We start from the raw sequence: 51,425 nt of genomic DNA on the forward strand, positions 1-51,425 counted from the left end.
TCTCACACCATCCTCGCTTGTGGTTCTGTGTATTGGCAGGATGGGTATCTCTGTAGGGGATGTTCAGCAACAGGTGGCACACATGGTTTTGTTTTTCAGTCACAGTGCTTTGACAGAGGAGGTGTGTTTCTCTTTGTTTTGGTTAAAAACTTACAGCCTCCAGTCATGCTGTCCCTGAGTTTCTCGGTGTGAGCAATGTGCCGCTTCATGTAACTGGATGTCCCACTTAATGTTCTGAGGCCTGCTGCATATGTTGTGTCAGAGCGTCTGTGTCTTTAATGGAACAAGTTCACTAGATCTGTCGTCTACAGCTACGTGTCTGTCCACCCCACCTAGCCAGCCAGCCACCTGTCTCCATCCACCTGTCCACCCATCAACCAAGCTGTTAATCTTTCAAAAATAGAATACGTTTACTTAATGAGTTTTGAGAGGGCTTTACACGGTGTTCAAATAAAAAAAAATGTTAGCATCTGGAAATTGTGAAATTATGGAGATTTTGATTCATAATACAAAGCGTATAATTTTTACTGTAACGTGAGTTAGAAAATCTTTAAGTCTTCTCAGGTAAACAGTTGAGTGCTTGGGCTCTGACTCTCTTGTCTTTAAAAGAGGTGACTGCAGGATAGGACAAAAGAGCAGGCTCATGCCGATGCCCATGGCAGGACCCACCGGTTTGTCTAAATAACTGCCTGTGGCACAGTCATACAAAGTCTCGAGAATGTAAGGAGTGAGCTCTTGGACACACAGCCTCTCTGCCTTCACTGGGCCTGTGTTGAGTGCTAAGTGCCTGTAGCTCACTGTGCCCATGTGCCTGGATGCAGTGATGCGTGTTGTCACAGGGACCTTTACCCTGTCACCTCTCAGAAGGTGAAGATTCACTGTACACCAGACTTCTGTTTTTTTTTAATATAGAAAGATGAACTAAAATGAACTTTTCTTCTGATGTATCGAATTAAAATATCTTGTGTTTGAGATTTTTGGTGTAAATATTTATTGGTATGCTTTCCGGAGAAAATGTCTTGAAAGACTTTAGGTGAAGTTGCTCTATTGAGATGCAGTTTGTGATGCAGCTGTGATTCTGGGGCTGGTAAAGGGAGAAGGCACAGCTTCCACAGTCTCTACCTTGCACTTTGTTCTGGTCTTTTGAACAGGGATGTGTGTGGCTTCAGGGAGGGGCAGATTCTTCCTTAAAGCTAAGGATTAAAGAAAAAACAGAAAGATGTGTCTGTTTCCTTGATGTGTCAGAGCTGACAGTTGTCTCCCTGACCTTGTAATCCTCCTTGTGAGATGTGGCAACCCACCACTTCTCAAGGAAACTAACAGTTGTGCTGAGATTGTGCACATGGGTCTTTTCATATTTAGCTAATTGTATTAGGCTTTTCTCAGAGAGTGATGGGCACACTGCGTGCCCTGGGCTGCTTCTGCGCTGCTGCCCTTAGTTAATGAGTTAAGTACACCCTTAAGCAACTTGTTGCCTTGGCCTTCATCCAAGAAACATGAACATACCAGACATGGTTTGCTTTTTTTCACTTACCCACTCTCTTTTTTTAAAACATGACCATCATCCAGGCAGTGGTGGCGCACACCTTTAATCCCAGCATTTGGAAGGTAGATGTAGGTGGATGTCTGTGAGTTCAAGGCCAACCTGACCTACACAGTGAGTTCTAGCACAGCCAGGGCTACACAGAGAAACCCTGTCTTGAAAAAATAATAATAATGTCCAAAAGGTCTGGAGCCCATGAAAGCTCCTGGAAGCCTGTTCCCTTTCTGGCTATAGATGCTTTGGGGTGAGGTATTGAGCTTCACCCAATTTCTCTCAGCCCGGCATCTCTCCATTCACCACTTACCTGGTCCTAGCAGGACTCTGCAGCCCTGTTGTCAGGCGTGCACTCAAAGGATTTTCTAGGTGGCCCCAGGAGACTCCCAGCTGGCCTTGGTGACTTTACTCCTGGCTATCTGGCTGTCTCGGTCATTCATCAACTGAGATTCGATTGCCTGAATCATCAGGAGACAATGTGGACAGGACGATTCTGATCAGTGTGTTCAAACATTGAAAAACAGTTCTCAGGTTTTGAGGAAGAACCCCAAGAATTCATTTTAATGTGAGGGTGTAAAGTGAATGCTCACACCTCATGTGTCTGGCCTTTTCCAGCAAGATAGGAGCCCCAACCCACCGCCCACCTACTGGAATTCATTCCTACCCAGGCTATTTCAGACTCAGCTCAAGGGTCAATTCCAGGGTTTCCGTTTATAACTAGGGAGTGGAGACCACTGTACATGCTCGTCAGGGGAAGCATGCTTCATTCATTTCAGGTGAATGGCTCCTGTATGGTGGTCCAGCAAGTGTCCTCCTTATTTCACTGATGAAGCTGCTGGCTCTTGTGTCTGGGATTTCTTGGAGTGCCCGGGAATATGATGAGCCCCTTGCTCTCCCTGGCATGGCTCTTAAGATACAGTAACCATCGGGGAGACTCACTCAGAGCCAGGAAAAGGCATCATTCAGGTGGAACATTCTACTCTGTTACTGAGCGGGCTGAGAGGGGAGATGTAACATTGGTATCTAAAATAGGGAAACAATGTAAAACCTACTGGCTAGCAGCTGTGTCAGTGAGTACAGTGGAAGGAGCATCTACTGGTGCTCACGGGTCCTTTCTCCAGCCCTGGCCTGAGGTCCCAGAGCTGGGAAGAGGAGGCATGTACAGGCCTGCATGGAGGAGGCTGAGCCTAAAGCTGGTAAAGTGGTGAATGTTCCCTGGCTTTTATCATAAATTTGTATTGACCAATGGCTTTGTCCACAAAATATTAACTGCTGTGGCCAGGACCTTGTGGTCTGGGAGGATAAGCCCATACCTGACAGCCTCTGCTGTAATAACTAAGAACTCACTGATTTAGTTTTGTTTGGCTTTTCACCATGGATATTTCCTGACATTGCTTCAATAAGGGTGTGGGGAATCCTCGATAGACCACACAGCACAGCATATGTTCAGTTTGTGGGCAGTCTGTCTTCATGACCTCCCCATCCTTCCTGGCTCTCACTGCCTTGGGTTTTTTATTCCCCTAGGGACAGAAAGGACAGGCCTATAGGTACTCTATCCTCGGACTTCTAAAGAGAAGCCCAGAAATGTGGTTGCTGGGGAAACATTTGCCAGGGAATGTCTGCCATTGCAAGGTCATGGTTTGGTGCCCATGTGTGCAAGAAAGGTTTCTTCCTAACTGAAGGTGTCCAGTGGCCAGCATCCCCTTGGGCATCACAGGGTCCCTCTCAATTTATCTGAAGGGAGGAGTTTTGTCTGCTGCTCTGGTTTATAGTTTTCCCAGTTGGTAAAGGAGACATAAAGTATGTGAATTACTGCCAGGCGGCACATTTACCGAAAGCCTGCACCGGACCTCGGTTCTTAGTGCAGCACCGAGAGCACATCTCCATTTTGTGTAGACTACATCTTCAGTAGCCCAAGGCTCATCAAAAGTTCCTCCCAGTAGCTCACATCTACCAAGGGCTGGTCCTGCCTTGTCTCTGGTAAGAATGGCATGGCCTCAGCAGGTGGTTCATTAACGGAAGATGGAGTAGAGCCACAGGGCCTACGGATGACAGAGTCATCTTTTGGTGTCACCAGCCTATACTTTTTACTTCTCTGCTGCAAAGAATCCTGAGAACATGAGAAAAAATGCTTGGGAGAAGTTACCTTAATGTTCCTACTGTGGTTTATCTTTAAAACACAAGTTGTTCCCATTGCAAATAGCACACTAGTGTTTGGTGAGTTTTGGTGGGAAATCTGGTATTTTGCTTCTGTTCTTACGTTATACTCCAATGGGAACACATCACAGTTGGAACTGAGCGCCCCCTACTTAGACCCACAACAAGCTGAAAACAACACTGGACACATGACAAGTGACACATGGATCATGGGATGACTTTTTCATGATTATTTTTTCTGGAATATTACTGAAAGTATCCTAGAAAAGAGCACAGAAAATACTAAGTGCAATGTGTTTATAGCTTGGGGGTGTTTATTTAAATGTGACATCTGTCACTTAAACAATTAAGTGAATGAATGAAGAGGTTACAGGTTCCCAGCATTTCTAGAGATGTGGCCCCACAGCCTCCTCCTGTGAAAAGATCAGGCCGTACCCAAAAAGCCTTCACACAGAGCTGGGTTGCACATGGCTCACTGAATCTGTGTTCTCACTATGGCTAGGTGTGGAACCTGTATGGTGTTCTAGGCTCTCCAGCAGTCCCATTTGCCACTTCAGCTGACATGTAGAATTCCCTCCAGGCCAGGCGTCACACACACACACCTCCACCAGGCAAGGTCCTGACCACACCCTCTGGGCTGACCCAGAGCAGTGAGACCATTTTATTTCACCTTAGATACCCTGCTTCTTTATTATTATTTAAATTAGAAACAAGCTTCTTTTACATGTCAATCTCAGTTCCCTCTCCCTCCCCTCCTCCCCTGCTCCCCACCGGCCCTCTATCCCAACCCTTTTCTACTCCCCAGGGAGGGTGACACCTTCCTTGGGGGAATCTTCAAAGTCTGTCATATCATTTGGATCAGGGCCTAGACCCTCCCCAGTGAGATACACTGCTTCTTATGATGCGTATTAGTAAAAATGATTCTGGAAGTTGGGCAGTCTCACCACATACGGGAAAGGGGACCTTGGAGAGTGAAGCACTCGGTTCCCACACCGCAGACACTCCGCTGGCTACTATGTCTGATATCACCTTCCTCCAACTGCTCCTGGGTGCAGAGGAGAGGTGCATCTACACATGGCATTGTGCCAAGTCACCAACCCTCCAAGCCACCAAGCCCAGTGTGTCTTCACAGTGAGAGGTAGCATGGGAGCATTGGTGCAAGACATACCTGCTATGACCTTGCTTAGGTTAGCATTAAACCAGCAGGCCAGCCGCTGAGGTCTGTGTTCTCCTTGTGACCATGCGTGGAGATGCCAGCCATGAACAGGAATATTGGTAGTGACATAAGCCAGTCATAGTAGGAAATCAGCAGCAGACCAGTCATAGTGAGCCCTAAGCTTTTTGTGGGTATGGCAACTCCAGGGAGATTCCTAGCTAAGCAAATCTAAGTGACTGGCTGGACTTGAGAGGCTGAGACCTGGGGATTGGATTATGAATTCAAGGCCAGCCTGTACTACATAAAGTCCATCTGAAATACAAACACACGCACGCACGCACACACACACACACACACACACACACACACACACACACACACAATAAATATATAAATAAATAAATAAATAAATAAATAAATAAATAAATAAATGCCAGTGTTTCATAAAAAGACTTTTTTGGGGGAACTATCTGATTGGGAACAAAAGTATGGCTCCCGCTGCCAGCTTCCCACAGGTTGGTTCTCTGTAGTCTGTATTGCATCTTTGGATGGGGAGAGTGTGGCAAATGTGGCTTACAAACAGCCTGGTTTGTCCTTGGGACTCGGGACACTGGTGAATGTTAAACGTTCACAGTGGGGTCTGTGAGCTTGCAGCTCCATTCCTCTCACACCATCAGGTAGGTGATAAGTATGTTTCACTATCGGAAATAGGACTTTGCCTTGAACCTACTCCCTACCCCCAAGTCTTCCTAAGATTCACAGATGTTCTACAGCCGATATGCAGAACTCCAAAACTCACTGGCCACTCCCTGGTTTCTGCTTGGTGACCTGATTCGTGCTGGGGACCTCTTTGTTGGTTTCCCTTTGGGTGTCTATAGTCTCCACAGATCCAGCTTGGTTTTGCCTTGCCCAGATCATAGTTGTGGGCCATCAATCTAGAGGGGTGGGCTTATGTATTTAGAAATTAATGTCTTAGCATGAGTTCAATTGCAAATGAGATAGTCACTAAAACTGGGTAGAATTTTAGCTTTCAAAACAAACAGTTTTATTTGTCCTTTTGGAATTCTATTGATTTTAAAAATCAAAAACTAGATATTTAAACTATTTTCAAGGAAACTAAAATTGTTCTATTTGTCAGGGTTCTCTATAGGAACAGGACCAACGTGATGGAAAAAATATGAAATCACATTATGTTAAAATAGTAACAGCTGAATCACACCTGGAGGCTGAGGAAGCAGTTATTGCTCAGTGCTTATGGCTTGGGGCCTTGACAGTAGGAGTAAGTCCCATGGTAGCTGTCTCTTAGTGGGAAGTCTGACAACCCCATGGTTGCTCAGTCTACAAAGCTAGGTGCCTCAGCAGTCCCAATTTGGCACCAAAAACCTGGAAGGTCCCTGGAGAGCCACTGTTTTTTAGTTCAGGATGGAAACCTGGAAAGCATTCCTCTGTGATTCAAGATGATCTCTTAACTGTGAGTACCTGCAAAGTCCAAAAAAGACAAAACACAGGTACATACTTACAGTATACAGTGGCACAGATGAAATATTTCCAGTTCTAGGAGGGAGGAATTGGGACAAAACAAGGAAGGTGTAGACCAAAACAAAAACAAAACCCAGTAGGGTAAACAGTACACCCTACAGCTTTATGCCCAGCACCTGGAATTCATGATAGTAACATCTGGATTCCGAAGGGCTAGGGGTCAATGTGCCTGCAGCAACTGTGGCCTCTCTCTTGGGCTGGCTTCATCTGGTCATTACAGCCTTCTCCAGCTATCATCTCCTCCACACACTCGTCCCCATTACTTCTTAGATTTCACTGTCACAGTGTCACACACAGGACCTGGAATCTGACCGGACTATGCATTCCTTGGACTCAGCAGCTTTCTGAAACCTCAGGAAAGCCTCCATGATCCTATAACCTTTACATTTTGTGTGTCTGAAGGATCTTCACTACTGGAGCAATGCCAAGCTGAGAGAGATTCTTCCCCTTGGACCTCAGCAGTAACAACTGTTACATGTCTTCTATGCTAATCATGGAAAAGCACTTCTCTAGGTGGCCCTGCTAAAGCAGGATGCCCTTGGAAGGAGGGTCTCTTCATCCAGTCACGTGGCGATATTTTGTTTGTGCTCTAACAAATAAAGCTTGCCTGAAGACCATAGAGGCCAGGCAGTGGTGGCACACACCTTTGATCCCCGCACCTGAGATCTCATGCCTTTGATCCCAGTATTTGGGAGGCACACGCCTTTAATCCCAGCACTAGGGAGGAAGAGATAGGAAGTGATATGGCTGGGTGGAGAGAGGAATGTAAGGCGGGAAGAGACAGGAGCTCACCCACTTCAGTCTGAAATTTGGTAGAGGCAAGAATTCTAGTGGCTGGCTCCTTTACTTCTCTGGTCTTTCAGCATTTACCCCGGTGATATCTGACTCCAGGTTTTTATTATCAAAACCAATTAGAATTCGTGCTACACTCACTCTTCTTTTTTTCACTTTTTAAAATTATTTTTATGTGTATGGGTATTTTCCCTGTATGTATGTCTGCGCACTGGTAGAGACCAGAAGAGACCCGTAGCGACCAGCAGAGGGCGTCAGATCCCTTGGAACTGGAGCTACAGTTGTGAACATCATGTGCTGGGAAGTGAACCCAGATCCTCTGCCAATGAGTTTGTTTTCTAATACCCTGGAGCTCAATGGGCAGAGGTTTGCCTTCAAGGTACCTTTCCTATTGTCCTGTGCACTGGTGTGATTTCTCTGCAATTGTATCAATCAATCCCTTTGCCATTGTAACTGCTTTGTCAGGCCAGCACTACTTACAACGTCTATCCCATTGATGACTTTCCTTGGTACTGCACACGTTTTCATATCTTTCACCGTTCTACTGAGAATCCACCTAAGAGCAGCGACACAGCTTAGATGTCATGCCACGCTAAAATTCCCTATGAAAAACTAAAACTTTAAATTTAGACATTTAAAAAATTCAGGATATGAGCAGAATACGGATTTGTTTGTTTGTTTGTTTGTCTTTTTGGAGACAGGGTTTCTCTAGTAAAAGCACTTGTTGTACAAGCATCATTGCCTGAATCTGATTCCTGAAAAGCAATGGTGGAAGGAGAGCCAGGTCCCATGTTGTTCCTTAATCTCAAAGGCGTGGTTTACACATCAGAGATTATTCCATGTTTATTTTATTATTTAATCAACTACATTCTTTCAGTTGAAGTAGTCACAGAATTCAAGTAGAACTTGGATGAAATATAGTTGAGGTGTATAGTTCAGAAAATAGTCCCTCAGTGTAGGGTGCCTGGTGAAACCTCTCTAATACAGGGTAGATGCATGTTACATCCAAATCTAAGAATTAACTATTAATTAAATCTGAGAATTAACTATTAGTCACAGCTGCTGAATATCCTATGTAAATGTTGTACTAGCCAATGAACAATAGCAGCACCTTGGACTTCTATAGCTGTTGGAGGCTAAACAGGGACTAGGATGGAGTGGGTAGGCAGAGTTGGGGAATGAATATGATCAAAACATATATGAAACTCAAAACTCTTATTAAAGAATGTAAAAAAGTTTATATTTATTTTGCTCCAAAGATGATGTTTTTTTGATAAATGTTGTCTTATTCTGTTGCTGTGAAGAGATCATGACCAAGGCAACTTATAAAAAGAAGCATTTAATTGTGGGCTTGCTTATAGTTTCAGAGGGTGAGTCCAAGATTGCCTGGCAGGCAGCATGGCAGCAGGGAGGCAGGCAGGCATGGAGCAGTAACTGAGAGTTCTTATCTGAGCCACAAGTTACAGGCACAGAGTAAATGAGACTGGGCCTGGTGTGGGCTTTTTGACCCTCCCATCTCCAGTGGGCACATCTCTAACAAGGACACATCCTCCCAAGCCTTCCCAAACAGTTCCACTAGCTGGGGACAGACATTCAAATCTATGAGACTGTGAGAGCCATCCTCATTCAAACCACCAGAGATCTGTATTTTCTCACTAGTTGTGTATCACAATGACAGAAAAGCATAGTTTTTTCAGTATTTTGCATACATTGTACTGAAGTTTCCCAACCAGGTGAAATTTTATAAAATGTTTTTAAATACAGGGTAGATACGTGCTGCATCCAAATCTGAGAATCTATGTGGTTATGTACAAAGGTAATTTAATTTAAAACCAATTTTGTAGATATTTATGATACTGAATAAAAATAGATTCATTACAATCCAAATCTTTGTGTGTGTGTTCCCTGTGTGTTCAACAGCTAAAATTTAGTACTAATAAGCATGGAAATTATGTGAAAATCATGTGAATGAGATATATGCTCCTTTTGCTTTAAATAGGTAAATTTTATATTAATGTGGATATTTTTTAACGCTGATACTTTTTAAAATGCTGACATAATATTTATTGAAAGAGGTGAAAGATAGAAGTGCACAGCTGGTCAAAGTATCGAGAGTAAGTCCGTGGAAAGCTCAGCCACAAATGGGACATCTATTTCACAATCAGTCTGAGGGACTGTCCCAGAAAAGGCCTCTGTAAGGGCCAGAGGCTAGGGAGGACTGGTACCAAATAGGCTTCTGAACAGGGCCAAAGAGAAGCGAGGTATTCATGAACTCAGCAGCTGTGGTTTCCCACACAAGATCAAGGACCTCAACATCCCAGCATCAAGTGGGAAGGGGTTCATGAGTTTCTACCTAAGGAACTGTGGACAGGTGATGGTTTGGGGGAGGGGCAGTCAGTTTTCTTCAAGGCTATGGCTCCTGGTAGGCTGACCAAGCCCCATTGGACAGCCCCAGCACCAATTAGAATTGATGAGCTATTAAGAAAAGAAAGAGGGTACAAAGTAGGGGTTGTGTGGAGAGGTGGGGGTGAACCTGGAGGAGCTGGGGTGGGTGTGTGGGAGCATAGTGGATCTGGAGGAGCACAGTGGATTTGGGGGAGCTGGGGTGGGTCTGGGGGAGCATGGTGGATCTGGAGGAGTACGGTGGACCAGGCAGACAGGATCAAATCACATGTATAAAATGCTCAAAGACCTGACGTTTTTAAGGAGTGAGCGAGCAGAACACAAGCACTTCTGTTTCCTGACTGCGATGTATCAGTGCTCTCCTGGGCCTCAGTGGACTAAAACTGTGAACCAAAAGAAGCCTTCCTTCCCTTACGTTGCTTACAGTCATAGTGGTAAGAAAAATAAGTAATAAACCTCTTCAAGAAATTAATATAAAGCCTGGCGATGGTGGTACATGCCTTTAATCCCAGCACTTGGGAGACAGAGGCAGGCGAATCTCTGTGAGTTCAAGGCCAGCCTGGTCTGCAGAGTGAGTTCCAGGATAGCCAGAGTGGTTACCCAGACACAGAAAGAAAACTTGTCTCCAAAAAAATTAATATAAAAAGAGAACAAGTCTCCAAAGAGAGCAGACAGGGATACAGGAAGCACATCCAAGAAATATACAGAAGGTGCATTTAGTCGATGTCACTTACAGAAAATGGGACACACACACACCCCACCTGCTGTGCAAACACTGTTCCATCTATGCGGTTCTGTGACGACGATGGAAACCAGGTTCTCCGACAGCATTGAATTCTCTGGTTATGAATGGCAGGCAGGATGTTTATGGTTTTAAAAAATGCTGACTTTAGTGTGCATGAGGAGGCTGAATGTCTGTACTGTGTCAAAGAAACTAAAGTGGCAATTACAGATGTTGTTCTTGGCTGTTCTGTCGGCTGAGGACAGAGGAAAGTGAAATGTTTGATACATATCTATAAATACACTGTTATACATTTTAATGTCCTTGGACAGTGCGTGGGGCTCCTGACTCAACTGAAGATGAAAGTGAGCAGCACTCCACTGCAGCCACTGCTGCCGAGGGTAACACTGCAAATCCTTTTCAGCAAGCACAGTTACCTTTTGGGGGAAGAACTATGTAATTTTCTTTCATATACCTTTATTTTCAAAAAATTCTAAAGTGCACATGCATTATTTTTAAAATAAAACAGCAACATTTTAAAAAACAACACCATTCAGTTAGATGTAAATCTGATGAGGCTGAATCAGTAGATAAACATGGTTTATTACTTTACTCATGAAAGTAATTTCTACACATCAAGTTCAGGCCTCTCTGGACTGTTTCCAACTCCTTGGCAGAGGCTCTGTGGTGGTTTGGAGCCCACATCCATGTAAGGATGTATGATGGCCTCATGGCAGGGGTTCCCAGGAACACAAGAGACCAGTGCTACTAGCCATGGACAGTACACCCAGTTCCCAGTCCTACCCACTGTAGTGAGATAGAGCATGCCAACCTTGTTCCTCGGTTTATCTGGTATTCAATGAGGACTCATTTGGGCACAGCCACAGAGGTTGTGAAAATACATTTTAAGAAAAATAAATATTCTGCATAATGTATTTACAAGGATCAACTGTTTTGTTCTTCATCCCAATTATTAGAAGATGGAAAACTATCATTTGACAACTAAGAAACATATTTCTGTTGTTTGTGTCAGTTCAACACAGAATGTGGGGCTGAATATCCAAAACCTTTTCTGATCCAGATTTTAAAATATACAAAATTGCAAATTTGATATGCTGAGAAGAGTTTCAGGAAAGAAGCGTGAGTGGCTTTGAGATGTCCACTCTCACTGATGCCGCACAACTGCCAGAGCGTCTTCCGTGTCCTCTCGGGTTCTTCCGGAAGAAGGGCCGCACAGGTACAGTCAGTCACAGACCCTGTCATCACTTTGTGTCAAAGAATACTTACACCAACTACACAACACACAGAGAGCACAAGGGACAACTGCGGACAAGGGCACATGGCTGAGGGCACCATTAAAACTTGAAGAGGTCAATGAAATGCTGGGGGGACACAGGTGTAAAGCAGCTGTCAGGGTCAGCAGCGGTGCAGGGGTGTCCCGAGTCCTGAGGAGAGGAAGGAGGCAGTCAAGACACACGTCACACATTTACAGAAACAGCACCTATATTTTGTTAGGTGGATCTCAGCCCCTTTCAATGCTATACAAATGATTTAGCTGGGAATCGGTACCTGGGTGGCCCCAGGGGAAATCTAACAACAGGTGGCCATGCTTCATCTTTGTGGCCACCCTGTAAGACATGGAAGCTGCGGATCTCTGCCTGCTCCTGCCCACCCCTCTGCATCCTGCCTCCCAGTTCCTTCTTCCCTTTGCAGGCTTCTAGGGTGGGTAAGTAGTCTCCGCCCACACACAGAAAGCACAGGACACCACAAGCATCATTCCAAGGGTAGGTGTGTAGAGTTGGTAGTACCCACAACCAAGGAGCTGCAATTATTTTAGTAGAAGTAACAAGAGAAATTTAAGATTTGCAGAAAACTGACACCATCTGGAGAGGCTCAGTGTGACTGGGGCTGCTTCTCTGTGGCCTTTAGCAGACCACTCTGAGGAGCATGGATGGTGTGCCAGCTTTCTGGGTTAAGTCTACTGTTGTTAGCAAGAGCTAAACCTTATCAACGCTGCCACCTGACAGGGCAAGAACAATACACGAGATGGACCAGCACACTGCCACAGGAAGTACCTTCAACAACCAAGCAAGGTGGTAGTCCTTGACACCGGGAAGAGTCAGCAAGGGAGCAGCACAGGGAGAAAAGGAGAGTTGGGTTAGACAGAGTGAGGTGTCATCAGGCAATCAGATGTGAAGCATATATTGTGAAAATAATATATGAGATCCTGAGTAACGCAATTTAAGCACTATAAAATATTATGAAAGGACAGCATCACTGAGTACCTGACATCTATACAATTAAAGATAGCTTACGGACAAAGCCAGGCATTGTAGCCAATGCCTTTAATTCCAGCAACTGGGGGGTAGAGACAGGTCAATCTCTTACAAATTAGAGGTATACATAAAGAGTTTCAGGCCAACCAGAGCCACATAGTGAAGAATGTTTTAAAAAATAAATAAAAAGAAAATAGAGAGAGAAAGAAAAAGGGAAGGAAGGAAGGAAGGAAGGAAGGAAGGAAGGAAGGAAGGAAGGAAGGAAGGAAAGAAGGAAAAAAGGAAGAAAGGAAGGAAGGAAGGAAGGAAAGAAGGAAACCTAAAGCAAGAGAAACAGTTCCATTTCCTTCTAAGTTTCTAGACTGACCATCTGGAAGGCCACACCATTCAAGTGTTTGTTAAAAATACACAGAGCAGTCTCATATTTCCTTGAAAAAAGGATTCTGAGGGAAGCCCCTCATCTTTTTCATTGTCCTGGGGTCTGCTCTGTGAGTAACTGTGTAGCCAACTGCAAATTCCATACACTGAGGCCCCACACCCACTACACCTTACTTCTTACAGCCCACTAACATCTGCTGTTGCTTTTGTGTGGTCCACAGTCCTGAGCTAGTGGCTGCTCCTGGGCTCTAACTGCAGGATGTGTCTCTGCCTGCTAGGGAGTGGGGGTGGTGTTTCAGTTCTGCTCATACAAGGGCAGTTCACAAAGTCAGCCAATAGGGAGGGTCTGGGATCTCCACCTCATCACTGGTTTTGGTCACAGACTTGCTTCTACTGCCTTTAGAGACCTCAGGGTCACTGCTAAGTGTCTAGCCCTCTTTTGGCTACTGAAACACTAAGACAAGAAAGGAGCAGAGAAAGACCAAGTCTCCATCCTAGCTCCCTAATCCTCTCTGAGCCCACAGTTTCTGATAGGTTTCACATAGTCAGGAAGCCTCAACTGGTAACCTGGGTGGGAACAAATGACTGCGTCTTGAGCAGTAGTTGGAAAAATTAACAAGAATCATTACAGTACAGTGGAACTAGAACAGATGGAAAACCAGCTTGGGAGGGGGCACAGAGTCCCCACTAGGACAGGGGGTCACTATGGAACATGCCAGGCACAAGACAAGATGCAGCTCGGCCACAGAATGGCTCTTGATCGTGTCCAGGCCCAGGTGAGGACTAGCCACCCCTCTTTCACATTCCTAATAGGCCTGAGGTTCCCACAGGTTCTCACCCATAGTGTTTCCCAGGAATCTGAGGCAGACATAACAGCAGGCACCATTTTCAAAGCCACAACACACTTCCATCGCTTGGGCTGCACATTGCCGTACCTGTAGCACAATGTCACCTGGGCCTCCCTGACTGCACACCCAGGCTCTCCCAAGGAGGATGCTGCTTCTAGACAGTGGCATACCTCGGCAGAGAACTGCCTGAAAGCTTCAGGGCGTAAGAAAGGCGGTCTTCCGCCGGGCAGTGGTGGCACACTCCTTTAATCCCATCACTCAGTAGGCAGAGGCAGGCAGATCTCTGTGAGTTTGAAACCAGCCTGGTCTACAAAAGTGAGTTCCAGGACAGCCTCCAAAGCCACAGAGAAACCCTGTCTCGAAAAACCAAAAAAAAGAAGAAAAAAGAAAAAGGAAAAAAAAAAAGACGGTCGGTCTTCCTTATATTTTCACACTTATATTCAGAAATGGATTCTCAAAGCAGCAGGGTCCCTGGAAGGTCAGCAGGTGGGCAAACTATGCTGAGTGACTCCCTGAAGCCTCAGACATCCTGCTGGGTTGGTGCCACCCTCCATCCCTTGTCTCTAAGAATGGCAAAGACCAGCAGGGGTCTGCCCTTCAGTGACCTGTTCTGACTTTTTATTATGTGATCACTATGGCAGGAGAGGACAATTCTTTGGAAAACTAAGTCAACTTTTCATTACAAACAACCAGAACATATGTCAGGGAAGTTGAGCAGTGCATTCTTACACCACCACCAACAGAGCTGTTACAGAGATGGGAAACACGTTTCTTTGTGCTGCTTTCTTTAGCAGATAGAAAAAGTACTAGATATTCTTAGATACTAGTCCAAGAAATACTATCACATACAAAACTAAAAGCTTTCAATCCCATGATCAGTACCTTCCCTCATATAAGCATCCATACCTTTAATAGCTCTATAGTATAAAATAATCTTGAAAGAAAATGAGAAGCCAGTTTCTAGGAGATGCATTAATTCACACTGAACATCACCACTCTCACCTGCTCTGACTGAAGCACAGACAGGTCCTCACCTTCTCAGAGCACCAGCAATACAGAGATGCTACAAACAGGATCCTGCTGGGTCTGAGTATCAAAGTGGGGTTCCTTTTGTACCCCATGTCTGGGGAAGAGGGAATACTAGAGGGCTGTCTTTTGTGTATGTATAAAGTCACCAAGGGGCTGGAGGATGGCTCAGAAGTTAAGAGCACTGTCTGCTCTTCCAGAGGTCCTGAGTTCAATTCCCAGCAACTACATGGTGGCTCACAACCATCTGTAATGGCATCTAGTGCCCTCTTCTGGCCTGCAGGGATTTACAGAAAACTGTACCTAACAAATAAATCTTAAAAAAAAAAAAAAGTCACCAAGGAACTGAGGAAAAATTGAACATAAGGTAACCCTGTACTCAAAAGTTCTAGCAAACAGACAGTCTGCTGCAGACACATGTCCATCACACACTTGGTACTTTTCAATTTTGAGGACGAGGGGAACAAAGAGCTGAGAGGACAGGCCTCCTCAGCTGTCCTTGATCAACATCTGTCAAAACAACCCATGGTAACTTCAGCATCTTGCCCCTGTGCTGGGTGCTGGACCATCATATTGAAAGGATATGCAATTGGACGTGGAATCTGAAATGAAAAGTCTAAAAGTGGCCCTTTGCCAACAATTTAGAGTTTGACTTGTCTCCCATTTGCTGATAGATTTAGATGGGTGTAAGCAAACTATCTAAGCACATTACAGTAGGAAGTGACACATGGGCTCTCCTTTGGCTATGGGAAACATGTTACTGTAACCAGAGACAACATAGGTGGCGAGATTTCAAAACAGCCAGTGCACCAGGATGAAGGACCCCTGATTTATGGTTTGGATATGAAAATTGCTGACAGGAACATTTAAGTTTTTCACTAAAGGATTAGTCTTGTATGTAAAAAATTGTAGTTTTGTTAAATTTGTACATTTCCTTTGAAGCCTGTGCCTCCTGTGGCCACACTGCCTAACCTAACAACTTGGCTTTGTGGAAAAGGCTGACGGCCAGACCTGATCCCCTACAGAGTAGGCCTGCCTTCCAGGTATCTGAGAGGGCACAGGCAAACAAGAGCAGGTTCTTCAGACTGGGTGTGAAGCATCCAAAGCCCCAGTCAGGACCGGATGCTCAGGGGCCTTGTCTGTTCCATCATACCTCCTAGATCTACATCAGCAGCAAGGACAGCAGGCCCCACTCTGAAGTACAGAGCTTCAGTTTTCAACAGTGATGACTTTACAACACAAGGTACATTTCTATGGATGCCCCCATTTTCTCCCCAGGACCAACTCTATGGATGCCCCCACCTCCCTCCCCAGGACAGTTCCTTTGGATGCCCCTGCCTCCCCTTCCAGGATTGTTTATTCCGATGGCCCCACCTCCTACCTCAGGATTAATTCTATGGATGCCCCCACCTCCCTCCTCAGGACAGTGGAATATATCTCAGTAACATTCCCATCACAAACATTATTTCCCTTTCTTTCTTTACCTTTCTATTTAAGATACAGACAAACACTTTGTTCACTGCATCCCAACCCTCACAATCCAAGAGCACATTTTAAGCCACTACCTTCCAAAAGAGGATGCTGCAGTGCCGACAGAAATGTAAAGTGTCTCCATACTGCTCTTTAGTTGGATAATATTTCTGAAGTGTAAAATACATCAACTTCCATTCGATATGACCTTTTTCTGAAAGGATCAAGTGTCTACAAAACTAGAAAAGAAAATTATGTTCAGAATTATTAGATAATTTTTAAAGCAGGCACTAGGTGTGTATATATATATATATTTTAAGGCAGATTGGAGGGGACCAATTAGAGGCCTGGCTACAGAAATTTGTCTCCTTTTAGCACATGGAAACATTAGCTTCTCTTCCCTCCTCACTGTTCTATGCTCCATCAATGTTAGAGGAGGAACCCTCGTCCTCAAGTTTCTCTTCTACCTAAAGTCCTGTGGTCATTTCTTTACTCAAGTCCCACATCTAACAAGTGTTCACGTCAACCATGTCTAACCATTGGCTCCCTCTGATGTCACTATGGACTGTTACCAACAGCTCACACTGATGTCACTATGGACTGTTACCAACAGCTCACACTGATGTCACTATGGACTGTTACCAATGGCTCACACTGATGTCACTATGGACTGTTACCAACGGCTCCCTCTGATGTCACTATGGACTGTTACCAATGGCTCACACTGATGTCACTATGGACTGTTACCAATGGCTTCCTCTAATGTCACTATGAACTGTTACAATGGCTCACACTGATGTCACTATGGACTGTTACCATTGGCTCCCTCTAATGTCTCTATGACTGTTATCAATGGCTCAGACTGTTACCAATGACTCCCTCTGATATCACTATGGACTGCTGATCCAAGACCTGCAGTCTTCAGCTCCCACTGAGATGCTTTCTGGCCATACTGTTGGTTTTACCATAACTCTATAATCTACTGCTAACCCTGAGAAATGAGGGTCCTATTGTGAGTCACTCATGAAGAACTAATATCATCTGTAATAACATCTTACAGATTCAGTGTTGTAATTCAATCAAGAAAATATGCACCAAAACCTGTACACACAGGTGCTAACCACAGATTCTAACCGAAGAATGTGGAATGTAAATACCGGTGCAAACAGACTCTTTTAAGCACTTCGTCATGGAACTTTAGGGCTCACAATGGCCAGCAGACATCCTAAAGGTGTGTTTGAAACCTGGCTCTCAAATACCTGCCAGGCATTCTGCAGGCTGTTGGCAGCTTGTTGGTAGTCTCCTTGGAGGTAGGTACCAGAGCAACTGTGTGGTACTCAAGGTCCATCCCAGACATACTTTCATCCATCATTTTGTTCATGGTTCTCAATCTTCCCCCGCAAGGGATCATTCAACCCCTCCTACATTTCTGTTGCCAACCCAAATCCAATCTCAAAGAGGAGAGAGCAAAATCATGGTTGACAGCTGAGAAAGATACTAAGACAGAGTAACAAGAGACAGGATGGCTAACCACCCAGGGTGCTGTTGATGTTCCCTCCTGCTCAGATGAACAGCCCAACTTTCTTGCTTCTCCCAGAGAACTCATGCAGCGGTTCTTAGGCCCAGCCTGCAAACCCCCATGCAATGTACCATCTGACACCCTCAGCCATCTTCTTGACTGGATGTCTAGGATCCAGAGCTTCCTCAGCTCTCACAAGACTTGCTCGAGGTCCCCGTAGGCATTTCCTCAGGGCTCTGCTTAGGCCCATGCTGCTCAGACCTTCCCTGGGAAGAACCAACTGCTTCACCTAGGGTCCTGACTGGACCTCTACATATGCCTGACCACTACCTTTGCTTCTCTGGAACAGTCTTTTAATGGGCCTCCTCATGCCCACACAATGTTTCTTTCAAGCAAGATCCAGAGGATCGTTTAAAAGATGTCACGCATTCCAGACAATTCCCTGAATTTTCTAAGCTGGCTAAATGGAATCTTGAGTGTGGCTAAGACTCTTGGGTCCTGCTTTCTACACTGTCCATGCTTGCCATGAAATGGGCACAACTTTACCCCCAACTTTACAATGCTCCTGTATCTTAATCTTGTCCATATGTATAAGATATGCAGCATATCACCTGCCCCTTCCTATACCTGTATGGAATGGGTGGGTGCCACTCTACGTACTAGGCCAGGGGCCTAGACCCTGCAGAGGAGCAGAGCAGTAATGTCATTCTGGAGAAGAGTCAACTAGCAAGACACAGAAGACCTGGACATGGTGCCACCAAGTGGGAAGCATGGACTACAGGGACCCAGTGATTCTTCCAGGACAACAGGCTGGTAAGAGTCAGAGCTAGAATGTACTTATCAGGTTAAAAGAACACCATGAACTTTGACCCATGTGATACAGCTCAGTTAGCAAAGTTATTTACTACTAGGCCACTTTTAGAATCATGATTTCTTTTCAATATGAAAAATGAACCTTGTGATTGACAGAAGGGAATTCAGAAGCAACTTCAGTATACTCTAGTACTATCAGGTCTCTGGATATGGAGTCCATATCCTCCCCAAGTTCACTGGAGCACCAGGGACCCTGGATGGAGACCAATCAACTTGACTCAATGGTACTGCACCACACACTTACCTGCTTCTCAGCAAAGTGGTACTGACATAGTTTCTTCCACAGCCGCCTGTCTTCACTGAGCATGTACAGGGTTGGTGTCACCTGGCCCAGCGTGACAATGTCCCAGCCATCTGAGAAACGGTACAGGATGTTGTTCAGCATGTGCAAGGGCAGGTCACTGAGTGTGAGGCCAGAGTTTACCTGCTGAAAGGAGACACAATGGTGTCAAATGGAGAAAACATACTCACACTGGCTTCCTCCAACATAAAATAATGGTCATGCTATACAGATAACTTCAGTGTGACCATAGGAAAGAAGTCTGTCCTCTAATGGTCACTTCAGTTTTACCTCTCAGAGGGGCTGACATGTGGCAATTTCCTGTGCTCAGAAAGTTGCACCCTTGGACATGCCCCAGCTCTAGCCTAACTAAAATTTACCCAGAAAATGGTGGCTCTGAAACGTGGAACTGATGATGACAATGACCGTGCTTTATGACAGCAATGGAAATAAGGTCGTAAGGTGGTCAACACCAGGAATGGTGTCTATAAGGTCTCCCCAGCTTTATTTGCATCTATCTTTAAATCTGCATTTTCTCTTCATTGACAATTTAACACCTATTTAAGATACATAATGTGGGGTTAACATAAAATAACATAAAATAAACAGAAGAAAGATGAGATTGAAAGGACAACATGGAAAGAGAATGCCTGCTAGCTATTCATCTGACAGGGGTTGATTTACAGACGCTAGGAAATCACAGAACCCGATGATAAAGAAGCCCCAATAAATCCTATTTAAAAATGGGTGAATTGGACATTTCTCAAGAGAATATGCAAATAGCCAACAAGTATATGCAAACATTCAATACCACTAATCGGAGAAATGCAAATGAAAATCACAATGGGGCACCTCCCACACCAGTTAGAATGGCAGTTACTAAAACAGAAAATAACAAATGATAGTGAGGGAGAAAAGGGGGAACTCTCATAGACTGCTGATACAAATGTAAATTTGCAAGGAGAAGAACAGCCCTGAGGTTCCTGGAAAAAAAAAAAAAAAAAAAAAAAAAAAAAACAGAAACAGAATTACCATATGACCCAGCAATGCTGCTAATGGGTATGCAGGCAAAGGCACTGAAATCACTGCTTATAGTAGCAGGATTCACAGTAGCCCAGACATGGAATCACCCTAGTGTCCACTGACACATGACTTAATAAATGATTCAGCAACAAAAATAATGAAATACTGTCATTTTTAGCAATATGGATGGAACCACAGATAATCCTGTTATGTGAATATGTGCATAATAAGACAAAATCATATTCTAAGTTCATGCAGAAATGAAAAGGTGGGTTTCAGTAAAGTAAATAATGGTTACCATGGTCTAGGGAAAGATAAAGAAAAGAGGGTACAGAATGCATGGCTAATGGGTCTAGGAATACAGTTGGCTAGGAGGAAGAACTTCTATTGCTCATTAGCACAATGGTATATAACTATGGTTAACAACAATTCATTGAAAATCTCAGAAAACTGGTAAATGCATGAGGTGATAGTCAGCAACTACCCTGACATAGTCATTACACACCACAGACATGTAAAGTATTACAGGCACCTCTTAAGTACATACAATTACTGTGTCAATTAAAGATAAGTTTAAAAAAAATTAAAAAAAAAAAAAAGCCAGGTGTTGGTGGCGCACACCTTTAATCCCAGCACTCAGGAGGCAGAGGCAGGTGAATCTCTGTGAGTTCGAGACCAGCCTGGTCTACAAGAGCTAGTTCCAGGACAGCCTCCAAAGCCACAGAGAAACCCTGTCTCAAAAAACAAAAAAAAAAAAAAAAAAAAAAAAAGATAAGTTTAAGCCAGATGTGGTGGCACTCACATTTAGTTCCAGCACTGCACAGCCAGAAGCAGGAAGATCTCTGTGAGTTCAAGGTCAGCCTGGTCTACAAAACCAGACAGAGCTACATAGTAAGATCCTGTCTCTAAAAAAGAAAAAAAAAAATCCAATCAAAACCAAGAAGACAAAAGACAAACATACCTTAGTCATCTGAAGATTCTGCAGCTGCTGTTGCCAGCTGAGAACAGTTTCTAAGCGGCAAATCCAAATGTTGATGTTTCCCACTAAGACAGATTTCCCCACCCCTCTAACAAGGATGCAAAGTGTAGAGCTCAAGTCTTGGAGAAGGTCTTTGATAAGGCGAGGATTCTGATGGTCATCAAGAACTGAAATGAATAAAAACAAGCCACAGATTGATACTGCAAATACCACTTCTAACAGTTATCTAGTTCTGTAACCCAAGTGTCCATTGACTGATAAATAAGAGCAAAATGTGATCCCTTCATACACTGGGTATCACTCAACCTAAAGAATGAAGGACATTGTGACCTCCTCCATGTGGAGGAGCCTTGAAGATGTGTGACATGGAAGGGAGCCAATTACAGGAGGATGAATAGAGTATAATCCACTTGGCAAAATCCCCAGAGTCAGCAGACAGAAGACGGGAGGAGGTAGGGGGAGGGGGTAGGAGGATGGGGCTGGCCAGGGGCAGCTGGTATGTGATGGGTGCAGAGAAGTGGCAATGGCTTCACGATGGACATACAAAGCTTTAATAGTGGACTGAGAACTGATGAAAATGAAATACCTATGAAAATGTCATAGGTATTTTTACAACATTAAAAAAACAAGGTTCTAATTTCATGGCAATTTAAAAGTGACATAATTTTTAGATATTAGAACTCTAATAAGAATTTTTAGTTTTAAAATGCTTTCTAAGTTTTTGGTTGGGTCTACAATTTTAAAGTAGTCAGTGTACATTTTCTTTTGTTCTATGATAAGGAGAATATTTAGCATGGCTCATATACATGGTCACAAGTTACTGCATGTGCATAAGCTAATGGCATAAAATAAATACCCGATAACTGATAAAAGGCAAACTTACTAAATTAAAAGGAAAATTATGATCCATATGGTGTCTAAGTCAAAAAAAGCTGCATTCTTACTGATTCTAGAACCCAACAGTCAAATGAACTATGGCTGGTTAACAAAGGAAAGAACAGAGTTAGCTCTTTCCTGGTGTCACAGTATTCACATTATTATTTTTGAATATATACATACTGTGGAAAGATAACAGAAGAAAAGCCCTACTCCTTGCACAAAATTTCCAATTAACATTTAGACTTAAAATTTCTGGCGATGCTGGTGCAATAGTGGCATGACTATCTTTTGGAGGACAACCAACTCCTTTCTGATTGGATTTGAATACTTGCTCCATGGCAAGGGACACATGCCTGGTACTGTAAACTTGTTCAAAAGCCTGTGGCTAGGGAAGTAATAAGACCTAGGTGGGGAACCTACTACTGCTGTTTTGCTGAATGGACATGTCAAACTGTTTTCTCAAATATTTATTTTATAATACCCATTGCCTAGTGCTGCTCTCAGTCTTGGTCAGAAATGCTTATGTTTGCAGTGGGCAGTAGTTAATACAGAGACTCTTCACCAGTCAAGGTGATGAGAATGCCTGACTAGAAAGTGCTCAGACCTAAATGAAAAGACTGTAAGAACCCAGAGGATGGGAGACAGTGCTACGAAAAGCTGCCTTCTGGATAACCCATGACCACTGCTATGAGCATACATCATGCACATACAGCAGCTATAGCTACCTGCTAAGTATGAGGGGGACTGGTTGGGAAGAAGGGGTCAGCAGGTTTTATGCTATGCTGTGATGAAACATCATGACCAAAGCAAACTGGGAGGAAAGTGTTTATTTCAGCTTGCAACTGTAAGGTCACATCCATCACTGAAGGAAGTCAGAGCAGGAATTCAGAGCAGGAATCTGGAGGCAGGAGCTGATGCAGAGGCCATGGAAGGGTGCTGCTTGCTGGCTTACTCCATGGCTTGCTCAGCCTGCTTTCTTATAGAAGCCAGGACCACCAACCCAAGGATGGCACCACTCACCATGAGCTGGGCCCTCCCCCATCAAATCACTAATTAAGAAATTACCCTGCAGGCTTGTGCACAACCTGATTGTATGCAGGCCTTTTCTCAATTGAGGTTCCCTCCTCTCAGACGACTTTAGCTTATGTAAAACTGACATAAAACTCTCCTTCACAGCAGGGGTGGGGAGGGAAATAGAAACAAATACAACCCACAATAGCATGGAACTGTCAAAATGTTATGAAATTAAAAGCAGTGATGACTTCCCAATCCTATAAATACACTGCACTAAAAACTACTGAATTGTGTAAATGGCCAAGTTGTACACTATATAGTTTTTTTTTTTTTGGTTTTTTTTTTTTTTTTGGTTTTTCGAGACAGGGTTTCTCTGTGTAGCTTTGGAGCCTATCCTGGCACTCGCTCTGGAGACCAGGCTGGCCTTGAACTCAGAGATCCACCTGCCTCTGCCTCCCGAGTGCTGGGATTAAAGGCGTGCGCCACCAACGCCCAGCTTGTACACTATATTTATCAATAAATATTTTATTTTAAAAAACCACAAGTGTTTAGTGATAATCTTACCTTTTTGCACGATTTTATCCAGGATGTTGAAGTAGTTCTTCTGCGCCACTCCACTCAGTGAGGTCAGCTGGGACTTGGCAATCAGCTGCAGCAGCTTCAAGATAAGAAGGGGGAGCCAAGCTGTGAGTCGTTTATGATGGAAACACCACACACACATACTGGAGCTCAGTGTGAAATGTACTGACATGTGGCATTCCAGACAAGGTGGCTGCAGGAGGACTGCTGTCCACGGGAACTGAGGGAACCTCACTACAGCTGCTGAGGCAAGAGCAAGCCTGTTGAATACAGTCGGGGTACTCTCACTCTCAACAGGCCCACTGCAGGCAGGTTGAGATAAATAAACGCTCAGCCTTCCAGCTTTACACCTCACCTCAGCAGAGAGCTAATAGATTTCCATCATGCTCCTTCATGCTCTGATCCATTCATTATCTAAAGTTGATTCGACAATCAAGAAATCAACAGGCCCCTCCTTCCATGTTGAAATTTAAAATGATCACCCTATGCGATCTCTTTAAAACACCACTTCAAACACATCGTAGAAAACACAGGGACCAGGAAAGATCACTGTGCAGCTATCCAAGCAATGCCAATTCTGCTGATAAAGAGATGGAGCTCATCCTGATGCCTGGGCCTCCCTTAGCCCTACTACCCCTATTACAAACTGACCCTGTTGGCACTGCAAAGGGGCTGTGTCCTTCATGCTCCTTGGTCCTCTCCATTTTTGTTTATATATTCCTCTGTATCTTTGCCATCCTTCTATTCCCAACTTCAGCTCTCTACATTCTGGGTACTGATTGTGTATAACCTGGGTTTGGGCTGTGCTTTTCAACCCAATATGGAAACATTTACTGACATAAGAAAGGTTTGGTCTGCCGGGCAGTGGTGGCACACACCTTTAATCCCAGCACTCGGGAGTCAGAGGCAGGCGGATCTCTGTGAGTTCAAGACCAGCCTGGTCTACAAGAGCTAAATCCAGGACAGCCTCCAAAAAAACCAAAAGAGAGAGAGAGAGAGAGAGAGAGAGAGAGAGAGAGAGAGAGAGAGAGAGGAGAGAGAGAGAGAGAGAGAGAGAGAGAAAGTTTGGTCTTAGTTCTGACATGTTTTTATAACTAAACAACAACAACAAAACTCTTTATTCTTTCCCTATAGTTCTTTCAAACTTCAGTGGGCTTACATTCTTTTGTCCTAAGGTGCTTTTGTAATTGCAATTCTACATGACTCTCCCACCCTCTGAGGTCTCGGACATATCCAGCTGTCAGTTGCCTGTTCTAAGTCATGATAAACCTGCCGCCTTCTTTTCTCTCCTCCTTTCCACAGCTCCATTTTAGGGAACAACATTTGTAATTACAGGTAAAGCAGTCAGCTCATTGTCTCTCTTCTCTCCTCCCTGGTACAGCTGCTACACTATTTCTTTATCCCCAGGGTCTAGGGCACTCAGCACATTCTGCTTGGTTCCCTGGTCCACAGTTCGCTATCATCTTAGACCAAGGCTGGATCATGAAGAAACAGAACCTCTGCAGACTTGTAATAGAGACTACAGCAGTGACGAGGGCTCTCATCACTGAAGAGCCCAGCCCATGGCTTTGCTGCTGAATTCTACCAGACTTTTAAAGAACCAGTTTCTTCTCAAATTATTCCAAGAAGGGGAAGGAATTCTAAATGCATACCACAAGGCTAGCAGTATCAACACCAAAAGCAAAGCAGGATACAGCAACAAAACACTACAGGACAAAATCCCTGATTTAAAAAACAAAAACAAATAAAATAAAAAAACCCAGATGGTAAAATCTGTTCACCTGCCCAATTCCAGGAAACAGAAATCAACTGCACATCAAGTTTATTCACCACCACGTAAGATTCATTTCAAGAATAGTTCAACACAGGCAAACCCAATGAGCCTTATATACACCAGCATCATAGGGAAAATGCATAATCATCTCAATGAAATTGCAAAGAGCATTTGCTCAAAATCGCAACTTTGTATGATAACAGATGAAGTTTAGAAGGGACAAAAGGAGAGTAAACTTGAAGGCACAGAAGTAAGCCCAGGGCTGCCATCATCACGAACAGGAAACACAGAAGCTCTCTACAATCTCAAACAAGCCACTTCACTGTTTTGATTCCAGACAGAGCCTTCATCTCTTACAATGCTTCTGCCAGAGTATTTTTTCAGAGCAACAGGAAACTATTCCCCTCATTAGCAGGGCCAGGGGAATTATATTTTGGACGGGTACAAATACCAACTCTATCAAGAAAACTTGTTATTTAGAAACAGGAAGTCACTTCTCACTTCTACTTTGTAAAAAAGATTCTTTACAAAAGTATTTTAGAGCTGGTAGAAGCACTTCTATTATAGAACTGGACTGTGTCTTCCCTGGATTCTTAACTCCTCAACACTTAGACAAGCCAGAGTGAATTTCAGTTTCATCACCAGAACAGAGGCACCTAGACAGATGCTCTGCAAGAGCTTGGGAAACAGCAGCCCATGCCACTGGGCACAAGAAGAACCTGTGACCGCTTCTCCTGCCATCCATCAGCCACCTAGAATCCTATCACAGATCACACTAGCTGAGGCAAGAGCAATTCATCTCTGTCCTTGCGTCAACACTTGTCAGTGCCTGGAAGGCAGTGAAAGTCTCTGAGGACCACTGGAAGCAGGGCTAGCAGGTGTGAGCACCCAACTTGTGCTTTATGGAAGCAGAGCTAACAGGTGTGAACACCCTACTTATGATTTATGGAAGCAGGGATAGCAGGTGTGAAGACCTACTGTGTTTTATGTACAATGCAGTGAAGGGAATGAGCCACAAAAGCAAACTATACAGCAAAATCTTTTCCTTCTGAATGTAGCCTGAAACAGAAACCTCTAAAAAGCTATTGATGATGCAGCAAGACTTTTTGTGGAGCTCTATGTTGTGTAAAATTTCTCTTGTCTCTTAGCCAGTTGTTCTTTGTGTATAACAAGGCTCATTCTGAGTGAACACATGAAACAGAAAATGCAGATGGAGTCATCAGGGGTCCTCCTGAACTCGACTGTCTGAAGTGTTTCCAAGAAAGTGGCCTGGAACATCTTAGTTCATATTGCCTCTGGGCAGGAAGGTCTCACCATGCTTGAGACTTGCATCTGTGACCTCAGTGTTACAAGTCCCCCATGTCTTCTCCTGAGCTTGTTCCTTTCCTTTCTCTACTATAAACAGATAAACCTTTGTGCTTCTGTCAAAGGTACCTTGAACAGCTCACATTCGTAACCTTTAAAACAGTCAAGAGTCAGGAAAGCTGTTTCTGAAATAACCACTTACTTTGACCACGTATGTGAACCTTCTAATATCCTGAATTGCACTTGAGAAGTCTAGCCGGTTGAAGGCTTCTCCCAGGGTACAGTAACCATGTCTCTAGAAAATATTAGACAAGCAGTGAGCTCAACAAGCCAAGTAAAATGAGCTAACAGGTGATGTCAGTTAGGGAGCATAAAAAGCACTGTATTAATTCTAAAAGTTTATGTCTGATATAAATGAGAATAGAGTAAAATATAGCAATGCTAAATTTAAGCCAATTGTGCATAACTGAGACACGAGGCACTGACAGTTAGTTCACACTGCTGGTATAATGTCAAAGAGATGTAAGTATTCATGAAACACCATTCTGCTTTCCGTTGCTGGGGACAAGGCAGGGTGAATGTGAGGCTTCAGGATGCTGGTGTTGCATACCCACAGCAGTGTGTGTCTGCAGGGAACTCTGACTGCCCTGGTGGAAGTGTGCTCAACCACCAAGGAGTAAGCCTTAGAGGGACTGCTCTGAAAAATAGCTGTGAGGATGCCTGAGTTTATATGACCCAATCCTGACAATGGCTGGTTTCCAGGCTGGGATCATGGGAGCTGAGCAACTGAAAATGCAACTGCTATAATGAGATGCACAGGTCTGGGAATCAAAAATAAAAGGTAATTTCTCCTCAGTGTCATAAATATTGCTGTTCTGTCTGAGAGGTCTTCTGTCTTCTGTTTCTGTCTGTACAAGCTTCACCCCAGGACAAGAAGAACTTAAACCCTACCTTCTGCATGTGAAATACCTAAATCTATGCACAGATTTTCAGTTTAGAGTAAAACTGGAGGACAGTAAGGAACCACACAGTTCCTTTGTGACAAGTGACTTTGAGTTTGAAACAGGTTAGTGGGGCTGTGGAAGAGCAGCAGAGGCAGCAGCATGTCTGCTGGCCTCATGGGGAAACTACACAGCACTAACAGTCTTAACGTGTACAACATGAAGTTACATGTTCACACAACACATCAATACCCACGATTTCTGAGCATCTGCTACTTGTAAAACATTGCTGTGGAAGCAAAGCACAGACTTCAAAGTACAATCTGAAGTGCATCTCAGTTTCAGGGACAAAATTCTGATGGAGGTGAAGGCACCTCATTGGGGTAACTACTATCTCACATGGAACAGGTTGGGGTGTCACTCAAGAGCATCTGTCTTCAAAGGCTGCCCTGTGTGAGTACCAGAGATAAAGAGGATAGCACAGGACCAGATGCAGATCCAACAGCTAGCCCTGGGTTCTTTGTAAGCCTGTCAGACTCCATCCCAAGAAGCCACAGGGCATCCTGGAGACATATTCCACTTGTTGATTTTCTCAGCTAGAATTCACATGACTCACAAAGTAGGTGAGATATTTCATCAAGCTTGGCTTTGTATAGATCAGGTCATCTCTGCCGGTCTTTCAATGGCATGTATGTCAAGGGCTGGACTTGTGCTATGCCCACTTAATAGCATTAGCCATCACCAAGTCAGCTCTCTTTCTCACAATCAAGTGTCTTCTAGGAAGTTGAGATAGTTTAAAGATGTAATTGGGCGACGTGCCTGCCACAAAGTCTGAAAGCTTGAGTTCAATCCCCAGGACCCACATGGTAGAAGAAGAGAGCTGACTCCTGCAAGTGGTCTTTTGACTTCCCTATCCCCGCCATAGTATGTGGGCACATGTGCACATGCACGCACGCGCGCGCGCACACACACACACACACACACACACACACTGAATAAATGTGATAATTTTTAAAATAAGGATATTACTAACATTTCTGGGACACTTAACTAGTCCTAACCTCATAATTATGTAATAGAAATTATAACCCTGTTTTTTTTCCAACAGCTGTAAAATAAAGCAAATACAGATGTTCAAGGTCTATAAAAGGAACTAGGTTTACTTAAAACTAAGTAGAGAAACAAGAAACACAGTGTAGCCAACTGGTTTATGTGGTGACTCATAGGAGAGCTTTTGCCAGCTCAGCAATCAAAAGCAGAGAAAAAGCCCAGGGTTCTGCAGGGCCAACCTATGCAGTTTGCTGTGAGCCACTTTGCATTATGGAAGGCGGGGCTCATGGGCATCTTATTCCCCCAAACCCAGGGTAAAGGAAAAACTTCAGCAGCTGCAGCTCACACTGTCAGAACAGGGATCAAACACACAGAAATGTATGTTTGGTTGTTAAGGAAAACCCTTGCTGATTTAGAGATGCACGGGGATCAAAACTCATGGGCCACACACACTACAAACACCAAAATGACACACATGTGTGACACACACAGTCCATGCACAAACATATCACAAATATGTATGGTGCATGTGCACCATACATTCTACACAAACATGCCATATGCCACACACATGTAAACATCACATATACATTATATGCCAAATACATTCCATATATACAAATATACAACATAGCACTCACAGGTACACACCATACACATGCACATAACACACATATCCATCATAATGCATAAACATATACCACACATATATCATATAACACAAACATACTACATGCATTTTACACTACAAATACATTGAAAACCATACACACACCTGTATCACACATACCCAGTGCACAGCCTTGCACATTATCAATGAATACATGTACATGATTATAATCACTGCTGCAAAAATCTGTCATATATACATATACATGTTAGAATGTGAGTTATAGACCTTGTATTACTAAAGAAATAAATAATATGTGGCATTCAACAGAAACAATACAGTATACACTCTTCCAATGGCATACTTACTTCTTTTGTGCTTTCTTTATGGACATAGATCCATTTTTCACGATAAAAACCTAGAACAAAGATGAAATGTCTTTAAAATCAGGCAAATAATTTCAACCTCAAGATTTTAGGGAGGTTGTAAGGGAGGAGAGACTAGCAAGATGATCTTACTGATCCAGTTAAGATATGTTTTTTGCTTGAGTAAGCGTAAACAGTACACTCTGTTCCCTAATATCACCTAAGTGCTCAGATACCTCAACATGAAATAAAAATCTGATAGTATCAAATCTTATTAACTTAGAAGAAAATTGATATTGTTATATCAGATGCAAATGCTTATACAAATTCTATAGTATTTTCTCTGTATCATTATATACCTAACAGACAGTTCTACTCTTTTATTACCTGTTATGGCCACACATGGTACATATAACTAAGATCATGAAGTTTCTCCTTGTGCTCTACCTTCTTCATACCTTAACAGGTATTCATAGCATGTGCCAAGGTGGGCAGGGCTGCCACAGAGCCCGAAGTCCCCTCAAGCCCTTCTACCTGTACATGGTTGCCCCACGTCCTAGCTCTGCCCACTTGTGGCTCCTGCCCACTCCCCAGTGGCCCCGCATCTATCTAGACCATCCCTCCTAGGAGACTTTCTGTTCAGAAAGAGCTCAGTTTGGGACTGCATCTGGCTACTCAGATGCAGAAGCACACTTCCAGTTTACCAGTGTTGTATAAACCTTACCAACAGACAGCTGAGTTACAGGCAGTCTGATTACCAGACGGACAGGCAGCACTGAGCGTGGTGCTTGCTTGCACATCTTCATCACCCTGTACCTCATTAGAAAGCACTGCCAAGCAATCCATCATGTTGACATATATATCCCACAAATAAAAGATTATAAAATCATCAATGAAAACACTCTTACTGTGAGCAGCTGTGTCAGTTCCAAAATGTTCCTTCTTCCTCTTCTTGGCTGCATATTCACACTCATTATTGAATATTTCTTCTTCACCATTATTCAAAATACTGAAATAAAGATACTTCATTAAAGTAAGTTTTTCTTTCTTTCTTTTTTGTTTTGTTTTGTTTTTTTAGAGTCAGGGTTTCTCTGTGTAGCTTTGGAGCCTGGCCTGGAACTCGCTCTGTAGACCAGGCTGGCCTCCAACTCACAGAGATTCACCTGCCTCTGCCTCCCCAGTGCTGGGATTAAAGGCATATGCCACCAACACCTGGCCAAATAATGACACTGTTAAGTCCTGGTGAGACCTAGCTAAATTTCAGGAGTCATGAGTTGGAGACTCAAGGGTTAATCACTACATTTTTCTTTTCATTTTGAAGGAAATAAGATTTATTCTTATTTCTTTTAGAAATGTTCCTCTAGAAGCGCCTGGCATGCTTTAGACTCTCCCAAACATCAAAATACTTTAAAACCTGAACATTATAAACAAAACCATAAAAGCACTGAAAACAACCTGGTAGCAATATGACTATGGAGCTAAAAGTTGCTATGTCCCTGGTCAAAGTCAAGTAAACATTAACGTTCCTGTTTATCATCTACATTTTTCAAATTAGCTGGCTGAAGCTAACTCTTACTGAACTGTGGATTTTCTTAATAACTTTCTATCAAATATGCTGAGCTACAGTTGTATTGTAACACATTTAAAGTATGTTAGTATTCTTTTTGTTTTTATGAAACAAGGAATTCAAACCAAGCAATAACAACTCAAACATCTTTTCTTTAAAAAAAAAAAAAAAAAGTTTCCTCTTTGTAATAAAAACTATGCCAGCCTGGTTTACAGATTTGAGTTTCAGGACAGCCAGGGTTACACAAAGAAACCCTGTCTCAAAAAAAAAAAAAAAGAAAGAAAGAAAGGAAGGAAGGAAGGAAGGAAGGAAGGAAGGAAGGAAGGAAGGAGAGAAAAGTCTCAAAAGCAACCCACATCATAAACACTAAAAATGCATATCTGGGGCCACACTTAAAAGCTAGTTTTCAGCTGAAAACAAGGAAAAAAGTACTATAGAGACAAGCTGGCTGGTTGGAGCCGCATAACACTCAAGACCATTTATTTCCCCATTACTGATCTTTTTTAATTCATTTACTATTTATTTATTTTTATTTTATGTGCACGGGTGTTTTGCCATGGGTGTCGGATCCCCTGGGACTGGAGTTAAAGACAGCTTTTGAGTGGCCTTGTTGGTGCTGGGAATTGAACCTGGGTCCTCTGGAAGGGCAGTCAGGGCACTTAACAACTGAGCTATCTCTCCAGTCCCACTGCCATCACTGTTCTTTGATGAGAAAATTGTGTAAAAGCCACTTTCATCCACAACCAGTGTGCAATGTTGGTAAAACAGCTGAGTTCACCACATTAAGTTTGTTCATCCCAGCACTCGGGAGGCAGAGGCAGGTGGATCTCTGCAAGTTCAAGGCCAGCCTGGTCTCCAGAGCGAGTGCCAGGATAGGCTCCAAAGCCACAGAGAAACCCTGTCTCGAAAAACCAAAAAAAAAAAAAAAAGTCTGTTCACTACTGTCACAATTAAACAGCACAGGCACTGACAGTAAATCATCTAGGCAGCCAGAAGGCATCGGAATCTCACAACTGCTTTCTGTCACAGGCATGTAATGACCCAACTCCAGAGCACATAGGTCCCTGAATCTTACCATCTCATATTCACTGTTACTAGTCTGTTATCATTGACTCAGACACTAGAGGGAGACACTCTTGAATCTGAAAATGAAATGCTATTGTTCTCCCAAAACCAGCATCACAGAAAGGAGAAACTACAGAAAGGATGGCCAACCAGCTTCAAAGCTGGGGCTCCCTGTATACTGGTTATAGGAGGTATATCAGGCACAGCATAGCTCCAACATATCTGACATGCCACCATCAGATGGTGACTCTGCTGACAGAGTCCTTAGGTACTGCCGAGTCCTTCCTAACCTGCCTAGGGTTTGATGGGAACCAGGGGACTTGGGAATAAGATCACCAGGAGACCCGTAGGTCATAATCAAAGGAAAATGCCTCAGGGACTGCAGGACTAGGAATCCACAACCCGTTTCTTGTCCAGACTTTTCTTAGCTTTCTCAGGCCCTATGTTTAGACACATGAGCCCCACAGAGGGCATCATATGCAACAAGTCTTTCTCTGTCCTACTCCCAAACAAGCCAGCTCCCAAACAAGGACAGAGACTTATTAACTATGAAAGCTCAGCCTTAGTATAGGCTTGCTTCTAAAAAGCTCTTGTAACTTAAATTAAACCATTTCTATTAATCTATGTGCTGTCACCTGGCTAATGGTTTTTACCTCATGTCCTGCTCCTCTGTGTCTGGTTATTCACTCCCCCTTTCTTCTTTCCAGACCTATCTCTGTTCGGAAGTACTGCCTATACCTCCTGCCTAGCTATTAGCCATTTAGCTTTTTATTAAGCCAGTCACAGTGACATATCTTTACACAGTATAATCAAGTATCTCACAACAGCAAATCATTAACTAGTTGATATTTTTATGGGGTATTTTAAAGTAGGAAGAGGTCATACTTTTTTGATGATGGTTTTTATACTGCCAGGAATACAAAAATGAAAAAGTGAAGGGGAAAAATGCTTCCAGGATTAAAATTTAACACATAAAAATATTAATAAAAGTATAATAATATACAAACCTTTCAGTTTTTCATATATATAAGCTATCAGTCAACTACATTTCAGAGCAAACACTTCCTATTTTATAGCCTTTGGTCCTATGAGCAATATAAATATCCTTTATCCCACTTTAAAAAAAAAAAACAACAAAAGAATCTCCAACAACAAATCCCCCAAGGGACAGGCAAAGAACTTTAATTTGTCCAAGAAAGAAATGCAAATTGGCTAAGGATGTATCAAAATGTTTGCAACATCATTAAACCTTAGGGAAATACAAGTTGATACTGTCCTAACACTTTACACTCATTAAGATGGCTACTATGCTGTCCAAAGTGCAGAAAGCAAGTGTTGGTGAAGATGTATAAAATGAGGAGCTTTTTGCACTGGTGGTGAAAATATAAAATGCTGCAGCCAGCATGGAACAGTATAGTAAGTCCTTAAATACTGAGCATATTACCATCTAAACAGAAAGACCTGAAAGCAGGTCTTGAAGAGCCGTCCACACTCCTATATTCATGACATTCCTAGTCGCAGCAGTGACATGCCTAAGCATTCCCCATGTCTATCAACAACTGCACATTTAAACAAAACATAACTAATCCATACAACAAAATATTCAAGTCTTAAAAAACAAAGGAACTTTACCAGTACATGCTAAACACACCTGGATCTGAGGGCACTATCATAAAACAGATAATCTAGTCAAAAAAGGGCAAGCAGAGAAAGCATCACAAGTGGTATTGGAGTCTGAGGGAAGGGATAGAGTTATTTACTGGGGACAAGGCAAGCTTGGTGCTGGGGAGGTGGCTCAGTGGCTAAGAGTGCTGCTGTGCAAGCAGGAAGGCCTAAGTTCAAATCCTAAGCACCCATGTGAAAGTCGGGTATGGATGAATGTCCCTGTAATCATAACTGTCGGGTGGAGACAGGCAGATTAGGGAGCTGTATGGACAGCAGGCCTGGCCTGAGCCTAGTGAGCAAAACTGTAAATGACAGAGCTCTACAGTGACCTGACAAACACAGGAGGCCATACAGGCTGGCAGCAGCAATTCTACTGAACTCAGACTTACATGCTGTGGTTGATGGTGTACTGGCCATTCTCACTTTGGAGCTCTTGGCTACAAGAGTCACATCTTTTCCATCCATCCTCGGTTTTAATCCAGCTCCATCCAGGGGATCTCCAGTCCTGACCCAGAAATGGCATAGTTCTCCTGCTTGTAAAAAAATTAGTTTACATTAAAAGTATAAATACACATAATGAACACAAAATTCTTCTTGCCAGTCAGTGGTGATGCACACTTTTAACCCAGTACTCGGGAGGCAGAGGAGGGTAAATCTCTGTCCGGCTCAGATAAAGTATGTGTTTCTGTGTGGTGCTTGCTTGTACACACAATCTTAAAATATGAATACCATACTAGTGATAAAGACAGTAATACAGTAATTTAACTACAGAAGACGGCAACACAGCCAGGAAGGCCTTGAGAACAGACCATGGTTTTGTGTGTGTGTATACACACACACACACACACACACACACACACACACACACACACACACAGAGTAAATGGAGACGCAAGGAGAGAAATAGCAGCCATAGGCACAGAGGATGGAAAGATTAAGGCTACAATGTATGTGAGAGATCTGAAAGACATAAGCACAAGTTTGGTTGAGCTGAAGTCCTAAGACGGTGACCAGATCTTCACACAGTGTTTGACTCTACCCTCTGAGACTCAGTTTTTGAACAGTGGATTAATGTGAACAGTGTTGTTTAGAAAGATAATTTTCTAGGGTCTGTAGCATAAAATGAAAAGGGAAAACAGAAACAGAAAAAAAATAAATAACTCCTGAACCAACAGTTGCTGATCTATGTCTTGTGTAGACCCATGCCCTCAGCTAACAAATATCTTAAGCCTGATAAGATGCAAACACTGCACTAACCTAGGAAGCCACTGCCTGTTAGGTATATTTATCTTTTAGCTTCAAAAAATTGTAATAGCATTTATAAAGAGCCATTGTGGCATTTCTGATTTTGTTTAGGTTGCCATCAACTCTATGTGTACTATAATTAATTGACTGAATAATTTGATGAGAAAATAGTTGAGTATTAACCCTTTCAGCAGTTAAATGGATTTGTTAAGGCTTGATAGCCAGTAAACTACAAAAATAAAACCCTTATGTCCCAGATTTTTCCAACCTAGAGGAAAATACTTGTTTAAAAATTTATTTCAAGACTTGTCATGACATGATCTTGGGATGGCAGTATTAGTTCACTATTTTAAAGCACAATCTATGTAGCCATAAACTAAGGCACAGATTCTAGAAGCAAATTTATTGATTTACAGTAACAAAAGGCCACTAGGGTATAGGGCTATAGATCAATAGTGTAGTGCATGCCTAGTGTTCATAAGCTCCTGGGTTCAATTCCAAGTACCATTAAAAAAAAAAAAAGCCACTAGGTAGGGAGCATATACCTGTCCATCTGTCCACCTGTAATCTTAGCATTCAAGTAATTGAAGCAAGAATTCAAGGCCAACCTGAGATCCCAAGCAAGTCCCTTCTCATAAAACAGAAGACAAGTTGCAGTTTAAAAGGTCACGTTATCAGTTGTTTTTTTTTTTTTAATGTAATGTGAAGCATCTAATTTTGTGTATCAGAAAATAATGTTACTAAAAGATTTTAAATGATGACAGCCCACTTTTTATGGGAATTTACCTACTTGGTTAAAAGACAAGAACTGATAGAATTTCATTAATATATTTAAAATTCAAATTACCTTTATTTTGAGAATTTGCAAATGCTAAGGCAGTCTAGTTTCTTTTCTGTTGCTGTGGTAAAATACTCTTGACTAAAACCTTTACATAGGAAAGGATTTACTTCATTTCATAGGTTACAGTCTACCCTCCATGTGAGGGGGAGGAACTCAAGCAGAAACCACAGAAGAATACTATTTACTGGCTTGCAACTTGTGTCTTGCTAAGCTAGCTTTTTTCATACAGCCCAGTCCCACCTGCCTAGGGCTGTACAACCAACAGCACACTGGGCCATCCTACAACAATTAGCAACCAACAAAATACCCACTAGCTCCCCATAGGCCAGCCTCATGGAGTTAATTCTCAGCAGAGGCTCCCTCTTCTCAGGTGTGTCAAGCTGACACCAAGATTAACTATCATATAAAGTAAAAACCATAAATTATTTCTGAAAAATTAATATATGTGTATAAGTAATGTCTCAGTCTACTCAGCTGCAACACAGCTTGTATAATCTGCACTGACTTTTTAATATATTTACTTTTATTTTATGTGTATATGAGTGTTTTGTTTGCAGTACCCATTAAAGGCCAGACAAAGCATCATATCTTCTTGGAACTGGAGTCATATTCAGTTGGGAGCCACCATGTGGGTGCTGGGACCCTAACCTAGTCCTCTGCAAGAGCAGCAAGAGCTCCTGACCACTGAACCATCCAGCCAGCCCCTATCTGCACTAAAATTTACGCACAGCAATTGCTAATTAATGCCAGGAAGCACTTGAGGTTGAATACATTTAAGTCTTTTCTGGGTTTCTATTTCACATGGCCAGACACCAAGGATCGGGGTATGGTAGGATAACAAGATGAATTCTTCAAATTCATTTCCTAGTAGAAACTCCTAAGAGCAAAGATCCTGAACTAAGCAAATATATATTTTTTTCCTTTTTTTTCCTTCTTCTTCAACAAGCAATGTTCTCCTACTGAATGAAAACAGTAACAACAAACACTAGAACTCAGAATGGGCTCAACACTAATTCATGTGAATTACACCTAGTTTAGTCCTCACACTAACCTGTAAGGTAGGAAATACCCTCATTTTACAAATTTAGTTCTCTACTTCGAGGTTCAGTGGTTGAGCACTTGCTTACCATACCCAAGACCATGTGTTCACCCATCATATCACAACAAAAACTCCATTTTATACCTGAGAGTACAGAAGCAAAGAATTCAATAGGATGGGATTCAAAATTATGGACTCTCATCCCACAATCCATGCTCTTAGCCACTATATTTATAGTAATCCTGACAGCCTATTAAAACAGATTCCAGGAAATTACAAGTTTATGTGTTTTTTGTTGTTGTTTGCCTTTTTTTCTTTTTTTTTTTTTTACTTTATATGTGTGGTGCTCCATTTGTAAATTACATGAAAAAATAATTAGGATGTACATCAGTTATGTGTATCTTCAAAACAATAAAGGCTTTGAAAGCATTACAACAAAACAAGTTATAATAAAAACAGCAAGACAAATTCAATTTTGGAGAAAAAAGCTTTACTCTAATTTTTCATTTGAAAATTTGAGAAAGATAATTTCCAGTGTTCTAGAGTAAGAATGAATGGATGGTCTGGTGCTGGAGGAATGGATGAGCGGCTACGGCGGCACACACTAACTACTCTTACAGAGGACTCCAGGTTTGGTTCCCATCACTCCAATCAGGCAGCTCACAACTGTAACTCCAGTCCCACAATACCCAAAGACTCTGTTCTTCTGGACACTTGTGCACATGTCACACACAGAATTAGCAATAATAAACCTATTAAAAAACAGAATGAATAGTCTTCAATCGAATAAACATTCGATTTTGCCACTGATCAAGTTTTCTTACAAAATCTTTATAAGTTAAATCCAAACAACTTGGATCAGATGTGAAGTTTGTAAATGTGGGTAAATTTGATTGTGAAAGATCAGGGTAAAACACATTGCATATTTCAGGTTGAATGTCAGAAATGGAGTTTACTCCAAGGAGTCCAGAGATCACCAGAGATATGATACAACAGCATGCCTCGGAGCAAAGGAAAAATTGAATGAGAACGGGGGACCTTTTCTGATAATGGTGGGAATTTAAGTCTTGGAGCTGCATCCAAGAAAAGAAAAAGAAAAAGAAAATGGCCCTTCACAGGGGCAGTTCTCCAGATGCCTGAGTTCAGGGCAGTTTGAATAGGCCCAAGGATGGAGATGGAATAGAGGCAGAAAGGAGCTGACTGTGAGGATGAAGATGCAGATTTCCTGTGTCAGAAAGGAGCTGACTGTGAGGATGAAGATGCAGATTTCCTGTGTCTGGAAACGAAAGCACACGCAGGCCTGAAGAATGGTACCCTGACAGGTGTGCTCGGGAGGAGGCAAGGACCGGCAGGAGACAGGCCCGCGGGGTGGTGGGCGGACGCCTGGACCCCCGGGAGGTGAGCGAGCCTACAGCCCGCCTGGGGCCAGAGGACAGCAGGGAGGCCAGCGAAGCGCGGGTCGGGGGGGGGAACCCTGCCTGACAGCCCCTCCCTATCCCGAGTCCCTTCTCACCTGCTGGTCCCTTTTAGACGTGACAGCCACCAACAGCACCGAGCTGCAGCGTCCAATTATTGCCGGAAGTCGTCCGCCTCCCGCCGAGGTGCACCGCTGGACGCCCCGCCTCGGAATCCCGTTGATTGGCCGGTGTGGAGCCACGTGACTGTGTTGCTACCCGATCTTGGAGGCCTCTGTGCGCGCGTGCGCGGTGAGTGCAGGCCCCACCCACCCATCCTAGGCGCCTGTGGGCCCATTGTGGTACTTTTTGACTCGCCCATCTGGCGTTGCCCATGTCCGCTGGGGAAACCGGTTGGTTAGCCACAGTCTCTGGACGCCCGCTCTGGACCTACAGGCCGCTCTGGCGCCGGACTGTTGCTAGCGAGGACACCCGCCGGTCTACACTCACACACCCACAGCCTAGCGAGGCAGCTGCGAATGCAAAGGCTTGGTTTGGGCTGCCCAGATCTCCCACACACCAGTGTCTTTTTGCGTCTAGCGCTGGGGCTCAAAGAAGGTCTTGGGGACCTGCCGCCTAGAATATCTTTCAATTCCTAGGAAGCTAGAAAAGCAGTGCCAACGGACCGAGTGTTTTCCAAATAGGTAGAGTGGGGTCTGTAGGAAGAAGAGGGCAAATTGGACCACTGCAGATTAGAGGGGCAGCAAGCTAGATCTTCTCAACCAGGGCTTGCTGCAGAGGAGTGTTGCTAGGAAAGGTCTCAGCCACCTGTGTGCTCATCTGATGGCAAAGCGAGCTCGGAATGGTTCTGACCAGAGTAAACAAGTGCACAATATTTAAAGGTGCCTGGTGTGTGGTAAGCAAACATCATGTTCTGTTTTAGTCTTTTACACTTTTGAATGGTGTAGGTATTCATATTTGGAAATTTGTGAGTCATTTCTGACGTGCTTATTCCAATAGCGTTTTTTCATCTCACACTTTTTAACATAATAGAGCAGTTATGGGTTGAAGTCGCCATTATTCTGTCCACACACCTATTTCAGGCACCTGGCTTTCACTTCTAAGCCATGTTTAATGGCTCTGTGTTTTTGTTTTTTGAAATGGTGGCTGTGTATTTGCAAGCAAAGGATAGCCATAATTCAGACTATACGGAGTTTTTGTTGGTGTTACCAAGCCAAGATACTGCCAAAACAGAGACAATAAAATATAACTGCTCAACTTCCAATGGGGTTTATCCTGATAAGCCAGGCAAGGTGAAAATACTAAGTCAAAAATGCATTAATAAACTCAATAGCAACATAATTTATGGTATACCTAGGCTATCATAAACACTCTCGGAACACATAAAAACCTATGATCAGGCAAGATTGTCTAATGAGGTCTGTTTAAAATGAGTTTAGAGCCAACAGGATGGCTCAGCTGGTAACTGCTTGCTTTGCAAGCCTGATGACCTGAGTTTAGTTCTGGAATCCTGGGATTGATGGGCAGAGAGCCCGGTTCCCAAAAGGTGTTCTTTGTACACTTTAGCTTGTACATGCCCATATTCACACGCACACACACAAAAGGAATTAATAGGCTATTTTTAAAGTATGTTGAATATGTTCTGTAGCTAGCTATTTCCTCTGAATTGAAATCTTCCCTCCTGGAAAAAGGAATAGGGCACCTAACAGTCAGAGGCAAAGGAAACTTAAAGGTTTGGGGAAGCCCCTGAGAGAAGATTCACAAAATCCCTATCTACCGAAGATTTAAAATAAACAGAAGCAGTGTCAGGGGCCTCCAGAGATGAATTTTCAGCCATGCTGGTGTGAGCCTTTCAATGGTGTAGGTGCCTCTGAGTCACCCATGCTCCTGCAAGTTATCCCAGTAAATCAACTCACTGGCTCACTAAGCTAAATGTGAATGAAACAATTTCTTTGGTCTGATATCAGTGTCATAACTAGGGTGAATAGGTATTTGGTTACATATCTCCAGGAAAAATCATGCAACAAATTCCTCTTAAATTTATTGACTAATGTGCTAAAAGTTTAGCCTGTGAAAGAAGGCAAGCCACTCATAGAGACAGGAACATCCTCTCTAAATCTGTGGCAGCTGGGAAAGGTGACATTGGCAGACTGAAGGCATGAGGTCAGAGTGAGCATTGGGGCATTCAATTTACTTAACAAACTTAGTCAGATCAGGAAAAAACATACCATGTCTCTTTATTTTCTTCAAAGAAATCCCAATCTGACAGTTGTCAAGAAGTTGGGAAAACTTAGCCTGATAGTTGATATCCCTTTCCACATTGATGGTTCAGGATGGTGAAAAGAAGGCTGTTGCTCGGCACAGGTGCCTTGGTGTTCATGCCTTCCGGGACATGGTGTGGTGGTAAGCTAAGGACCTGTGTATCCTGAGGGTGACGTTGCATCCATCTTTCTTGGCCTTTTTCTTGCACACAGGCAGGTGTACATCCTTGCCTTTGGATGTTGTACCATCTGGACTCAGGGAATAACCCTGTTTTCTTTCCTCTCTGCAACTCAGAGAATAGCAAATTTAATGGAGTCTTTACTCAACATGCATTAATACTGTGGCAGAAATAAACCCAACATGATCCTGACACCTTGGCGTGGGACAGGGAGGCCCACATTCCATGTGCCCCATACTGGGATTTTTGAGAGATGTTTAGCTAATGATACCAACTTGAAATCCCATCTAAACAGCACACCTGTTCCTGACGTGCCAGCAGCATGTCGGGATTTCAAGGTCACATCAAATATGGTATCACTATTCACCTGCTTTACTTCTGATTGTTTCCACGGTGATTTACTTATCTTATTACTGTGTTGCCTTGAGATACAAGCAATAAAACAAGGGGCAGAAGATCCTTTGAACTGGAAGGAAACACACTGACAACAGGAGCTAGAAGTGACAGTTGCTATTGTTGACTGCCTAGTTTTTGTGCTTAATGCATCTAAACACTTGCATATCTGATTGGCTACTGTCTGGTGTGGCAGTTCCCTCTAGCCATGAGGAAGTACATTTATCTGCCAAGGTTTAGCTATTAGACATCTTTAGTTTCTTGGTTTGTATTCCCACATGACTTTGACAAGTTACTCATGTTTAAGGAGAAAACCATGTATTACTCGGTCTGCTAAGGGCACTGATGTTACAATATACTTTGTTCCCTAACCGTCTAAGAAGAAACTGTACAGAGCACTCAGACCATAACTTAGGGGTTCCTAATGGTCACCTTGAAATGGGCAGACATAAACAATATGATGGTTTCACATGAATGTGAGGATTATCTGTGAGTATCCCCATGATGTTAAAAGACAAAGAAATGTGAGGAGAAAGAAAGATGGATTTTCTCCAGCTGAACTCCAGATAGGCATTCTTGGTATCAGGACTGGCTTCTGAATGCCCTGTTCCATCTAAGCACTGGGAAAGGCCCTATGCCTCACTTACTGGGAGGGGACTTAATGGAAATGTCAAAGTTCAGGACTGAAGAGAACAAGTAGGGTGCCATAAGGAAGTGGACAGGGAGCACCATGTATGGACAAAGCCTGACCTGCTGAGTTCCTCGGCATTGGTTTGCTTCCTCCCATTGATTCCTGGCTGGGAAGCTTAAGAAATGAGACATTACCCCTTTCCCATTGCTTTTCATTTCTCTAAAGAGTCTACTTCTCATAGTAGGGTGGCTACTGTCTCACAGTGAGAGCCACATCATGTGGTTAGAAGCAGAGGACAAAAACAAGAAGGAAGACCAATATTTCCAGATATGATCTTGCCTTGCTAAAAGAAAATTGCAGAGATAGAAAATACTCAGCTACTATTATGCCTTGGAGGTCCACAGAGGGAACAGCACATCTATATTTAAATCTAGAGAAAATAAATAACATACTTTGTACAGATGTTTCTCCTTTGACTGAAGGGCAATAGAGCTGTTCAAGCCAACGTACTTTGAAAGGGCATTTATAAGAAGGAATCACAGCTTGTTGCGGTTCCTACTATTACAAGTGACACGTATTCTGTGCTGCTACCTATTATCTTGTCATGGATCGAAACTCAGGCTGGCAGACTGCAGTGGAGAAAAGCTGAGCTTCCAGTGGAAGCTGGTGAGAAGCAGTCCTTTCTTGTCCCATTTCCATCTTTTTAATTTTGTCATTGAATTAAGACAAAGTCTCCCTAGGTTGTCCTCAATTTAATCCCTCCTGCCTTAGTCTCCAGAGTGCTAAGATTTCAGGTGTGCATTGTCATGCCTGGTTCATACTTGCTTCCTTTTAAGTTCATAAACTCTCTTCCAATGTCTGAACAACCAAGCAATCAAAAAGAGGCTGGAGAGATGGTGCATTGTTTAAGAGTGCACACTGCTCTTGCAAAGAATCCAAGTTTAGTTCCCAGCAGCCACTTCAGACAGTGAACAATACATATAACTACAGCTCCAGGGGATCCCAAGTACTACTCTGTGGGCACCTGTACTCCCATGTACATACGCTCACACAGATACACACACGCACACGCACACGCACACGCACACGCACACGCACATGCACACACCAAATAAAAATCTGGGGCTGGAAAGATGGCTCAAAGGTGAAGACCACTAACTTCCAGAGGACTCGGGTTCAATTCCCAGCACTCCAGTGGCAGCTCACACCTGTCTGTAACTCCAAGATTTAACACTTTCATACACACATGCAGACAAAATACCAATGCACATGAAATTAAAATAAATTATAAAACTAAATAAAAATCTAAGAAAGGAAAATGGGGTTTGGACAATAGCTCATCAAGAAAGATGTCTGTTTTTACAGACAGGACTTCTCTGTGTAACAGCTCTGACCATCCTGGAACTCACTTTGTAGAGCAGGCTGGTCTATGTTGCTATGTGAGTTCCACCTACCTCTGCCTCCAAAGTGCTATGATTAAAGGTGAATGCCACCATTGCCCACCCATGCAGGAAAGATTTGATCCCTGTCCCTACCCTCACCTTAGGAGTTAGAGGTGAAGCTATTTTCTGAGGCTGTCAATAGTTGATGGGATCAGCACGCCCTAACCCGCAGCTACGGCTGAGCTCCATCCTTCTTGAAGTCCACACTCCATCTTAGTCTTTAATTTTACACTCTCACAAAACTAGTAGAGGCTGGGAGGGTAACTAAGCAACAAACACTTGGAGTGAATGATGTTCACTTTAGGAGTCACCCAGTTCTAGAGCCTGGCCAGGATGGTGCCAGTACGCACCAAGGACAAAATCATAAGGCTTTGGACACTGTACTAGCTAACTTTCTTGGTGCTGTGACATGACATCTGACAAAGCAACTTAAGGAAGTGGGGGTTATTTGGGGTCACAGTTTGAGAGGGCATTATGGTCCATCTTGATGGGATAAGTCATGGCAGCGGGAATGTGAAGCAGCTCACATTTTGTCTACAGTCGAGAAGCAGAGAAAACTGCCAGTGCTCAGCTCATGTCCTCCTTAGTATTTAGGCCAGGACCACAGCCAGGAATTAGTGACACCTACATTCAGTGTGTCTTCCCTCCTGAGTTAAACCTCTCTGGAGAAGCCGGTATAGATGTACTCAGTGATGTAATTCTAAATTCAATCAGATTGGCAAGCAGATTAACTATCGCATATGGCTTGTAGGACACATTTGCTTGACCTCTGTCAACATTACTTTCTGGAGCAAGGAAGTGAAGTTCCAGCAGATGCTACATGTAACACCCTGCCCACACTCTGCAGCAGCTAAGCATTGCCCGTCCCTGTGTGCTGAGCCACAACCAGCTTCCAAAAGGTCTTCCATTGTGGAAACAGGAAAATGGTCATGTGCTTTAGGTAGTGTTTTTGAGAAAGATGGAACAGCTCTAGGGCAGAACAATGTTGAAACATAGCAAACAGCTTTCTCCCGGTCTTCCAACTCTGGCCCAGGTATGGTATCTCATGGCTTTGGTTTTGATGGTTTTGATGTCACCTTTGTCCTTCTACCTTCCTCAAAATGATGTGAACACAGTTCAGTGAAATTGCATATGCTTGTGCCAATGAGGTCAGGACACAGCACCAATGGATGTGTGAACAATAGAAAGGCTCCTTATTCTGTCAAATGGAATACAAAGAGATCTGGGCCACATGTTGAACTCTGCCTTTTTAGGAGTAGTATTCTTAGCAGGAACCCGACAGACATTCAAGTTATGGTGATGTATAAAAGGAACAAAATGCAAATGTAGGACAGAAACAGGACTATTGGGGGCTAGTCCTTATAAGAGAACTCAAGCAGAAGCAGCATCAAGGTAATGGGGGAGCGAGCCAAGGATACTGTTGGGAGCAAGTGATGCCATTTCCCTATTGACACTGAGTAGAGATGGAGTGAATTTGCTTACACTTCTTTGCATGCCAAGTGTGAACTTTGGTTCTTTTTTAGGGCTCTCATCTGGGCAATGTGCATAATGTATAAGGAGCAATTTAATCTCTGGTCAGAAGGGAGATCTCTGTCCCTTCCACACACGGAAGGCAGCTGCCCTGGGGAATAGGACCATGGCATTTTTATTATGGTGAATGTCAGGGTGCCATCTACCCTCTCACACAGTCAGAATGCACTGGGGAAGGGGGTTACCCCAGACAATGGCATTCCCTGTGCTGCTTAGTTCCTCCTTCCAGTCTGGACAGAAGGAAATTCGGTAGGTGTGGGTGTCATTCTCTATGTCTTTAGACTTTGTGCAAAGCATTCTGTGGGGCTCTGAACAATTCCTTCAGGAAGCAGCCCCAGTTAAGAACTGAGACTGGTGCCATGAGGAGGGGGAGGGTTTCTCCCTCTTCACGGAATGTGAGGGTGAGTTTCCTTCCATCTACCACAAAAAAACTGCAAGGGTCAGAAAGAAGAATCAGAGAGTGTGGAATGCAACCCCTCACCAAAAATGCATAATTAGTTCATTAATGTTTTAGTGTTTTTTATTTTATTCCCCACCAGCACATCTTAGCACACTGTAGCTTTATGTAGGCAGATGCAGACATGGGTGAGCTCTTTCCTTAGCTAGTCTAGGAAGCAGGAAATTCTTAGCTGGCTTTCTGGTGAACAGCACTGTCCTACCAAAGGAGAAGCACTGGGCTGACATTTGAATTGTGTTGCACGTTCAACCAAAAGATAGATGCCAGAAGAGCCAGCTTTCCATCAAGCCTGTTAGTGACTGACTGTTGAGGAAACAAAGTAACAGGGATGAGCCACGCATGCTAGGTTACAAGTAGAGCACTTCACCCTCTGTCTACAGACCTTATTTTGTTTGTTTGTTTGTTTGTTTTGCCTTTTCAAGACAGGGTTTCTCTGTAGCTTTGGAGCCTGTCCCAGCACTCGCTCTGTAAACCAGTCTGGCCTTGAGCTCACAGAGATCCACCTGCCTCTGCCTCCCAAGTGCTGGGACTAAAGGTGTGTGCTGCTACAGACCTTCTTAAAGCTGCAGGATATCAGAGGAGACAGCCAAAGCACAGCATTGATTTGTAGTTGCCAGCATTAGCTACTGATGGCTAGGCTAAAGGGCCACGGCTCTTCTCAAACAGCTCAGAGCTCTCTCCTCACAGCACTAGTCTTTAAGTCTCCAGGAAATGTGTTTTCAGAAACAATTTTATTCCTTAGAGAAGCTATAGGACAAAGATGATTGACTGTAAGGTTGGTACATGCTTAGAAGACAGAATCCAATGTGACCAAACCAAAAAAACCACACTGTTGGAGGGAGGCTTCGGTGTCCTCACTTGGCTATGGTACCCTTTCTGCTTCCTCCCTGAAGCTGAGAAGGAGCAAATTTTGAGACTGTTTCTATGGTTTTGATGTAAAATAGGATTGCAATCCTTACACTTCGTCTAAAGTCTTGGAGAAAAACAATAATATGTTTTTATAATTAACCTTTTTTTTTTAAATTGAATGGTTCGGTGTTGGGCATTACTTAGAAATGTGCTTGGATTTAACTGTCTTGAGGGTCAGCATATATTAGATGTCTCTTCATAGTTGAACCTATTGTTTCATGTACAAATCAGTAAGTTAATGTAATCACGATAATAAGTCAGGAAGGAAAGGAAGTCCCTTGAGCAGAATCTTGCAGTGCTGGGACTGGGAAGACTGGAGAGGTTCCTGGAGTAAAATTAGACACACCTGTGCTGTGCTGTGGAAGAGCCTAACACGAATCTATTGTCAGAGGTGCCATGGTCTGAAATGTCTCCTACTAGTAAAGAGCTCGATGCTGAAGGACAGACACATGAAAGATAGTACTAAAATTAGTACTTTACACAATGAAGCAGCGACCAGAGTAGCGGACAGAAGCTGCTAGCTTCACAATAATCAACTATTTCCATCATTGGAGAGCTATCCTTAAGCAGAACTCATTTGAGTGCACAAGACATCAGAAGAGATATTTAGGCAGTTAGAGAACAGTAGCCTACCAATTCTGACAGACAGGCAGCACAGCCACAGGCAAGGGTAGGAAGAAACCCACCCACTAGTCCTCCCTTTGAGATACACTTGCTGTGATAGTTTGTAATGGAGCTTGTCCCCCTACTGCTGAACTGTTTATTTGTTGTTTAAATGCCCCAATATGGAAGAACAAAGTATGGTAACCTTTTGGCATAAATAGTCAGATAGCTAGACTATAGAGTGTCAGGGGAAAGATGCTGCAAGAAATGAAATAGAATGGTTCATTTTTAAGTCAAAATATTTTGAGTTAGGGTAGGGCCAGCTACCAATGAACAGGAAACACTGGCCACCTACTGGCAGCTTGCTAAACTGGTTATCCCAACTCAAAACTTGGCTAGTCTATTTACCCTCTTCACCATCAAAACTAAAAATTTAATCCCAGCCCTTGGGAGGCAGAGGCAGGTGGATCTCTGTGAGTTTGAGACCAGCCTGATCTACAGAGCAAGTTCCAGGATAGCCAAGGTTACACAGAGAAACCGTGTCTCAAAAACAACAACAACAAAGAAACCAAAAAATTTGGAGTAAAAAATCATTAACAGCAAAGCTTGCTTGCAGATGGGACGTCATACAGCTACCCACTTTAAAATAAGCAAAATGTAAAACACAGATATGAACCCAGGCATAGTGGTTGTTGAGAAGTAGATAAATTTAAGTGGCATTTAAGATCATTCCTGCCTCTTTACTCAGCCAATGAGGAAAAAGAAGGGGCCTGTGTTAGTGTTGTAAATACAGATCTCTATGTTCAATTGATGGGTCCACCATGTGGTCTGATGCCTAATTTATGAAGTTGGAGAATAAGCTCCTGAGTCTCCGGGGGTCTTTTTAAGGAGTGTGTAGAGGGGTCCCCATTCCCAGGGATGCTTAGGAGCACTAAGCTGAGGACTGCATCGGGACACATGCTTAGAGCAGAAACAGAGACACTTATTAAGACAGGGAAGGTACTCCCAGGAATGGAAGCTGGCCAGTGAGCTGTGGAAGAGCCCCTGGAACACAGAACCATGTGGTGTAGATCCTCTCAAACGAACTTTATAGCCCCCTCTCCTATTCTGTTCATGGGCTCCTATGTCATCCCCTACCCACAAGCTGTTTGATAGACGAAGCCAGGTAAGATAGAGGGTGTCCAGTCTTGCTCTAAAAACTGGATTATTTTATAAATTAACCCTGATGTTTTAGTTCTGTCCCTAATTTTTCTAAACTCTCGCCATAAGATCCAGCAATCATACACAAGTTGCAAGCTAATATATACACAGAAAGCAAAGGTTGAATACAGGAGCATTAATCAGAATGGCTGAAATATGGAAGCAATGGAGACATCTCGTAGTTAAGAATGATTAAATTATGGTCCACCCAGATGAAATAAAATATTGTTCATCACAAAGATGAAAAAGCACACCTAGCAATGAAAAGACAGAAAAACTAAAATGCAGATAATTCTGGAAAATTGTACTCTACTGGGGGTTGGGGTTAGGATTAGATCCTGGGATTAGGGTTGGGCTAGGGGTTAGGATTACAGTGGGTTAAGGTTAGAGTTAGAGGTTAGGGTTAGGATAGGGATTAGGGTTACAGTGGGTTAAGGTTAGGTTAGGGTTAGCACTAGAGTTAGGGTTAGACATGATTAGGGTTAGAATCAAGATTTAGGTTTAGGGTTAGAGTCAAGATTAGGTTTAGGGTTAGTGTAAGGGTTGTGGTTAGGATTAGAGTAAAGGATCAGAGTTTATGTTAGGGTCCTGGGTTATGGTTTGAGTTAGGTTTAGAGGGTAAAGTTAGGGTTAGAGTTTTAAATCTATACATGTTAACCCACTGTACTGGGTGTTTTCATATGTCGACTTGACATGATCTAGAGTCATCAGAGGAAGGAGTCTCAGCTGAGGAAATGCTTCCATGAGATACAGCTGTAAGGCATTTTCTCATTTATTAATCAATGTGGGAGGGGACTCAGCCCATGATGGGTGGTGCTATCCCTGGGCTGCTGAACCTGGGTTCTATAAGAAAGCAGGCTGAGCAAGCCAAGGGCAGCAAGCCAGTAAGCATTTTCCCTCCATGGCCTCTGCATCAGCTCCTGCCTCCAGTATCCTGCCCTGTTTGAGTTCCTGTCCTGACTTCCTTCAATGATAAACTGCAATGTTTATCTGGAAGTGTTAATGTTAAACTGGAAGTGTAAGCCGAATAAACCCTTTCCTCCTCAAGTTGCTTTTGGTCGTGGTGTTTCATCACAGCAACAGAAACTCTTAAGACACCCACAAAAATGTACATATGCACACACATAAATATATACAAGTACATAAATATACATATGTGCACACATAAACATACACATGTAAATGCCCACAAACTTACCCATTTACACACATGAACATATACATGTATACACATGACTACATAATTGCACACACATATAAATACACACATACACATAGATATATGCATGTAAACAAAAAATATACATATGCACAGTTAACATACACATTTACACACACATAAATATATGTAGGTACACACATGCACACACATAAATATATACATGTGTGCACACATAGATATACACATGTACACATAAACACCCACATGTATGCACAAATGCACATATACACGTACAGAAGCAAAATATACAGATGTGCACACACATAAACACAAATATTCACTCACAAACATATATATACATATATATATACCCACATAATTATAGACATGTACAACATGAATATACACATGTACACACAAACACATCCATGTCATATACAAACGTAGATATGAACATGTGCTCATGCATAAACATACGAATATGTACACACATAAATATACAGCATACACACAAATGTATGCATATACACATAAATACATACATGTATACACATAAATGTTCTCATGTACACACACATAAATATATGAACTGCACACATAAGCATGTACACATGCATGAATATATATGTTCACAAACATATCCCCATGTTCTCATGTACACACACATAAATATATGAACTGCATACATAAGCATGTACACATGCATGAATATATATGTTCACAAACATATCCATATATCCACATACAAACAAACATCACATGCACACACACATACATATGCACAAGCTACACTCGGGCTTTCTGGGGATGCTCTAGAGATGGCGGAACCTAGGACTGCATTGCTCAAAGACTCTGCCAGTGCTACAGCTGCTGAAATTCAAGACCTCCTTGACTCCGAGATCCTGGACAGCCATGCTTTTGAAAAGACTGCACACATGGAGCCACATACATGTAAGTTGATCCATTTGTATTTTGTTCTCTTTAGGATGTACTTGTCTTTTTGAGAGAGCACCCTAGAGTGGCATTTAATATTAAGTGATAATGGCTTTGAGGGTCAAGATTTGAATGTACTTCCATTTAGTAGTCTGCTTCTAATAATTTACTAAATTATGTCAAACTTTCTTCTACTCAGATAGCTTACATTTACCAATATTATTTTCACTTGCATCCACAAATGATCACAACCCAAACTTTAATTAAAAAAAAAATACTTCTAAACCAGTGGTTCTCAACCTTCCTAATGCTTCCTCATATTGTGGGGACCGCCAACCATTAATTATTTATTTTTTTCTTTTTTGTTTCTCGAGACAGGGTTTCTCTGTGGCGTTGGAGCCTGTCCTGGAACTAGCTTTTGTAGACCAGGCTGGTCTCGAACTCACAGAGATCTGCCTGCCTCTGCCTCCTGAGTGCTGGGATTAAAGGCGTGTGCCACCAATGCCCGGCTCGCATATGGTTTTATATTGTTATATTTCTGTTTTGTCTTGAGATAGGGTCTCAGGTAGCCAAGGCTGACCTCAAACTTGCTAGGTAGTCAAAGATAACCTGGAACCCCTGATCTTCCTATCTCCTCCTCCCTTCTAAATGCTGGGATTACAGATGTATGCCACCCCACCTAGTTTATGTGGTCCTAGGGATCTAACCCAGAGCTCCATGCATCCTAGACAGACATTCTACCAACAGACTGAGCTACCTCCAGAGCCCCATGTATACTTCCTTTCCTAACTTTGGTGTCATATGTGTATTACTGTGTGTGCGTGTGTGTGTGTGTGTGTGTGTGTGTGTGTGTGTGTGTGTGTGTGTCTAATAGAGACATGGTATGGTGGAGCCAGTTAAAATGGATGAGACAGTATACTTGTCTCTGATCTTTCCCTATTATAAATATATGCGACATATGTTCAAATACGAGGAAATAAGATAGTGTAGAGAAGAAAAATGGAAGCCTACTGTTCTCTACCAAGAGGTCAACTCGGCCATTTGATTTTCTTATTCAGAATTGGATTGGTACTTTTAGATCATCCAAGAAATAGCTGAGTGTTCATCACCTATAGAAAAAAAGAAACTAAGGGGTGGGGGTTGGGAATTGGTAAGGCAGCTAAATATTCCAAGAGAGCTGGTTGCAACAGTGGGAATGGAAGTGCTGGGGGAGCATCCTTGGAGAAGGCATAGACTGTGAAATATATTTTATTTATTCCAAAGACTGATAAGTAAAGGACTGTTTACATTTAAAGGCTTCGCAAGGAAAGAAGAGCACCCTGAGAGGAGTGGAGAAGGGTCTCAGCGGGGAAGGAGGGGCTCAGAAACAAAGCTGGGGGCAGAGAAGGATATTC

The 51,425-nt window shown here is 43.0% G+C and overlaps 1 protein-coding gene across 4 annotated transcripts; it reads right to left on the reverse strand.

The window, feature by feature from the left end:
* Nucleotides 1–10,878: 10,878 nt before the first annotated feature.
* Nucleotides 10,879–38,549, reverse strand: Fbxo25 (F-box protein 25). 4 transcript variants are annotated; one of them, XM_035452844.1, is made up of 10 exons: nt 38,430–38,549; nt 34,181–34,321; nt 30,403–30,503; nt 29,498–29,547; nt 26,731–26,823; nt 23,435–23,528; nt 20,960–21,144; nt 18,940–19,119; nt 16,399–16,542; nt 10,879–11,750 (listed from the first exon to the last, which is right to left on the reverse strand). In XM_035452844.1, the coding sequence occupies exons 2-10, from the start codon at nt 34,312–34,314 to the stop codon at nt 11,661–11,663; spliced, it is 1,071 nt and encodes a 356-aa protein (XP_035308735.1). In that variant the 5' UTR covers nt 34,315–34,321; nt 38,430–38,549; the 3' UTR covers nt 10,879–11,660. The 4 variants fall into 4 exon arrangements, with proteins under 4 accessions (XP_035308735.1, XP_027243583.1, XP_035308734.1 ...); XM_027387782.2 differs by having other exon boundaries at nt 18,940–19,122; XM_035452843.1 differs by having other exon boundaries at nt 18,940–19,122; nt 34,181–34,324; nt 38,430–38,533.
* Between the last annotated feature and the right edge of the window lie 12,876 nt (nt 38,550–51,425).

Source organism: Cricetulus griseus (assembly GCF_003668045.3).
Source record: "Cricetulus griseus strain 17A/GY chromosome 1 unlocalized genomic scaffold, alternate assembly CriGri-PICRH-1.0 chr1_1, whole genome shotgun sequence".
NCBI classification, from domain to species: domain Eukaryota; kingdom Metazoa; phylum Chordata; class Mammalia; order Rodentia; family Cricetidae; genus Cricetulus; species Cricetulus griseus.

Coding starts and splice junctions, on each gene's coding strand:
- Fbxo25 (XM_027387782.2), bottom strand. CDS start 34,314: ATGCCATTTCTGGGTCAGGACTGGAGATCCCCTGGATGGAGCTGGATT. Junction 21,145..23,434: donor GGATAAAATCGTGCAAAAAG/GTAAGATTATCA, acceptor TATTCATTTCAG/TTCTTGATGACCATCAGAAT. Junction 11,751..16,398: donor GCAGCATCCTCTTTTGGAAG/GTAGTGGCTTAA, acceptor TCCTCTCCTCAG/GACTCGGGACACCCCTGCAC.